Source organism: Indicator indicator, chromosome 24, assembly GCF_027791375.1.
Source record: "Indicator indicator isolate 239-I01 chromosome 24, UM_Iind_1.1, whole genome shotgun sequence".
Lineage (NCBI taxonomy): Eukaryota > Metazoa > Chordata > Aves > Piciformes > Indicatoridae > Indicator > Indicator indicator.
Window position 1 is genome coordinate 1,649,351 of NC_072033.1, and position 70,807 is coordinate 1,720,157.

General features: G+C 46.8%; 2 protein-coding genes across 3 annotated transcripts; both read right to left on the bottom strand.

Moving 5' to 3' along the window:
• Positions 1 to 1,019: 1,019 nt before the first annotated feature.
• DYNLRB1 (dynein light chain roadblock-type 1) lies at positions 1,020 to 8,647 on the bottom strand. The gene is made up of 4 exons (XM_054391939.1): positions 8,621 to 8,647; positions 5,037 to 5,112; positions 3,061 to 3,228; positions 1,020 to 1,546 (listed from the first exon to the last, which is right to left on the bottom strand). Exons 1-4 carry the CDS (start codon positions 8,621 to 8,623, stop codon positions 1,503 to 1,505), a joined length of 291 nt encoding a protein of 96 aa, XP_054247914.1. The 5' UTR covers positions 8,624 to 8,647; the 3' UTR covers positions 1,020 to 1,502.
• Positions 8,648 to 12,316: 3,669 nt separating this feature from the next.
• On the bottom strand, positions 12,317 to 60,383 carry ITCH (itchy E3 ubiquitin protein ligase). 2 transcript variants are annotated; one of them, XR_008489352.1, is made up of 24 exons: positions 60,314 to 60,383; positions 57,067 to 57,205; positions 54,882 to 55,006; positions 53,186 to 53,323; positions 49,238 to 49,280; positions 46,943 to 47,112; positions 44,292 to 44,541; positions 41,908 to 42,003; positions 40,492 to 40,666; positions 38,164 to 38,230; positions 36,603 to 36,687; positions 32,726 to 32,854; positions 31,240 to 31,312; positions 29,593 to 29,664; positions 27,840 to 27,928; positions 26,664 to 26,823; positions 25,310 to 25,443; positions 22,892 to 23,032; positions 20,172 to 20,292; positions 18,026 to 18,130; positions 17,712 to 17,808; positions 16,966 to 17,038; positions 14,418 to 15,525; positions 13,576 to 13,594 (listed from the first exon to the last, which is right to left on the bottom strand). XR_008489352.1 is itself a non-coding variant. In XM_054392061.1 (23 exons), exons 1-23 carry the CDS (start codon positions 60,381 to 60,383, stop codon positions 15,426 to 15,428), a joined length of 2,652 nt encoding a protein of 883 aa, XP_054248036.1. In that variant the 3' UTR covers positions 12,317 to 15,425. The 2 variants fall into 2 exon arrangements, 1 of the variants encoding a protein (XP_054248036.1); XM_054392061.1 differs by having other exon boundaries at positions 12,317 to 15,525.
• Between the last annotated feature and the right edge of the window lie 10,424 nt (positions 60,384 to 70,807).

Genomic DNA, 70,807 nt, shown 5'->3' on the forward strand with positions numbered 1-70,807 from the left:
CAGGGTGCCCAGGGAGGTGGTGGAGTCCCCATTCCTGGAGGTGTTCAAGGAAACCTGTGGCTAGACTCAGCTGCTCAAGGCCTCATCCAACCTGGCCCTGAACACTCCCAGGGAGGAGGCATCCACAGTCTCCCTGGGCAGCCTGTGCCAGAGTCTCACCACCCTCCTACTGAAGAACTTCTTCCTCAGCTCCAATGTAACCCTGCTCTGCCTCAGTTTCAAACCATTGCCCCTTGTCCTGTCTCTAGACACCCTCAAGTAAAGTCCCTCTGCAGCCTCCCTGCAGGATGCCTCGAGGTATTGGAAGGCAGCTCTGAGGTGTCCCTGGAGTCTTCCCCAGGCTGCACACCCCCAGCTCCCTCAGCCTGGCCTCACAGCAGAGCTGCTCCAGCCCTCGGATCATCTGTGGACTCCTCTGGACTCACTCCAGCAGCTCCAGAACTGAAGGCAATATTGGAGGTGAGGTCTCAGCAGAGCAGAATCAAGGGGCAGAATCCCCTCTCCTGCCCTGCTGCCCACACTCCACACAGCTAGGCCTTCTGGTCTGCATGAGGGCACTGTCAGCTCATGGGCAGCTTCTCAGCAACCCACATCCCCAAGTCATCTTCTTCAGGGCTACTCTCAACTCACTCTGCACCCAGCCTGGATTTGTGCCTGGGGCTGGCCTGACCCAGCTGCAGGACCTTGCACTTCGATTTGTGAACCTCCTGCAAGTTGGCACTGGCCTACTTCTCAAGCCTGTCCAAATCCTTCTGGATGGATCCCTTCCCTCCAGTGAGTCCCCGGCACCACACAGCTTGGAACTTGTATGAAACAAAATGGAAGTGGTAGAAAAACTCTCCAACACGTGAGGCAGTTAGAGTACCTTGCACAAGCACTCAGAGTAAATCCTTGTATAGAGAAACCATCAGATGAGTGAGAACAGGCCTAGAAAGTTTCTACCTTTTGAAGAAAACCTCAGTCAGTCATAATGAAAATCTTCAGAAGGAAAACACATCAGACAACAAGAGTCACTGCTGACACTTTTTAATTTACTATGGTCAGACTTCTCCAAAGGAACAGAGTGAGACAGAACTAGAGGATAGGCAAGTTTGATATTTACAGTCATTCAAAAGTACTAAAGTCTACCTCAAATAGTGGTGACAGAAGCATGGAAACATACCAAGGACATTTTTTTTTCCCAGAACATTGTTAAGAGCTTTGTTGTATTCTCAGCCATTAAAAGAATCTGCTGCATTTTTTCAGCTGCCCAATTCTAATTCACCAACTGCTCCTCCAAAGGATTTGTAATACACATACAAAAAAAAAAAAAAAGAGACACTTTTTCTGTTTGTAAACCACAAAACCACCTGCTTTTGTTTTTTTCCAGACATTACTGAAGTGGCCCCAGCAGAGTTAACACTAAATGCTCTATTCTCTACCATTAAATTAAATAAAACAGTTGGGCAAAGGGAAAAACAAACAAACAAACAGAAAAAAAAGAACAGACCAAGTCAGTGTAATCATTCAGTTGGATTCTGGATGACAATCAGGAAGTAGTCTTTATCTGGAAGGAGAAAAAGGGAAAAAAAAGGAAAATTATTATTTCCTTTCTGATACTTGTTCAGAACCACAGGAAATTTCAGAATTTTTCATCTCACTGGTACCCTGTGGGAACTACAGGGTCCTGAATCATAGAATGGTCCAGGCTGGAAGGAACCTCCAAAGGTCATCCAGTCTGACCTCCCCTGCACTCAGCAGAGACATCCCCAACTAGATCAGGTTGCCCAGAGCCCTGTTGAGCCTCACTTTAAATATCTCTAGGGATGGAGCCTCAACCACCTCCCTGGGCAACCGGTTGCAGTGTTCCACCACCCTCCTGGTGCAGAACTTGTTCCTCACATCCAATCTCAATCTGCTCTGCTCTAGTTTGAAGCCATTGCCCCTGCTCCTGTCCCTGCAGGCCTTTGGGAACAGTCCCTCTGCAGCCTTCTTGTAGCCCCTTCAGGTACTGGCAGGCTGCTTTCAGGACTCCTTGGAGCCTTCTCTTCTCCATGCTGAACACCCCCAGCTCCCTCAGCCTGTCCTCATAGCAGAGCTGCTCCGACCCCTTGATCATTTTTGTGGCTGTCCTCTGGACCTGCTCCATCAGGTCCATGTCCTTCCTATATTGAGACATTCCTCCTCCAAGAGCAAAAAGCTTCCCACATCACACTGAGCTTAACTCTGTGCCTAGGAAGTAACAGTAACTGGCACATGTGATGCTGGAGCCAAAACAGGAGGTGCAAGACAGTGATTTCCCTTAGCTCCCAGGCTGGGCTGTCAGACTTCTCTCATCTCACAGGCAGACTGCTAGGCTGCAGTGGCTGTAGCTCCATTTTTTCCTGGAGCAACACTCAGTCATCCTTCATGTGGAGATCAGAGGCTGTCTCAGCATAAATCCCAGAGCCATTGACCAGTACCCTGTGGAGCAGACTCTGCAGCTGCAACTCCTTCATTGCCTCTCCACCAGCACAATTCCACCTTGGAGCCAGTGCAGTGTGAAGGCACAAAGCTGAGCTCCTGCTACAGCAGTGCACTGTACTCATCTCACTGCTGCCTGTTTCACAACTGGGTGAAGTACTGAGGACAAAGAAACCACTGCTGCTGCTGTGTTCCACACCTCAGGATTTCAGCTACAATCTGCTCTATTATCACTTTGCTCTGAACTAGACAAATCTGTTAAACTGTTTCATCGCTTTGTGCCCAGCGCTGCACTGAAATAGCTCACAAAACTCCTTCCCAATATTCCCTCCCTGTAGCTTCACACTGAAACCCACAAAGCAGGACAGGCTGCAACATGCTCTCAAACCACTAACACCTTCTACTTTGATCAACATGAAATGAGGAAAGCGATTTCCCACTTTCAACCTTGAGAAAGCAAATTTAGGTCAACGATAAAAGCTCTCAACCCTGAAGCAAAAGAGCTTCTTGGAAGAGATGATAAGGATGTGAATAAAAGCAGCAGGCAAACTTTTTTCTCTCATGCCGACAGCATCAGGAAAGAGTTCTGCTGGACCTCCTGCTGCCCGCCAGGCTCACCTGGGGCCACCATGATTTCGTTCTTCTTGGAGCGGATGCGCAGGAAGGTGAGGTCGTTCTGGGGGTCGATGTCTCGCACGGTGCTCCTCGCCTTCATGATGAAGCTGTGCATGAGGCCTGCGTACTGAATGGTGGTGGAGTTGTCCATAGTGCTTTTGATGGGAATGCCTGCAAGGAAACGGCACAGCAAGGCTGAGTGACACAGCTCCTGAACCTCCTCTGTCTTGGCCAGCAGCAAGTCCAACTGGGGTGGCTGTTTGGGGTCATAGAATGGCTTGGGATGGAAGGGACCTTAAGGATCATCCAGCTCCAACCCCTTGCCATGGGCAGGGACACCTCCCACCAGCTTAGGTTGCTCAGGGCCTCAATCCAACCTGGCCTTGAACACCTCCAGGGAGGGGACATCCACAACCTCCCTGGGTAACCTGTGCCAGTGTCTCCCCACCCTCACTCTCAAGAGTTTCTTCCTCATCTCCAACCTCAAACTCCCCTTTTCCAGCTCAAAGCCACTGTCCCTCATCCTGCCGCTCCCAGCCCTTGTCCAAAGTTCTTCCCCAGGTCTCCTGGAGCCCCTTCAGATTCTGGAAGGCTGCTCTGAGGTCTCTCTTCTCCAGCCTGAACAGCCTCAACTCCCTGAGCCTGTTCCCACAGTGGAGGTGCTCCAGCTCTCTCATCATCTTCATGGCCTGTTTCCCCTCAGCAGATGTTGTTGCTACCCCAGGGTTTAGAAGCATCTTTTTGAAAGGCTTGAAAGAAGAACTTGAACAGAGATCAGATATGGAAAGGCTAAGACCTGGAACCACAGGCACAGGTGAGAAGAACTGCTTACCTCTTACAGCATCAGTGCCTTTTTGTTTATTTATGAGATTTATAAAGAGAAATAAGAAACAACAAATAAAAATCTGAGGGGGAGAGGGGAAATTCCAAGGTCTCAGTTTTGTTCTCCTGACTGGGGGCAGCTTTCCCTTTCAGAAAGGCTCCTGACCCTCACAGTTAAGTGGTATTTGAGCAAGCAAGGCTGGGATCAGTGCTGATGATGGAGGATATCAGCTGCTGTGTCACTGGGCTGCAAAGCTGAGGCTCCACTGCTTAACCACAAGAGCTGAGGCAGTCCTGTGAGGTCTCTGCTTCCATTTGTGTGCTCCAGCCCGGAGGGCAGACACAGTGACACTGTTTGGCCAGAACTTGTCCTCCCTTCAGACTTCTGCCACCTATCAGAGAGGTTTTCTCAGTCAACATTCAGCTCACGTCCCAGACCAGTGCAGCAGGCAACCACCCAAGACTGGCCTGGCAGAAAAACGCTTCAGGTGCATGTTCCAGGGAGTGTAGATTCAGCCTGGAGAGCACAAATCATTATTTGCTATCATGGAACAGCAGCAAGCAGGAACACAAGCTGCATAGCAGCAGGCAATGAGCTGATCTTCAGCACGCTCATGTAGGACTACTGTCTGTCATCTTTTCTAAGAATTACTTCTAGGAAACACTCAACTGAAATGGATAATCACACAGTTTTAGGAATCTTGGAGTGCTCTGAACAAGTTTGGTCTGTTAGACCCTTCACAAGTGACTCTTTCTGAGTCTCAGGAGGCCACAAGCACAAGGCAGCTGCTAAGCCACTCCAGACTGCCAAGACAGCAGCAGTCTGGACAGGCACAGCAGCAAGATTTCAGGTGTCACAGAAGCATATCTGGTTGGAAGAGACCTCAAGTCAGGAGAGCTTTCAGTGCCACTGGTAAGAAAGTCTCAAGCACTGACCTAACTCAAAATATTTCTAAGCTTCTGCAATTTCTGTTATTTACTTCCTAAAATAATGAAGTGAGCCAGGAGAAAAGCAGCCACGGGAACCCAGTTATCTTTTGTAGCCTGTTAGGTGTCTGCTTTGGCTACAGGAAAACCTCTGCAAGCAGCACAGGCAGTGGTGCTGGTGGTGAGTGCTTTGGCTGAGGTAGATCTCAGAAGTGGGGCTCACACAGTACCTTCAGAATTAACAACAATGATTCCTTGCACTCCTTTTTGGCTCTGGATCCGCTTCAGTGTTTCTTCCACCTCAGCCTGCAAACAAAGCACAAACCAGTAGAAGATTACAGCTGCTAGTTGCTTCCACCAAAGCTTTGCTATGAAAGCAAAGTAGCATGAAGATGATTCAAACAGCACCTATGATACCACAGAATCCTAGAATGGCTTGTGTTGGAAGGGACCCCAAAGATCATCCAGTTCCAACCCCCTACCGTGGGCAGGGACACCTCCCACCAGCACAGCTTGCTCAAGGCCTCATCCAGCCTGGCCTTGAACACCTCCAGGGAAGGGCTACTATGACCTCCCTGGGCAGCCTGTTCCAGTGTCTCCCTACCCTCACTCTCAAGAATTTCTTCTTCATCTCCAGTCTCAATCTCCCCTTTCACAGCTCAAAGCCACTGTCCCTCGTCCTGGCACTCCCAGCCCTTGTCCAAGTTCCTCTCCAGCTCTCCTGGAGCCCCTTCAGGTCCTGTACAGCAAAACGTCTGTACTTTGGCACTACCTTTTCTGTACCTTTTGTTTCCCATCTCTCTGCTCTTCACTCATTTTTTATTACAATCTTGTAGAAATTTGGAACTTCCCTCTAATCTTTCCCTCTGTCCTCCTCACTAACCCTCCTGCAACCAGTACTGCTGGATGCTGGCAACTGGGAGACTGCTTACAGACTGCTACAGCTGAGGTGTCAGGAAACATCATCAGGAAACATCATCTATGTGTGGAAACAGATGGAATTTATGAAGAAAAGGAGAAAAAGATGCCTTGTGGGGGTAAGGCTCCATCCTCCCTTTTATCAGATGAATGCTAGGACTATTACAAAGAAGAAAAGCAAAGGGAAAACCAAGATGAAATGCTATCTATTTATACCTGTGATCTGTGATGGGGTAGCTACAAGATTATCATCACCAACAATAACTTACAGCTCACAAAATCAACTCCAAAGAAATAACCGAACAGGAAAGACAAAACCTGAAAGCTAAGGCACAGATCCCTTTGCCTTCTCCATAAAGATATCCACTTCCAATCCTTCCACACAACTTCCACTGCTCAAGACATCCATCAAAATGTAATTACAGGTGCTCTAAGAGGGCCATAAAACCTCAGCACCTGAGCTGTTTCCCACAGCTGGTTGAAGGGTTGGCATTTTTGATTCCCATGAAAGGAAGCAGACCTGCAGCACCTTTCACATCCTGCTGGACAGTGCCACAGAATGGGTCTAAGAGTGAAGCAATCACCTGAGCTCAGGGCAGGTCAGACCTGCATGGGGTACTTGGCCAAGACAAATTGCTCTTAGGCTTTGTGACAAACCTCCCTCTCAGCTTCCACCCTGCAGCAAATGAGCTCAGTCATGTGTCAGCTGGGAAGAGGACTTGTCCTAGGAGAGCAGCACGGCCTGGACCTCCATACTGCTAGCAAGCCTTCTGCTGAGGGTTGTTTGTGCAAAAGCATCTTGGGGTCACACCAGCTGTGGCTGGTAAGCGTTGGCACCAGACTTGGTCTTTACGAAGCAGTTTTCCTGCCTTATTCAGCACGGAAAAATTGAGTCTTTCCAACAAAGCACTTCGTTATTCCTGAATGCTGGACTATTTTCAACTGGGAAACATGGGAAATGAGACAATAAACCACAGGGTGTACAAATGCAAAGGGAAATATGGTAGCAAACAAAATCTGAAACAATTCCTTCACTTCTTACTAGCAGTATTTAAGTCCTGATTAATTAATTATTATTCCTTCACTAGACCTTGACAAAGCTGTTTGGAAGCAAAGAAGCATCCATAGAAAACACAACCAGTTTTTAATTCGTTCTATTAAGCACCAGGTAATCTAACTCACAAGGAGGTGTGATCTGCTCTAACTGCTCACTGCTGTTGGGGTGGGAAGGTCTGGCTCCCTCTGTTCACTCCCTCACACACACACACACACACGTGTACCACTTCACACACACCAGCTCTGGTGCTTGTCCAGCAGCTCCACAAGCCAGTTCAACTCAGCACACCAGCAGAGATGTCCCTGAGAGAAAAATTATAAATCAAACTCACGAAACAAAAGCCCTCTCTCAAGAAAGAGCTCAATAACTACAAGAGAGAAAATCAGAGGAGAAAAATCATAGAAACACAGAATGGGTTGGGTTGGAAGGGACCTTGAAGATCATCCAGTTCCAACCTCCCTTCCATGGCCAAGGACACCTCCCACCAGCCCAGGGTGCTCAGGGCCTCATCCAACCTGGCGTTCAACAGGGAGGAGGCATCCACAACCTCCTTGGGTAACCTGTTCCAGTCTCTCCCCACCCTCACTCTTAACAATTTCTTCCTCATCTCCAGTCTCAATCTCCCCTCTCCCAGCTCAAAGCCATTGTCCCTCACCCTGTCACTCCCCACCCTTGTCCAAAGTCCCTCCTCAGCTTTCATGTAGCCCCCTTGAGGTACTGGAAGGCTGCTGTGAGGTCTCCCTGGAACCTTCTCTTCTCCAGGTTGAACAGCTCCAACTCTCTCAGTCTGTCCAAGATGCAGCCTGGAAAAGGAGAATGAATGCTGCCCCATCACCAGCTTGCTCTTAGAGAACCTTTACTGTGCATAGAACAGTAGCCATAATCTTCCTGTTCCCCTCTAGAAAGCCTTCATTCCCACCTTCACCTAACAGTTGTGTCTCACCAGACCATTTGAATTTTCTATCCTCAGCTTAGGTCACTCTTCTTTAGATTTCCCTCATATTTTGATTCCCCATTTCATGAGTATGCAACAGCCAATAAGACATTTGTACAGGTAACAACCTCCAAAGCAATCACAATAAAATGAACACATGCCAGATTCCACAGAACATTAAGCAGACAGTTGTCTTAAAACAAGTTTGGGGTTGATTTCCCCCCAGGTGCTTCCAGCTTTAGGAGCTGCACCCTAGAAGCCGTAAGAAGTGCCGAAGTTCTCCTCTGCAGGTATATTCAGCCTGCCAGCCCATGGCGTGTGTCCGTGCCCGGGAGGCTTAGGTAGCAAGCTTATGGGACCGACACCCGGTCCCGCCGCAACCATGCCGGGCCGGGCTCAAAGCCCCCGGAGAAGCCTCTCTGGCGAGCAGGGGCGTCCCGAGCCGCCCGCCTCAGCCGCTGCCCACTCAGACACCACCCGGGTCCAGGACAGCCGCAACCTCCCGGCCAAACACCTGCAGCAACAGAGCCACACCCAGGCGTCCCTAGCACCGAGACCAAACCGGGGAATTAAAGCAAACCGGGGAGACATCTAGCAACTGCCTGCAACCACCTCTCGCTTTTCTCGGCGCAGGACACCGGCCAGACCGCGGCTGCCACTCCGGCCCAAGAGATGGCAGGACCGGTCCGCTGCCCTCGCCCTGCGCCGGCTGCAGGAGGCAGAGCGGACACGGGCGTTTCCCGCACCGCAGACCCCGAGGCCGAGCGGCAGAGGCGGCGTCCCCCCGGTCGGCATAGAGCCGGGCCCCACCATTCCTCGCGGGGCAGCGACAGCCGGGCCGCGACCCTGCGGCAGAGACCAGACTGCGAGCCGGCCGGCCCGGGATCCCCCTCAGTCTCACCCACCATGGCGAGCCGCCGCCGCCGCCTCTCGCCCCGTCACGGTACCGCGCGCCTGCGCCCCGCTCCACCCAGGGAGGGGAGGAGCCTGCGCCGGAAGCGCTTCTCCCGCCCCGGAAGTGCTCGTTCCGCGGCAGCAGGGGGCGTGGGCCCTGCGCTGCGCGTTGAAGAAGCCCCGCACTGCTCGGGGGGCTGCGGAGCCGAGCCCGGGGATCCGTCACTTGAAGCTCGCCGGAGCGGTGCTCTCGCTAAACCCACACACAAAGTAAAGGCGGCGGGGAGAGCTGAGCCCCTGCGGTAGAGACGCCTCAGCTGCTGCTGAAGCTCCCAAGGAGAGGCGCTGGGCAGAGGGGAGAAGGGCAGCCAAGCCTTGGCAGCGTGCCCGCCAAAGCTGAGGGGCCGGTGAAAACCCAAAACACCTACCTGCTGCGAGGACTGGAAATAACGAGTCACAGGAGGAAGCAGGAAAAAGGCTCAGGTGGCTGGTGGAAGGGATGGGGGAGGCCCTGTACTGAAGGCAAAACACCGTGCTCAGGAACTGTATCTGGCAAGACCCTTGCTGATACTATACAGCCACAATAATAGCATTTGGTACTTTGCCCCTTCCATCTGGAATCCATTCCTTGGTTGAACAGAACGTTGCTTCTTCCAGCACTGCAACACTGCGAGCAGAAAACTGACATTCAGCTACTGCCCAGCTCCTCCCAACAGCTGGAAGGTATTGGTTGGATAAAACATGTAATGTAGAAACATTACCTCATTGGTTCTGTTGTTTTGGTACGGTAGGCTTTTTTTGTCCTTTTTTTTTTTTTTCCTGAGATACTCTGAAACCTAAGATTTGTCAGAGCAGATAAACTCCCTGGTCTTTCAAATGTGGCAGAGACTACTTTCTGCTCAAACACTCCTGCAATGAACCCTGTTGTTTATGCACTACTGTAGAGTTGATAGGTTGAGTGGACAAAGGATCATGCATCTTCAAAGATCAGGAACAAATCCTTAATGATCCAAGAGATAATGGCTTTTTCCCCCCCAGTGGATATTTACAGCTCTACAACCTAATTAAATTCCACTGTCTGTTATCACTTCAGCAATTAGCTTTAAAGCTGGCTCCAGAAAGTCATTTTACCATAGCCTGATTCAACTTCTAGTCCAATCAGTGATACAACTTGGTGAACACATCACAGCTGCCACCAGAGCCCTAAACCAAACAAGGTTTTGTTTAAGCAAGCACTTCCATGGTACCATGTCTGAAACCAGGCATGCTTTCTTGCTGCACCCCTACATACCTCCTATACTCCTACCAAGTGCTTGGTTCTATTTTCCACATTCTGTAAACTTCTTCCACTGGAGTTCTCCCAGAAGCTTCTTGCTCATCCATGCAGGTCTCCTGTCTCCTTTGCTCGATTTATTCCTAGGGATGCACCAATCTGGAGTGTGGGGGAAGCAGTGCTTGCAAGAAGGCAGCTGCTAATGCAGGACTGGATTGGCACAGAAAAGATTTGATGCTGCTAACAGAATTGTGCTAGCCCAGCCTGTGTGGATGTGGGGGAAAACAAGCAGAGGGAGAACCTAGTGGGAAGGTCTGCAGCAAGGAGAATCATCCTCAGTGGAAGGGAGTCAGTTTAGGGAAAAGTTAAACTGCACATAAACAAGTTCATGAGACCTGATGGGATGCACCCATGAGCACTGAGGGAGTTGGCCACTGTTACTGTAAAACCTATCTCACTTGTCTTCAAAAGGTCATGGTGGTTAGGAGAAGCTCCTCATGTCAGGAACCACTTCCCTTCAAGCAGGAAGATCAGAGAACTACAAGGCTGGTCAGTCTCATGTAAGCTTGCTTTCCTTCCTGCCACCCTCTTACCTCTCATTTCTGTTACCCCTGCAATAGCAGTACAAGAAAATGTTCAAGCTGTACCTCCTGCAGAACCTTTCTCCTGACCATTATCCTCAGACTACCACTGCTAACAGACCAGCAGCCTCACTTGGGCTCCTTGGGGCTGCATCCCCAGACCCATAAGCACTACAAGCACAGGAATTGTTTCAGCTGCAGGTTCTAACCAGCCACGAAGGCAGCTGTGTCTGAATCACAGAATATAGCAGGTTGGAAGAGACCTCCAAGCTCATCCAGTCCAGTCCTCAACCCAGCACTGAAAGGTCAGCACTAAACCATGTCCCAGAGTGCCAGGTCCACCTTAAACACCCCCAGGTGACTCCAGCACTGCCCTGGGCAGCCTGTTTGTCTTAAAGAACCCTTTCAAGTGAACAAACATTTCCTAGCATCCAGCCTGAACCTCCCCTGGGCAGCTTGGAACCATTTCCTCTGCTCCTGTCCCTTGCCACCAAGGAGCAGAGGCTGCCTGCTCCTCGCTCCAACCTCCTTTCAGAGTGCTGCAGAGAGCAATGAGGTCTCCCTCAGCCTCCTCTTCTCCAGCCTCAACACCCCTAGCTCCCTCACCCCCTCCTCTAGCCCAGGGGCTCCAGGCCCTCCTCCAGTCCCACTGCCCTTCTCTGGAAAGGCTCCAGCCCCTCAATGTCCTTCCTGCAGTGAGGACCCAGAGCCAAACACAGCACTCGAGGTGTGGCCTCCCCAGTGCAGAGCACAGCAGGATGGGCACCTCCTGGCCCTGCTGTTTCTGATCCAAGCCAGGATGCCATTGGCCTTCTTGGCCACTTGGGCACGCTGCTGACTGTCAACCAACACCCCCAGGTCCCTCTTCAAGTTGTAGCTTTCAACCACACATGCCCAAGTCTGTAGCTCACCATGGGATTGTGTGACCCCGCTGGAGGTCCTGGCACTTGGCCTTGAACTTCACAGCTTATCAATTTCCAATGCAATCAAAACTCATCGAATTGTTTTGGTTGGAAGAGCCCTCTAAGATCACCCAGTCCAAACATCAACCCAACACCACCATGGCCACTAAACCATGTCCCCAAGTGCCATGGTCACACGTTTCTTAAACACCTCCAGGACTGGTGACTCCACCACCTCCCTGGCCAGCCTGTTCCAATCCCTGACCACTCTCTCCATAAATGGCAGAAGTCATCTCTGGAAAGAAACGTTCCTGATGAGCTTTTCTAGAAGGACAACTTCAGAGAGGCTAACTCCTCCATTGTCCCCCACCCCCTGCCAAAAAAAAAAAAAAAAAAAAAAAAAAAAGCAGGCAATTCATTTGCAGGTAGAAGAACAACACAGAGATTACCAGCTCTTGAAGTAGTTTTATAAAAGTATTTGACTTACTGAGATACTGTTACAGTTACCTGAGTATTGGAAATTACAACGTAAGGAAATGTCAACAATGACTTTCAGTACAGTATTTTACAATCCAGTGCTGCTGATCCCAGTTGACACACACGACTGACTTCACTAGAGCACATAGACACACACACACACAGAGCCATCCTTGAAGGAAAAAAGACACCAGAGAAACAAAAGAAAAAAAAAAAAAAGGGGGCTGGAGATACCAATGGAACAGAGAGAGTTGAGACTACACAGCCAGTGCAGCATGGAATAAAAATACAAACTAAAAAGTAATTACACCTGGTTTTTTTTTTCATTCAGAATAATAAAAGCTTTTTCCCCCCCTCCTTTAATTTTCTCTTTTTTCCTTCAGAATACTAAAAGCTTTTTTTTTTTTTCCTCCTTTCATTTTCTTGTTTTTTCCACAAGCAACTGGATTAAAAAAAAAAAAAAAATCCCAACTTCCACAGCAGGTTGGATGAGGACATGCTGCATTCCCCGTGCATGTCATTAGGATATTCACATTTCCTGAGCTATCCAGAATAAGGCTTTGTTAATTCTTAGATCAGCAGCTCAGCATTTCATTTGCTCATCTCATAAGGCAAAAAGAAATCCTAAAGAAAAGTTGAGTAGTTGAAAATTAGGATGAGTTGAGAGCTGGACATCAAGAGACTTGTGACATGCTGTGGATTTGTGCAGCTCAGGCTGCTCTACACCAGTTGGAAGTTGTGGGGGGCAAATTCATTAACCTCTGCTGAAAATGTTACTCCTAAGGCCAATTGCTAAATCCTGATAGCTGGGATCCTTGATGCTTGGAGCTCATCTACATCTTCACCAGATCCCCATATAAAGAACAGCAAAGTGCACCAATGGCTTCTATTAATTCCTTTTATTTCTACACAACATGCTGTAAAAAAAATGAACAGATTTGCTAGCTGACAAAGGTCTAAGGAACCTTAACCTCTGCCTTCACAAACATTGCCAATTTAACCAAGTCATTTGTTAACAGTTTGGCCAAATCCAAGGTTTCACAGATTATTTCTCCTCCCTCCTTCCTCCCCCCAGTTCCAATGAATTCTTTCTTTGTAATATTTTCAAACCATGTCTGGTACTTTGGGATATCCAGCCCCCTTTTCTTCCTCCCACCCCCTCCATCCTAATACAGCAGGAGAGACATAGAAACATGCCATTTAAATTAAAAGAAAGAAAAATAAAAGGAAGAAGTGGAATCCTGGACTGCAAAAATATATACAAGCATTTGACTTTTTTTACCTTTTTTCGTTTGTTTTTCCTGAACTAAACATTTCAACCATAAAAATATTAAAGAGCCATACCCTATAGAACTAGGGCTAAGGCTATTTCAATTATAACTATTCTTTATCTTTAAAAATATAGGGCTGAAAGCCTTTTGGGTGGTATTTATACATGAACAATATTCCTAGGTTTTCCTACATGAATCATAAAGCATTATGCAGAACACACAGACTATGCTTGCTTTTTTTTTTTTTCAGAGCTTAACTCTTTGCATTATCTTGCTTAATTTAATCTCTCTTTGTAAATATGTTAGGTAACTACTCTTCATTGTAAGAATTAACATAAACAGAAAATATTTATAAGGCTTTTTCTTTGTTGTTTTGTTTTTCTCCTCATGAGCTGTAACATAGCCATCAAATGGTTTGAAGTTGGCAGATTTTCCTCTTAGTAAAGCCATGAAGTCAGGTTGGTTCTCACCACCAATGCAGCTGTAAGAGAGTGGTTTCTATACCATCAGAAACTCTTTTCCATGCCTGTCTTAAGAGTATGCACATGAAAAGAGCTGGCCACACTGAGGTCTAACCATGCTGCCTTCCAATCAGCTCATATCACTTGGTATGACCCGAAAAATTATTGAAATCAGTTTAAAAACCTCTGTTTTGGTGGTTCTCAGGCCTGAATCTGTTTTTCCCCCCATCTTACAGTCCAGACAGAAGGGACAGCAAGTAAGAAATATCCTTTTCAAGCCTGGAAGTTCAGTTGTACAGTTTCTCACTGTCCTTTTTCAGCTCCCTTAACTAGAAGCCTCTTACAAAGAGCTCCTATCCCAAAGCTCTGAGCTGCAGTTATGTTTTAGCTGTGTGCTACATGCTACTTCAAGTGTCACCTCTCTCACTATGGCTAACAGCTCATCTCATTGACGTTTGCTTTTCCTCCCTTCAGCCAAGGGGAAGAGCTGACCATACCCAGAAAGTGCATTCAGTCTAAAGGAGCAGTAAAATGCAAAAAATGTTACTGTAAACCAGAAGAGAATTGATTCTAAAATTAAGTAAAAATGTTCTTAATCCAATAGGAACTCACTACAAAAGTTACTTAGCTACAAGCAGCTTAGGATGAATTAGGTTAGAAACCTCCCCCCCAGAACTTTAGTTTCAGTCTTTACAGAACTCTTTACTGATGTTTCAGCTGTTAACAACAGCTGGAATCCATGTCTGAGTTTTCTAATCCTTAGAGCCTCAGCCAGTATCATCTCTCAGCAATGGAAGTGATAAAAGTCTTATCATTTTGTCTGAATCCAGTTGGGGTTTGTACCTCTTTCCTGAGAGCCCAAGAAAAGTCTTCAGAGCAAAGTGACTGCAACATGTAAGAATAGTAACACTGAGAAGAATGTCCACTGACACTGCTGACGAGGAACACCAGTCTGTAAACCAGGAACCAACTGGAGGCACTGCAATCCCAGCTGGCCTTGGCTTTTGCAGAACAAGTGAAGTACCACAGTGTTAGTACTGATGTAAAAGTTACATGAGTGACACAGGAAAAAAAGCTCAGAATTCTTCTGAGAGCATACAGCAATGTTCCAGTAACTTTGGATTGGGTCTTTGTTTTGCTGAAATTAGCAGGATTGGGGAAAAAAAACGAAACAAAACAAAACACACAAACCCAAAACCAACACAACCCCAAACCAAACAAAGCAAAGCTATGCCCTGGATTTGTGCCACAGTTTGACATCCCCTTAACAGCAGCTTGAGTCCAGCTGGCATGTGAGCAGACTCTGGGTGGGGGTACACAACAACAAAAAAACAGTCTGGCCACACTTGAGTAGGTAAAAAGAGCTTACAGAATGGATTTGCTCACAGTCCAGAGAGGATGGTGACAAGCTGGCTGTACTAACTGCTGCAAAGAGGCTGAGGATGCTGCTGCAGCATTGCAGCTACCAATGAACTTCCCAGTGCATCAGTAGCAAAAAATGCTACTAAAAAGGAAAGACAAAACTATTGTTAAAAACCTGTCAGTCATTAAAGGACACATTCTAATTAATGAATGGTACAACAAAGCAGAGCCCAAAGCTGTATTAAACCTCTACTTAGGTCGTAGTAAGTCATTTGTAGCCACATCTGATTGCTCATTTGATTTCTGAAAAGTGCTCAGTAGGAATCCAGAGTTAATTTGGAGAAAGCCTCAGGATTACATCCATTCACTTACACATTAGTACTGTTAAATAAATCCAAGTCAAGTCTACTTTACAATGAAGTGTGCAACAAGCAGGAGTGAAGAACGTGGGTCGTGTGGAGTTCACATTCTTCATGGTGCAAATTCCAGCTACTCTTGCCCAAATCCTTCTGTTTCCTCAATTGCAAACAGCAGCTTCTCCTTCAGCTGCTCATAATTCTTATAGGGTGGAAGGTCTAAGCGATTGAAACTGCAAAGAAAGGAAAAGACTGAGCAGTGAAAGATCATGAAACCATCACAGAAAAACCTGTGGGCAATTTAACTTTTTGCTGTGGTGCTGGATACCTGGATCCATGTCCTGGTGAAAAGCTGATTACTGACAGATTTATAGATATTTCTGAGAGCAGAATGGTGAAAAGCTGACTACTGACAGAGATGTATAGGTTTCTGAGAGCAGAGGTTAGAGTTCAAGAGCTTGAACAGTGCCAGCTTTCCAGAAATGCAGGGTGCTTGGTGAGCAATGTCACTTCCTTCTGCTCCTTGGTTACCTAGAGCCAGCATTCACATCTGAAATGTTAGGTGTGGCTGTTTTTACTACCCCCAGATAGACCTGAGTAGAAGCCACCTTTTCCCTAGGGAAGAAGTGTCCATCTGACCACTGCTATCAAGGTGGAGGGGAGTGTAGTCCTAACACAGATCAGCCCCAACCTCTGCATGCTGCTGTTGATAACTTCACATTTTCAGTGCTACACAAATCCATGGAATTCACAGATTCACAGACTGCATTATGTTGGAAGGGACCCTCAAAGGTTATCTTGTCCAAACCCCCTGAAGTCTGCAGGGACATTTCCACCTGGATCAGGCTGCCCAGGGCCACATCAAGTCTGATCTTGAATGTCTCCAGGGATGGGGCCTCAAACACCTCCCGGCACAGCCTGCTCCAGCGTCTCCCCACCCTCACTGTGCAGAACTTCCTCCTGATGTCCAACCTAAACCTGCCCTGCTCCAGCTTCAAACCATTGCCCCTTGTCCTATCACCAGAGGCTCTTCTGAACAGTCCCTCCCCAACTCCCCTGTAGTCTCCTTCAGGTATCAAAATGTAGCTCTAAGCTCCTCCTGGAGCCTTCTCTTCTGCAGGCTGAAAGGCCCAAGTTCTTTCAGCCTGTCTTCATAGGAGGGGTGCTCCAGCCCTCCAATCATCTTTGTGGCCCTCCTCTGAGCCTTCTCCAGCAGGTCCATCTCTCTCATGTTGGGGACCCCAACGGTGGACACAGCACTGCAGGTGAGGTCTCCCCAGAGCAGAGAGGCAGGATCCCCTCTCTCCATCCACTGGCCACCCTTCTTTGATGCAGCTCAGGCTGCCATGGGCCTTCTGGGTTGCAAGCACCCATTGCTGGCTCATGTCCAGCTTCTTGTCCCTCCTAGACCTTTCCAGCAGAGCTGCTCTCAATCTCATCATCCCCCAGCCTGGATTGATATCAAGGGTTGCCCCCTGAGGGACAGCACTTGTCACCCATCTCCACCTGGACATCAAATCAATGGAATCTACTCCATGCCACAAAGGTCTTTCAGAAGTTCAGCTACTTCTTGGCAGCAAAGTGTATTGGTGTAACTTGGTGTTTGCTTTCCCAGTCTCAGTTAGATTGCAGAAGCAGAACAGCAGCAATGCTCTGATTTGGTGCATACTCACCAGGTATGACTTCTAGGTAACCAGTTTTCCTTCCCAACTTTTTCAATACAGAATTTTTGGGGTCCATTGCTCCCTGTAACAAATTCAAATAAATGAGGCATAGGTCTAGCTACAAAAGGTGAAGCATTCCCCTCCAACTCTTTTTCCATCACAGCTCAAGTATACACAAGGCTTGCAGAACAGCATTCACTATAAAATTCATTTTCAGTGTCCATAAGCATGTCACAGAAACACAGAATGATAGGGGTTGGAAGGGGCCTCTGGAGATCCACTCCAAACCCCCTGCCAAAGCAGGCTCACCCAGGGCAGGTCACACAGGAACACAGCCAGAGAAGAAGATTCCATAACCTCTCTGGGCAGCCTGCTCCAGGGCTCCAGCACCCTCACACCAAAGAAGTTTCTCCTCATGTTCAGGTGGAACCTCCTGGGTTCCAGTTTGTGTGCATTGCCCCTTGTCCTGTCACAGGACACCACTGAACAGAGCCTGGCCCCTTCTTGCCACCACCCTTCAGATATTTATTTGTAGCCATTGGTCAGATCCCCCTTCTCAGCCTTCTTTTCTCCAGACCAAATAGCCCCAGAGCTCTCAGGCTTTCCCCATCACTCAGATGTTCCAGTCCCTTCATCACCCTCACAGCCTTCTTTGGACACTGTATCCCTCTTGAACTGGGGAGCCCAGCACTGGACACAGTACCCCAGATGTACATAACAGAACTTGGTGCATTAGTGGAGCTGTTAATGCATACCCATGAGGTCAGCAAATCCTCCCACTGGCAATCTGCATGTTCCAGTAACAAACTGCAAGAGTCTCATTCTCTTCTCATTGTCTATTTCTTTCACAAACTGAAAAACAGGAATTGAAATCAACATTTAGGTCTAGATTTGATGTTCAGACCTTATCAGTATTTACATCCACAGATGAAGGAACTGTCAGGAGCAGGTGGATTACAGTCACACTATCTACTTACACAGCTGTTCAGTGTTTCTGACTATTCTTTACCAAGCTGTAGCTGTGCCCTGTAACTTCTGTTGGTCTGAGAAGAAAACTAAGTCTACAAACCTGCCAGAACCACACAATCTGTCTGCTGGTCCTGGTGTAGTGCCTGTAGATGGTGTGCCTCTGCCAGTCATTCAAGTCAATTTCTTGCATTCCACACAGAAGCACCTTTAGGGGAGGAAAAAGGAAATAAAGGTGAGTACAAGCCATGACTTTCCTTCTATGACTTCCTGCAGAATCAACTGCAGCCACACTCAGAAGCACCTGCAATGACAGTTCATGGAATCATAGAAAGACTTAGACTGGAAGGCACCTAAGAGATATCATCTACTCCAACCTCCCTGCCATGGACAGGGACACCTCCCAACTAGACTCAGCTGCTCAAGGCCTCATCCAGCCTGGCATCTAGGGAGGAGGCATCCACAACTTCCCTGGGCAACCTGTTCCAGTGTCTCCCCACCCTTGTACTGAAGAACTTCCTCAGCTCCAGTCTAACCCTGCTCTACCTCAGCTTCAAACCATTCCCCCTTGTCTTGTCTCTAGACACCCTCAGGAAAAGTCCCTCTACAGCCTACCTGTAGGATCCCTTCAGGTACTGGAAGGCAGCTCTGAGTTCCCCCTGGAGCCTTCTCTTCTCCAGGCTGAACACCCCCAGCTCCCTCAGAGCCTGTCCTCCAGCCCTTTGATTATCCTGATTAGCTTGTCCCCTCAGCCTGTCCTCCAGCCCTTGGATTATCCTTGTGGCCTCCTCTGGACTCACCCCAACAGGAGTTCTTGGGTTTAATTTGAAACCTTACCCAAACCTTCTACAAGGAATGAGGAGAACTTATGTAGGCTATACAGAGAAGCCACAAAATAGAAAGCATTCCTGTCATGAAAAAAAATGAGCAATTGCTTGTGTTTAGACACTCAAGACAGGAACAATTTCTCATTGCCCAGCCATACAATTGTCTGGTAGGAAAATCATCTTTTGGGTTTATATTTTTCTCTTTTTAAATTGAATAGATGCCTCAGAAAGTGTAATTTTGAGAGATCAAAACCATCTAGAACCTGGTGCAGTCCACATGTGATCACCCATTGCCTGTCTGGTTTTATCTCTTTTCTGTCAAGTTAGCCATTCTTTGAACACAGGCAAATTGCTGAGGAATACAAAAGCAATCTTGTAATATTTCCTGGCAGAGCAGCAGCCTTCCAGTACCTGAAGAAAGCTGGGAAAGGACCTTTTACAGTGGCTTGTATTGATAGGATGAGGGGGAATGGATTGAAGCTTGAGGAGGGGAGATTCAGACTGGAAATTAGGAAGACATTCTTGACAGTGAGGGTGGTGAGACACTGGCACAGGTTGCCCAGGGAGATTGTAGATGTCCCCTCCCTGGGGGTGTTTGAGGCCAGGTTGGATGAAGTCTTGAGCAACCTGGGCTGCTGGGAGGTGTCCCTGCTCATGGCAGGAGGGTTGGAACTACAGAATCATAAAATGATCTGGGTTGGAAAGGACCTCCAAAGCTCATCCAGTCCAACCCCCCTGCACTCTCAGCAGGGACATCCTCCACTAGATCAGGCTGCTCAGAGCCCTGTCCAGCCTCTCCTTGAAGGTCTCAACCACCTCCCTGGGCAACCTGTTGCAGTGTTCCACCACCCTCCTGGTGCAGAACTTGTTCCTCACATCCAATCTCAATCTGCTCTGCTCTAGTTTGAAGCCATTGCCCCTGCTCCTGTCCCTGCAGGCCTTTGCAGTCTCTCTGCAGCCTTTCCTACAGGTGCTGGAAAGTTGTTAGTAGATCTCCTTGGAACCTTCTCTTCTTCATGCTGAACACCCCCAGCTCCCTCAGCCTGTCCTCATAGCAGAGCTGCTCCAACTCCCTGATAATTTTTGTGGCCCTCCTTTGGACCCTTTCCATCAGGTCTATGCCCTTTCTATATTGAGGGTTCCAGAGCTGGATGCAGTACTCCAGAACAGGTCTCACCAGAGCAGAGGTCCCTTCCAACCCAAACCATTCTGTGATTCTATGAATCTTGGCCTTTGCAGACATGTTAGTAGGCTGCAATGAGGAAAGGTGAACCAAATACCACTCCATGAAGTCTCCCTCACAAGCTCTATAAAACAGAGTTGTCAGCCTTGGTGAGTTCTGCTCTTCAGACAGAATGACTGCAGGTTAATTGTTTTCTGTGTATCCACCTGGGTCTAAGCAATAGCCAAACAATATTTTACCTCCAGTTCCTTAGCATCAAAATACTGCAAATACTGCTGTGGCAGAATTTCATTGAAGCCTTCAAAGAAAGCCTGTGTCTGCTCCTCAACACCTCGGGAAAGTCTCCATTCTGCTACCAGCCTGTAGAAGAAGATACAGGAAGACACAGAAAGGTAATTAAAATGACCTGTGCCAACCCAAGCCCACATCTTTGTTAGCCTGATTTTGGATGAACTGTAAACCAAGATACAAGATTAAAAAAAAGGAGAATCCAGAAAGTTCTGGGGACAGAGCACTGTATAATTTTACTGGGCTGTTTGGAAGGGCTTGTAGAGATAGGACGAGGGGCAATGGTTTGAAACTGGAGCAGGACAGATTTAGGTTGGACATCAAGAAGTTCTGCACAATAAGGGTGGTAAAATACCGGAGCAGGTTGCCCAGGGATGTGTTTGAGGCCCCATCCCTGCAGACATTCAAGATCAGACTTGGCAGTCTGATGTAGTTGGAGGTGTCCCTGCTAACTGCAGGGGGGTTGGACAAGATGCCCTTTAAGGGTCCCGTCCAAAACCAATGCAATCTGTGAAACCTTCACTCTGTGCAAGCAATTTTATTTTTCTTGAAGTTAAAGCCCTATGCTTCCAAGGGCAAGTATTGCAGACTCAGAGAAGGGGCAGCATCTATTCACTCATGGGGGAGAGGGAGGGGGAGAGGGAGGGGGAGAGGGAGGGGGAGAGGGAGGGGGAGAGGGAGGGGGAGAGGGAGGGGGAGGGGGAGAGGGAGGGGGAGGGGGAGAGGGAGGGGGAGAGGGAGGGGGAGAGGGAGGGGGAGAGGGAGGGGGAGAGGGAGGGGGAGAGGGAGGGGGAGAGGGAGGGGGAGAGGGAGGGGGAGAGGGAGGGGGAGAGGGAGGGGGAGAGGGAGGGGGAGAGGGAGGGGGAGAGGGAGGGGGAGAGGAGGGGGAGAGGGGGAGGGAGCAAAGCAAAAGCAGAGCTGTATTTGTCTTGTTTGCCATGAAAAGGTGGAAGATAGGTCAGGTTGTTCTGGTCAAAATAAAGAGGGCTGCTGGCTTACCAAGAAACAACTATGGCCTTTTGGAAAGTTCCATTTTTGTTCCTGTCAGCCATGAAATTCTGCTCTGTGGCATAAGGTCCACTCTCCATTACTGAAAAGGTGAAAAGCAGGCAGGAGGCACAAAGAACCTGAACCCAGGGAGAAGCAGGTATCATGCTGAATGCAAGCCTAAGCTGCCAGGAGACCTGCAGAATGATTTCTGTCCTAGAAACGTTGGGGACTTGAAGCAGGACTCAGAGTAAGACAAAAAAAACGAAGCTGGGAACAGCTCTCCCTGGGGTCTCAGAAATTAGAAGAGAATGGTTTGCTGCAGATCCTCCCAGTTTTCAACCCCACTATTAACACTTTGCAGAACTGTCAAATGTTGCTCCTGCAGATACACCTTTTCTGATGAAAATGTCCGCTCCCTTCTCCTGCACCCTTCCCATGAAAGAAGCCTCCACAGAACATGGTGTAAGAAAGAGGAAGATTCTACTGAGATCCAGGTCCTTTTAGAATCACAGAAGAGTTTCAGTTGGAGAAGCTCTCTGAGATCATCAGCTCCAGCTGTCAACCCAACACCACCATGGCCACACATTTCTTGAACACCTCCAGGGATGGGGACTCCACCACCTCCCTGGACAGCCTGTGCCAATCCCTGACCACTCTTGCAGCAAAGAAATTTTTCCTCATCTCCAACCTAAGCCTCCCTGGCACATTTTCAGGATACATCCACTTGTTCTATCACCTGATCCTAGGGAGAAGAGCCCAACCCCCACCTCACCCCAACCTCCTTTCAGGGAGCTGCAGAGAGCAATGAGGTCTCCCCTCAGCCTCCTCTTCTCCAGACTAAACAACCCCAGCCCCCTTAGCAGCTCCTCCTAAGGTCTGTTGTCCACACCCTTCCCCAGCTTTGTTGTGCCTGCAATGTGTGACTTTGTTTTGTTCTGTTGGCAGGCACGTGCTGCAAGCTTCTATGTTGAAGTTCTCACCTCACAGCAGAGCTTAGGTACTGCTGCACACTGAGGAAGAGGAGGATATTTCAAGATAAAGCAGCTCACTGTTCACATTTTCATTCTTCAATGGCTCTTTAGCTCCTTCCATCTTAACTTCTTGCCTTAAAGCATGCTGGTGCTGCAAACAACCCTTCACTTACAGTACAACTCCTAACACTGTTCCTGACATACTTCAGAACACACAGCAATGACCTTAAGCTTTAACAAAAGCCAAACCATAAATGGCTGGGTAGAAAAATCACAGACTGCATCAGCTTGGAAATGACCTTCAAAGGTCATCTTGTCCAATCCCCTGCAGTAAAAGCAGGGACACCTCCAGCAGAGATTCATAGATTGGAAGGGACTCTCAAAGGTCACTGCAATAACAAAGAGATGCAATGATTCCATGAGATACCTGACATTCACATTTGGTGTCCTGATCTTCTGCTAAACTTTCATCTCTAGGAAAAAAGGTGGACCTTCTACTATGACCTTTGGGAAAAGTGAATTTAAAGAACTCATTTCTACCAATATTCCTCTTTCAACTATGATATCAAAAGGATTGCTTCTTTTTGCCTACATCAGCAATTACTCAGAATTTCAGCACTGCTTCTGATTTCAGTTAATCTTTCCTTGCTAGAGCTAAAGAACGAAAAAGATGGAGATAAAGATATTGTCAAGTCCTCATTTATCCTCACCTGATGTATTCCTCTTTGTTTTCTTCTGTGACTAGTATGTTGCTACCATTTGGCTTCAAATCATGGCTTTTGATTTCACCCAGAATTTCTTTATCAACTGAGAAAAACATTTCCAAGCCACATTCTTCAATGTCATTCTCTCTGGAAGAAAAAAAAAAAATGTAATTGGGAGCGAGTGTGTTGAGACTTCCTGCTCCATAGAGGGGATGGACATGAAGAACCTCAACTAAGAAAGGTTTGGAGCTAAATAAACAAGGTAAGGAAATATTCCTTCACAGTGAGGGTGGTTTGCAATAATTACTGACTCATTACCAATGTGCAGACGAACTGCACTCCTCATCACACAGTTTTCATCAGCAGTATCCTTACATTTACCAGTCACAGTCTGGTATCACAGAATTGTCAGGAAAGGGACCTCAAGAATCATCCAATTCCAACCTCCCTGCCATGGGCAGGGACACCTCACACCACAGCAGGTTGCTCACAGCCACATCCAGCCTGGCTGCAAAAACCTCCAGGGATGAGGCTTCCACCACCTCCCTGGGCAACCTCTGCCAGTGTCTCACCACCCTCATGGGGAAGAACTTCTTCCTAATGTCTAATCTAAATCTCCCCTCCTCCAGTTTTGTTCTATTCTCCTCAGTCCTACCACTCCCTGACACCCTAAAAAGTCCCTCCCCAGCTTTCTTGGAGCCCCCTTCAGATACTAGAAGGTCACAAGAAGGTCTCCTTGGAGCCTTCTCTTCCTCAAACTAACAACCCCAACTCTCTCAGCAGAGGTTCCCCAGCCATCCAGAAGCCTCTGTGCTCTGCATGAATTACACATGCACCAGGAAAACCATACACAGAAAAAACAAACCCCCAAGAGCAGCACCTTGCCATTATTGGGTGTTAGAAAGAACCACCCATGGCTTTGAAACGTGGAAAAGGGTCAGCTTAGGGGCACTACACAAATGCAAAGGTGCAACTAAGTCTACAGACAATCACAGAACATTAGAGGTTGGAAGGGACCTACAAAGATTGGATCCAACCCCCCTGCCAAAGCAGCATCACCCAGGGCAGTCTCCACAGGAATGCATCCAGGTGGGTTTAGAAAGTCTCCAGAAGAGGAGACTCTACAACCTCCTGCTCCAGGGCTCCAGCACCCTCACTGTAAAGAAGTTTCTCCTCCTGTTGAGCTGAAACCTTCTCTGTTCCAGTTTGAACCCACTGCTCCTTGGCTTATCACTGTGCACCACCCAAAAGAGCCTGGCCCCCTCCCCTTGACACCCACCCCTCAGCTACTGAGAGACATTGATCAGATCCCTCTCAGCCTTCTCTTCTCCACACTAAACAGCCCCAGGGCTCTCAGGCTCTCTTCACAGGGGAGATGCTCAAGTCCCCAAATCATCCTCGTGGCTCTCCCTTGGACTCTCTCCAGCAGGTCTCTGTCTCTCTGGAACTGGGGAGCCCAGAACTGGACACAGGATTGCAGCTGTGGTCTCAGTAGGGCAGAGTAGAGAGGGAGAAGAACTTCCCCAGCCCTGCTGGACACCTTTCTTGCTGCCCCCCAGGATCCCATTGGCTCTCTTGGCCACCAGAGCACATTGGTGTTCCATGCAGAACTTGCTGCCCACCAGCACTCCAAGTTCTTTCTCCATGGAGCTGCTCTCCAGCAGGGCAGCCTCTAACCTGTCCTGGTGCCTGCTGTTGTTCCTCCCCAGATGCAGGACCCTGCACTTGTCCTTACTGAACTCCATGAGGTTTGCCTGCAGCCAGCTCTCAGCCTGTCCAGGTCACATTGGATGGCTGCACAGCCTGAGGGGTGTCAGCCACCCCCCAGTTTGGTATCATGAGTGAATTTGCTGAGGGTGCACTCAGTCCCCTTGGTCTTGATTCATTCAGCTTGGAACAAAAATCCCAAGGACAGCTAGAAAAATGCATGAGCATTAGAAGTATTAAATCTTTGGTATTAACCTTTAAGTCAAACATCAGGTCTGACTAACAGAACAATTTATTAAACTACATTTGTTACCTTCACACTAAACTTCTCCTTCTTAAGCATGTAGTAGAGAGAGAAACACTGAGTGGATTTTTGCTGATGTCTTTCAATCAATGATTTGAAGTTTCAGTGGAATTTACTCAAAGCTATTTTGATAATGGTGTTCAAGACTGCTGTATCTGTGTAATGTCTAGCTAAATTCACTAAAAACCAGCAAAAATGGAATGCAAGATGCTGTGCAGGATATTCAAGGAACCAGAACAGTTTTTGCATTGCAAATTTATTCTCTGTGTATCTACCATTCCAGTAGTGCTCTGCCATTGATGTATGAAACTTTCCAGTGGGGGTTTTAGCAATACATTTGCACCTGCCTGCTGGCACAAGTGAAAAATCAAACCCACTGTATTGCAATTTCAAGAACAAAAAATCAAACTCACTTTACCCAGATGAGAGAGTTGTAAAATTCTGGGTCAACAGATTCTAAATCCTTGAGTCCCACTGGCTTGTTCAGGATCCGTTTATAGAAGGGCAAAGAGAAACCAGTGTCAATGAATTTCCCATGGAACAATGCCTGGAGAGGATGAAAACAGACAAAATAATGCTAGGGACGATCGAGCACTTAATATGCCAACATTCTGTAGTCTGTACCAATCAACTTTGACAGCTGAAGAATGAAAACAATCCAGAATATCATGACTGCTAATATGCTGAATTAACTTACAGCAACTACAGTTATAGCCCAACACCACCTGATAACAGTTTCCAACTCAGAAATTAATTGTTTAATCCTCCATTTGATGGTACAATCATAGAACGGTCTGGGTTGGAAGGAACCTCCAAAGCTCATCCAGACCAACCCCCCTGCACTGAGCAGGGACATCCTCCACTAGATCAGGTTGCCCAGAGCCCTGTCCAGCCTCACCTTGAAGATCTCCAGGGATGGGACCTCAACCACCTCCCTGGGCAACCTGTTGCAGTGTTCCACCACCCTCATAGTGAAGAACTTGTTCCTCACATCCAATCTCAATCTGCTCTGCTCTAGTTTGAAGCCATTGCCCTTCGTCTTGTCCCTGCAGGCCTTTGCAAACAGTTTTTTTCCATCCTTCTTGTAGCCCCCTTCAGGTACTGGAAGGTCACTATTAGGTCTCCTTGGAGCCTTCTCCTCTCCAGGCTCAACACCCCCAGCTCCCTCAGCCTGTCGCCATCGCAGAGTTGCTCCAACTCCCTGATAATTTTCATGGCCTTCCTCTGGACCCTCTCTCCATGAGGTCCATGTCCTTCCTATATTGAGGGCTTCAGACCCTCCAGGGCACACAGTACTCCAGGGGAGGTCTCACCAGAGCAGAGGGGCAGGATCCCCTCTTCTCCATCTCTGGCCACACATCTTTTGATGCAGCCCAGGCTACCTTTGGCTTTCTGTGCTGCAAGCTCACACTGCCTGCTCCTGTCCAACTTCCCATCCAGCAGCACCCCCAAGTCCTTTTCCTCAGGGCTGCTTTCCATCACCTTCTCCCCCAGCCTGTATTGACAGTGAGGGTTGTTCTGGCCCAGGTGCAGAACCTTGCACTTCTCTTATTGAACCTCACGAGGTTCCCCTGTTCCCACCTCTCCAGCTTGTCCAGGACCCTCCGGATGCCATCCTAGCATCTAGCATACCAACAGCACCTCTCAGCTTGGTGTCACCTGCACACTTGCTGATGGTGCACTGGATCCTGCTGTCTAATAGCATTGATGATCTTTATTTCTAGCACAATTACCCAAGAGAAGGCCTTTCTGGTCTTGAAGACTTACCATGGCAATGAATCTCCCAATAAATCGGAAGTATTTCAAATGGTCTGGGTTAATGTAAGAGGCTGGGTTTATCTGTAAGCAGTAGTTATCTTTCCCTGCATATTCAAACAGGCAATACATTGGGTTCAAAACTTCATGTGATAATAGAAAGAACCATTCCCTGTAATCACACAAACAATAAAAACACGTTCAAAAATAAATTAAATTAGAAAGTAGTTTTCAGCTACCTCACGTTTGACTTAGGAACTTGGTGGCACCTGAGTGCCAACTGACTTCTTTACCAGAAAGTAGGCTAAGCCCAAACTGAAACCAAACTGAAGCTAACACAAATTAGGAATTATTTGGCAATGGTTTGGATGAAAAGCATGCAGAACTGAAGAAGCAGATTAAAAGTCTGCCACTGATTCAAACCTTGGGGTTTTAGGGAATGCTAATTAACACAGGTACTCCTGGTTCCATTCTAGTAAGGACTTGGGTCTTCAAAGTAGATTTTTATTCACTTCTCCAGTAAATCTCTACTTTGAGATTAAGAGTTCATAGGTTTGTAGAACGATTTAGATTGGAAGGGACCTTGAAGATCATCTCCTTCCAACCACCCTGCCATGGACAGGGGCACCTCCCACCAGCCCAGCTTGCTCAAGGCCTCATCTAGCCTGGCCTTGGACAACTCCACAGAGGGGGCATCCATGACCTCCCTGGGCAACCTGTTCCAGTGTCTTCCCATTCTCACTGCAAAGAATTTCTTCCTACTCTCGAGTCTAAATCTACCCTCCTTAAGCTTAAAGCCATTGCCCCCCTACAAGCCCTTGTAAAAAGTCCCTCCCCAGCTCTCCTGTAGCTCCTTCAGATACTGTAAAGGCTACTGTGAGGTCCCCCTGAAGTCTTTTCTTCTCCAGGCTAAACAGCCCCAACTCTCACAGTTCAGTAAACTGTGCATCTCTTTAATCACAGAGGCCATTAAAGTTAATTCCTAGTTCAAACTGAACATAACTTTATACAGTTTTAAGGCATGCATGCACCTCAAGGAACCGTCTTCTCAGATATTCCAAGGGATAAACTTGACTAATATTTTGAGAGCACTGCAGTTTAACTGTTTACTTTTGGGAAGTCTCCAACATCAACAGCTTGCAGGAAAAAAAAAAAAAAAGTATTATTTGGCATTTCAGTTTAGTTTACCTTGCAACACCTCCATAATCTAAGCCTTCTTCACCAGGGAAAATAACCCACAAACGTCTCCGTAGATCCTGGGGGCTGAAGCTCATTATCTTAGTAAAAGAAAAACAATCAATTCTTTTTATGAAAACAGCTCTGAGCACTGTCCAGACTTACTGCTATTTGCTGTCAAACAACATACATTGAATAATTCAGACCATAAAGTGAGTATGTGAAGTACCTGCTTAGGAATGTGAAGAGTTAATGCAAACCAATTTCCATAGATTAAAATGTAAGGAAATAATAATTCTGAACCTCTCCAAGATTTCTGCAGTGATCATCACCAGAGGTTTCTGCAAATGATAAATGACTAAAAACTATAAAAATTGTCTCATGCCTTAGTGATTATGTCATCTAAATTACTACTAAGGCACCTTGTTTCCCAAGGAAGCCTTGCTGATGTTTGTGTCACTGCATTGTCTATCTCTTGATTCTTTCCAGTACAATTTCTCTACCTTTCTGGCTACCTTTATGCAATTCTAGAAATAAGGCTGGAGCTATTTTTCAGTTACAGCACTTGTTTTCAGAGATTCATAGAATGGCTTGGGTTGGAAGAGATCTTAAAGCTCATCCAGTTCCAGCTCCTCCTGCCATGGGCAGGGACACCTCCTACCAGCCCAGGTTGCTCATCCACAATCACTCTGGACAATAAGAAAGGCAACCTGAAGACATAGAAGGAAGACTAAAAAAAAAAAAAATAAATAAAACAATCAGCTAAGGACAGAGGAAGCTAAAAGTTCCTATCTTCTTAGATAAGGTCTGCATATTCTGTAGTTACTTTGAAGTCAGAAAATATGGAAGTGGCCAAGAGAAGTACCTGCCAAGAAGAATTGTTCTGTGCACTTCCAAGCCTGTTCCTGTGTATCTTACTAGACTGACAAAGGGCTGTTTTTGGCCTCAATTTAACAAGCAATAGGAATGAAGTAAAATTCAAAAGCACTGGTACAGAGTGCGCAAAGGGAGAAGAGAGAGGGCAAAAAAAGAGAAGAGAGAGGGCAAAAAAAGAGAAGAGAGAGGGCAAAAAAAGAGAAGAGAGAGGGCAAAAAAAGAGAAGAGAGAGGGCAAAAAAAGAGAAGAGAGAGGGCAAAAAAAGAGAAGAGAGAGGGCAAAAAAAGAGAAGAGAGAGGGCAAAAAAAGAGAAGAGAGAGGGCAAAAAAAGAGAAGAGAGAGGGCAAAAAAAGAGAAGAGAGAGGGCAAAAAAAGAGAAGAGAGAGGGCAAAAAAAGAGAAGAGAGAGGGCAAAAAAAGAGAAGAGAGAGGGCAAAAAAAGAGAAGAGAGAGGGCAAAAAAAGAGAAGAGAGAGGGCAAAAAAAGAGAAGAGAGAGGGCAAAAAAAGAGAAGAGAGAGGGCAAAAAAAGAGAAGAGAGAGGGCAAAAAAAGAGAAGAGAGAGGGCAAAAAAAGAGAAGAGAGAGGGCAAAAAAAGAGAAGAGAGAGGGCAAAAAAAGAGAAGAGAGAGGGCAAAAAAAGAGAAGAGAGAGGGCAAAAAAAGAGAAGAGAGAGGGCAAAAAAAGAGAAGAGAGAGGGCAAAAAAAGAGAAGAGAGAGGGCAAAAAAAGAGAAGAGAGAGGGCAAAAAAAGAGAAGATAGCAAAGTGGCTGTATCCAAACACTAGTAGTTTCTGGTTAGTATCACTTAAAATGCCATTAGGAAGATGCCAAAGGCTCAACAAATTTAATCAGCTCATTATGGCCACTACTGAAGATGTTTTAGTACAATACCTGTTGGAAGGAGTCCTCAAATAATGTTTTTCTGCTCACTGTGATCTTTATGTGTTGTGGCATTGCCAGTTGCTGCAATGAAATGGGTAGAGGTGAAGTGTGCAGCCAGTTCCCAACACACAGCTTTGGACTGGAATTTGTTGTATGGATTGCTGAATTTCACTAATCCACATAAAAGCAGTAATGAAGATATTTGAATTGTAATTTACTCCAAGACCAAATTGCTTCCAACAAGGGTATCTACAGTGAGGTAATCATGCCTCCAGATCCTGCTTTGAATAGGTTCAAATATTAGAATCAGATTTTTTGGGGCAGGAAAAGCCCTCTAAGAACATCAAGTCTGACCATCAACGCAACACCACCAAGGCCATTAAATCATGTCCCAAAGTGCCAAGTCCACACATTTCTTGACGCCTGTGAGAAACCTATTCCAGTGTCTGCCCACTTTCAAGAATTTCTTTCTCATCTCCAATCTCAACCTCCCCTCTTCCAGTTCAAAGCCATTGTCCCTCGTCCTGCCATTCCCAGCCCTTGTCAAAAGTCCCTTCCCAAGCTCTCCTGCATTCCCTTCAGTTACTGGAAGGCTGCTCTAAGGTCTCCCTGGAACATTCTTTTCTCCATACTGAACAGACCCAACTCTCCCAGCCTGCCCCAACAGGGGAGGTTCTCCAGCCCTCTGATCATCCTCTGGACCCTTTCCTTGTGGGTCCAGTTCCTTGTCCTCCTTGTGTTGAGGGCACCAGAACTGGATGCAGCGCTCTAGGTGGGGTCTTACTAGGGCAGAGAGGCAGAATCCTCTCCCTTGTCCTGCTGGTCACACTTCAGTTGACGCAGCTCAGCACATGGCTGCCTTCTGGGCTGCCAGCTCACATATTCCCTGACTCTGACAAGGGTTAAAGCCACAGCTCACCTAGCTCTAAAGCTTACACAAGTTTGTACAAGCCTTGTATGTACTCCCTCCTAAGTGAGCTTGCCTTTACCCCTCTGTGGCAGTTCAGGCTGGGTACCTCCTTTTACTGCCACATAAGCCACACCTCCGGTGTGTGAGTGTCCAACGCAGTAAGGTGGGCACAGGAAGCAGCCTGTTTCTACCCAGCAATCCTGCACCCTATAAATCCACCTGCAACGTCATTCTCTTTCTTCCCTCTCTGCTCCCATGGGAGATGCTCTCTATCAGGTAACAGTGGGGGAGTATCTCAAGGCTTCTTAGGCCTGACTAGGCCTAATGCCAGGGGGAGAAGCAGGGGGGCAGCCTCAGACCTGGCCAGCCTGAGACCAGCCTAGCAGTGGGGGTGGGGAAGAAAGAGCCCTGGGGGTTTTGGGTATACCCCCAGGTGGGGAGAAGGGAAGAGGTAGGAGGCCTTTGGGTGTTGTGTAAGGGACTCCATATGCTTTGGGATATCTTTGCCACTATGCTTGCAGTATTTGTAGTTTCACCAATTGCTTTTCCATTTAAACTTTCCATCACTCTTCAATCTGTTTGTGTGACTGTCATTCTTTTGTCCCTCTTGGGGCAAGAGAGGATCTGTCTGGCTCCAAAGCAGGACACCCTTGTTGGGATTACTTTTACTTGCAAGAGTTCATTTAAAAGCATGTAAACAAACCCCTCCAAATGCAAACAGATGTTGCCAAGAAATGAATCCATACCTGACACCAGAATCTGAAATAATGGACCTTGGCCTTGAAGTCACGCACGTAAGCTATCTGGGGCCCATTGTCTCTGCAGCCAAGGGGAGAAAAAAGAGTCAATTCTGAAAGTGGTTTTGTCATTCAAGTAAAAGCCTGCAAATGTATCAGGTACAGAGCTGCATGGTGTAGTTGGCTGTCTAGTTAGAAGATTCTTATTAATTTTTTTTTTAATTTATTTTGTGGTATTTTTTTTTCTCATTTTTAAACTGAAAACCAAAGAAGAAAAATCTTTTTTAACTTGCGGAGTGCATAGAGAGAACTTTGGAAACAGTATCTGATTATTAACTATATAAAAGGTTCTAACAGAAAGGATGGAATGAGATTCAGTTAATTTCAGATGGGAATTAAATTCTGGGTTTAGCTGCATTCTGGTTTCTAAAAGTCAAATAAAGATAGGTTGGAGTATACTTGAAACAGGAAGTTCCCTCTAAACATGAGGAGGAACTTCCTTATGTTGAGGGTTGTACTGGAGCAGACTACCCAGAGAGGTGGTGGAGTCTCTATCTCTGGAGTCATTCAAAACCCACTGAAAGACAGTCCTGGGCAACCTGCTTGGGGTGAATCTGCTATAAAAGAGGGGGTTGGAGTAGATGACTTCCAGAGGTCCCTTCCAACCCCTGTCATTCTGTGATTCTAACTAAAAGGATTGCATCTGGTAACCAACAGTAATGATGCAGTTCCTGCATTAGCCTCAGATCTTACAGATGTTACTTGGGGAAAGGATTCTCAAGTGTTCAAAACACCACCTTCTTCAGGGACAATGATCAGTAGATAAAAAAACCCAACCCAAACCAAAGCCAACCAATAAACAAAAACAAGCAAACAGAAAACACAAGCCAACCCACAAAGCAAGCAAAATCAAACAGAAAAAAACTCCAACAACAACAACAAAAACCTATCACAAAACCCCCAGAAAATTAAGAAACATTTTACATGGAAAATTTTCTGCATAAAATCACAGAATCATAGAACTGTCAAGGTTAGAAGGGACCTCAAGGCTCATCCAGTTCCAACTCCCCTGCCATGGGCAGGGACACCTCACACTACAGCAGGTTGCTCACAGCCACATCCAGCCTGGCTGCAAAACCCTCCAGGGATGAGGCTTCCACCACCTCCCTGGGCAACCTCTGCCAGGCTCTCACCACCCTCATGGGGAAGAACTTCTTCCTGACATCCGATCTGAATCTCCCCACTTCTAGTTTTGCTCCATTTCCCCCAGACCTATCACTACCCAACATCCTCAAAAGTCCCTCCCCAGCTTTTTTGTAGCCTCCCCTTCAGACACTGGAAGGCCACAAGAAGGTCTCCTTGGAGCCTTCTCCTCTCCAGACTGAATAGCCCTAACTCTCTCAGGCTGAACATACAAAAAGGGAAAAACCCCTTTCCAAAACGATTCCTGCTCAACTTCCTTCTGAAAACGTAGCCTAATGGCGACAGGACTTACAGAGCAGACTTGCCCGTGCGGGGATCGATGTAGGTAGTGGTTCTTCTGTTGTGATCCACAAAATAAGGAATGCCATCCACAGTAAATCTCATTTCCCAGCCCTCTGGCAAGGGTTTCTCATTTAATTGGCTGTGGATACAAGAAAACACATGGGCACTGATCAACTTAATGCATGAAAGTCAGTTCAACAACAGCCCAGTCAGCAAAAAATTTGGCAGATCTAGAAAAACTACAGATTGAGAAAGTTTCCATTCTGCATTTCTCCTGTTGTCTTCTTTTTTCCTTTTAAATTTTCCTGGCAGCTCTCAATTAGGCCACAATGATTATGTGAACAAACATTAGCTCATTTAGTTGCAGCACCTGGAGTAACAACAAAGAGAAACCTAGGGGGAAGGTGTAAGCAAGGTTTATTGATGTTTTCTCCACTTCAATATGAAGAATTTGATCTTCTAACTATTCAGATTTTAATCCAAAACTGACAGCATTTTAATAAGCAGCTTTTGGTACCTCCTGTGTAATCACACCAGCCAAAACAGCTTCAGAATGACAAAACCAGAAGAAAATGTAATTACTGACCTTGGATAATTTTTTGACAACTTCCAGTTCAATGCTGGTGTAAACACAACTACATCTCAAGAGACCCAAGCAGTGTCACTCCAAGTGCTCTCATAGTGACCTCTCTCCACACAACTACAGCAGCTACCTGTGTGGAGGAGGCTGCTGCTCTTACACAACCCAACAAGAATATGTGCTGCCTTGTTGGTTGCAAACATGGTCCTACAGTGTAGTTAGAATCATAGATTCATAGAGTCTATGAACCATAGATTCACAGATAGATTCTCTGAATCATGGATTCATAGGCAGAATTATAGATAGAAAAAGATTCTACAAATCAGATGCACAGAGATAGGAGCAGAGAGAAGCACAGAGATAGGAGCAGAGAGAAGCACAGAGATAGGAGCAGAGAGAAGCACAGAGATAGGAGCAGAGAGAAGCACAGAGATAGGAGCAGAGAGAAGCACAGAGATAGGAGCAGAGAGAAGCACAGAGATAGGAGCAGAGAGAAGCACAGAGATAGGAGCAGAGAGAAGCACAGAGATAGGAGCAGAGAGAAGCAGATACAATCACAGAATCACAGACAGAAGCACAGATAGAATCATAGATTCATGGAGCACAGATACAATCATAGATTCATAGATTGAAGCAGAGATAGAATCACAGATTCATAGATAGACCACAGATAAGAATCACAGAGACACAGATAGAGCACAGATCACAGTCTCACAGTATATCAGAGGGTGGAAGGGACCTCCAGAGATCATCAGGTCCAACCTTCCTGGCAGGAGCAGCGTCACTTTGGGTAGTCTGCACAGGAATGCATCCAGATGGGTTTGCAAAGTCTCCAGAGAAGGAGACTCCACAACCTCTCTGGGCAGCCTGTTCCAGGGCTCTGTCACCCTCACACCAAAGAAGTTTCTCCTCATGTTGAGCTGAAATCTTCTCTGTTCCAGTTTGAACCCATTGCTCCTTGGCTTATCACTGTGCACCACCCAAAAGAGCCTGGCCCCCTCCCCTTGACACCCACCCCTCAGCTATTGAGAGACATTGATCAGATCCCTCTCAGCCTTCTCTTCTCCAGACTAAACAGCCCCAGGGTTCTCAGTCTCGCTTCACAGGGGAGATGCTCAAGTCCCCAAATCATCCTCATGCCTCTCCCTTGGACTCTCTCCAGCAGGTCTCTGTCTCTCTGGAACTGGGGAGCCCAGAACTGGACACAGGATTGCAGCTGTGGTCTCAGCAGGGCAGAGTAGAGAGGAAGAAGAACTTCCCCAGCCCTGCTGGACACTTTTCTTGCTGCACCCCAGGATCCCATTGGCTCGCTTGGCCACAAGAGCACATTGGTGTTCCATGCAGAACTTGCTGTTCACCAGCACTTTCTCTGTGGAGCTGCTCTCCAGCAGGGCAGCCTCTAACCTGTCCTGGTGCTGTTGTTATTCCTCCCCAGATGCAGGACCCTGCACCTGTCCTTACTGAACTCCATGAGGTTTGCCTGCAGCCAGCTCTCAGCCTGTCCAGGTGATGTTGGATGGCAGCACAGCCTGAGGGGTGTCAGCCAACCCCCCCAGTTTGGTATCATCAGGAACTTGCTGAGGGGACTCTCAATGCCCTCAGCCAGGTCATTGATAAAGATATTGAACACAACTGGAGCCAGCACTGATCCCTGGGGGACACCACTGGCCACAAGCCTCCAAATTGACTCTGTGTCACTGATAACAACCCTCTGAACTTTGTTGTGGAGCCAGTCTGCAATCCACCTCCCTGACAGCCATCTGTGCCACATCTCCTGAGCTTAGAAGTACAGAGAGAATCAGATTCATAGATAGAGCTGAGATACAATCGCAGATTGAGCAGAGATTCATTGATTCAGAGCACGGAGAGCATCACAGGGAGAGCACGGAGAGCATCACAGGGAGAGCACGGAGAGCATCACAGGGAGAGCACGGAGAGCATCACAGGGAGAGCACGGAGAGCATCACAGGGAGAGCACGGAGAGCATCACAGGGAGAGCACGGAGAGCATCACAGGGAGAGCACGGAGAGCATCACAGGGAGAGCACGGAGAGCATCACAGGGAGAGCACGGAGAGCATCACAGGGAGAGCACGGAGAGCATCACAGGGAGAGCACGGAGAGCATCACAGGGAGAGCACGGAGAGCATCACAGGGAGAGCACGGAGAGCATCACAGGGAGAGCACGGAGAGCATCACAGGGAGAGCACGGAGAGCATCACAGGGAGAGCACGGAGAGCATCACAGGGAGAGCACGGAGAGCATCACAGGGAGAGCACGGAGAGCATCACAGGGAGAGCACGGAGAGCATCACAGGGAGAGCACGGAGAGCATCACAGGGAGAGCACGGAGAGCATCACAGGGAGAGCACGGAGAGCATCACAGGGAGAGCACGGAGAGCATCACAGGGAGAGCACGGAGAGCATCACAGGGAGAGCACGGAGAGCATCACAGGGAGAGCACGGAGAGCATCACAGGGAGAGCACGGAGAGCATCACAGGGAGAGCACGGAGAGCATCACAGATTCATAGATGAAGCACAAAGACAATCACAGATTCTGTGATTCCTACTACACTGCAGGACCATGTTTGCAACCAAGAAGGCAGCACATTTGCTTGTTGGGTTATTTAAGAGTAACAGCATCCTCCACACAGGTAGCTGCCACTGATGTGTCAGGAGTGGAAAATTTCTCATCTCTTCCTACAACTGTTACTCCTCCACACACCCTAGGCTACTCCCCTCCCTCCTCTTTTCACTCATCTGTGGAGAACAGGTGATGCTGCTTCAACCAAATGGAAATTTTCAGCTCAAACAGGAGGAGTTGGGATTGAACACCCTTCACTCTCCAAGAAATTACTCCACTACATTTAGTGTTTTTTTCCTCTAGTTCTCTTTCTAGGTTTTTTTTTTTTCCTCAAAGGTATGAGGAGGGGTGCAGCAGCTGATTTCAGGTCAGTCTCTGTTCTGTCTTCTGGCTATTGACTATCTATGAAATACTCAAATTCTTCCTCAGGATCCTGTGCACTATAGCAATGATACACCCATTGAGACAGTCATGTCTTGTTTACAAAGAGAGCAGGAGCTGCTCTGGGAAATGAATTTACTGCTGTTGCCCAAGGCTCCCCTGGTAATTGGACTAGATTTTGACAGCTTCCATTTTGGCTGGCACCTTTGAATACTACTGTTAACAGGCTGGCTGCAGTTTGTGTAGGACACTCCAAGTTTCAGCTGTGGGCAGTATTTCATAGCTCTCAGTCTCCCTGCTTTGCTAGATTTTCACTCCAGGTTTACCTGAAACTGGTTTCTTACCCCTGACTCCTGGGATCTTCCCACTGAGTGATTCGTGTGTTGTGATTGACAAAATACACTCTGCCATTGCTGTCAGTTCTCTTTTCTGAAAAGATCCAAAAGGAAAACACAAACATGAATATCTGCTTAACGTATTGCTTGAGATTGCATCAAACAAAATAAATAAAAATCAATCAACAAACCCAGCCACAGCCTCTACTGTCTTCAAGTTTCTCTGTGCCTCCTTAGACTCAGCATCTTTTCACCTTACTCATGGATTCACAGAATCGGTTGGGTTGGAAGGGACCTTGAAGATCAGCCAGTTCCAATCCCCTGCCATGGGCAGGGACACCTCCCACCAGCCCAGCTTGCTCAAGGCTTCATCCAACCTGGTCTTGAACACCTCCAGAGAGGGGGCATACATGACCTCCCTAGGCATCTTGTTCCAGTGTCTCTCCACCCTCACTCTGAAGAATTTCTTCCTCATCTCCAGCCTCAATTTCCCCTTTTCCAGTGCAAAGCCATTGTCCCTCATCCTGTCACTACAAGACCTTGTTCAAAAGTCCCTTCCCAGCTCTCCTGTAGCCCCATTCAGGTACTGGAAGGCTGCTCCCAGGTCTCCCTGGAGCCTTCTCTTCTCCAGGCTAAACAGCCCCAAGTCCCTCAGCCTCTTCCCAGAAGGGAGGCTCTTCAGCCATCTGATAATCTCTGGGGCTCCCCTCTGTCCTCACTCCAGCAGCTCTGTGTCCTCCTTCTACTGGGGACACCAGAACTGGAGGCAGGATTGGAGGTGGAGTCTCAGAAGAGCAGAGCCCAGGGGCAGAATCCCCTCTCCTGCCCTGCTGCCCACACTCCTCTGGCTGCAGCCCAGCACACAGCTGCCTGCTGGGCTGCAGGAGGGCACTGCTGGCTCCTGGGGAGCTTCTCAGCAACCAACACCCCCAAATCTTTTTCTTTAGGGCTGCTCTCAACCCACTCTGCACCCAGTTTGGATTTGTGCCTGGGGTTGGCCCAGAACTTTGCCTATGTATCATGAAACTTAATTTTTTTAATCTGCTTGATAGTTACAGCAGTTTTACATTTACATTTTTGAGCACCTCTTCACAATTACATTAATTGTAAATTGTACCCCTGTAAAGCACAAATTAATTTATTCCAAGGTGAGGTGCAAGTCAAGAAATGATTATTTGTCATCATAAGAAAGGCTTTCACACTAACAAGAATTGGCTTGGAGAGGGAACATGGCTGACTTAGAAGGGATTTGTAGTTTGATTTAGCAGGAATGGGACGGGGCAGGGCAGGGGAATCCTCCATGAGGAAAGTGATAAAAAAAGATGCCAGTGTGAAAGAGACTATTATGACAACTACTAGGAGTAAATCAGAACACTTTATACTTTCCAATCTACTTCGAAACTGTACATCCTTGTCAGGACTCTGTTTTTAACAGCATGTTTGATTAGAATTTTAAATTATTTTAAACCCAGATTTTCATGTTGGAAACTAGCTGACAAAATCATTTGGCAGAAGCATGCTCAGATGTTTAATTACACTGCATTATAAAACACTTGCAAGTCAGTCTTACCCCATCCATGTGGCAGAGGGCCAAGAGGATCAAACTCTTTGTTCTGTGCAGATGAGAAGTCCTGGTTCTGCAAGTCACACAAACAAATGGGTGCGTTAATGACCACTCATTTGCTTTCCAGATGTTCCACCACAGCCAGCAGGGATTACTGCAGTAAATGCATTTTTATTCACGTTCCATGGAAGCAAAGATGCCAGCCAGTTCTTTTTCTCCACTGAGAAGGCCTGCTTCACAGACCTGGGCATGCTTAACTAACTACAGTGCTAAGAAAATCGTTTTTCTTTCAGTGCTCCTGCCTACACAGAAGGGAAATTTGTACAGTAGCACCCAAAACAATCAGAACGCAAACCATTTCATTCCTGTATTCAGTACAGTCCTCTCCACCATCAGCTTTGAGGTCCATTTTTGTGTCTCTACACATACAGCAAATATAGAACCTACATCATTCCTGTCAAGATTCATAGAATTGTCAGGAAGGACCTTAAGGATCATCCAGTTCCAACCCCCCTGCCATGGGCAGGGACACCTCACACCACAGCAGGTTGCTCACAGCCACATCCAGCCTGGCTGCAAAAACCTCTGCCAGTGTCTCATCATCCTCATAGTGAAGAACTTTTTTCTAACATCCACTCTGAATCTAACCATTTCTAGTTTTGCTCCATGAGCCATTACTAATAGCATGAGTTGGAGTTATCTGGTTTAGTGTTGACCCTTCAGTGCTGGTCAAGGTCTGGACTGGATGATCTTTAAGGCCTTTTCCAACCAGATATATTCTGTGATTCTGTGAACTCTGCTACTCAGAGATAAACAATGGATTTAAAATTCTGGAAGGATTCCTTTCAATTTCCCTGCTTTCCTAACATTCAATGTGCATTACAAAATCACAGAATGTTAGGGGCTAGAAGGGACCTCCAAAGCTCATCCAAGTCCAACCCCCTTGCCAGAGCTGGATCACACAGGAACACATCCAGGCAGATCTTTAATATCTCCAGAGAAGGAGACTCCACAACCTGCCTGGGCAGCCTGTTCCAGTGTTCTCTCACCCTCACAGGGAAAATTTTTTTCCTCCTGTTTCCATGGAACTTCCTATGCCTCAACTTCCACCACTGCTCCTTGTGCTGTCATTGGGCATCACTAAAAAGAACATTATTTTGTTTTACCTAAAGAAGGAATATGTCCTGTGTGCTTGCTCACCTTCCACATCTCTGACCAAGCAAATAGAAGACAGCTTAATAAACCAGCTCCATACTGAGCTGTGGTTTCTTTTGAATCAATGCCTTTTATCAATATGATACAAGAATTTTATCAAAGTTCACTACCTATGCTCAGCTGATAAGTAAAAAACCATTACACTGCATGTGCTGCCTGCAGTCATGGCAAGGACATGAACTAAGCTTATCAGTTATCACTTCCTGCCATGCTATGCACACAGACATATTATCAGAAAGAATAAATCATAACAAATCCTGCCATCTTTATGGGCAAAATCACAGACTCACAGATTGCTTCGGGTTGGAAGGGACCCTCAAAGGTCATCTTGTCCAACCCCCTGGAGGCAGCAGGGACACCTCCAACTAGAGCAGGGTGCCCAGGGCCACATCAAGTATGATCTTCAGTGGCTCCAGGGATGGGGCCTCAACCATATCCCTGGGAAGCCTGTCCCAGGATATCACCACCTTCATTGGGAAGACCTTCCTCCTCATGTCCAACCTAACTATACCCTGCTCCAGTTTCAAACTGCTGCTATTCATCCTGTCTCTACAAGCCCTTGTCAAACGTCCTTCCCCAGCTCTCCTGTATCCCCTTCAGGTACTGGAAGGCTGCTCCAAGGTCTCCCTTCTCCAGGCTGAACAGCCCCAACTCTCCCAGTCTGTCCTCGTAGGAGAGCTGCTCCAGCCCTCTGATCATCTTTGTGGCCCTCCTCTGGACCCACTTCAGCAGGTCCACATCCTTCTTGTGTTGGTGGCCCCAGAGCTGGACACAGTGCTCCAGGTGAGGTCTCACCAGAGCAGAGGGGCAGAATCCCCTTTCTTCATCTGCTGGCCCCACTTCTTTTGATGCAGCCCAGGATGCCATCGACCTTCTGGGCTGCAAGTGCACACTGTTGGCTCATGTCCAGCTTCTTGTCCATCAGCACCCCAAGTCCTTTTCTGCAGGGCTGCTCTTAATCTCATTATCCCCCACCCTGGACTGATACTGAGGGCTGAATCAACCTAGTACCTCATCACCCACAAGGATGCCCCAAACCCAAATGCAGAAGAGAGAGGGCTAGCTATTTGAAAAACAAAACAAAACACCTTTTACAGGCGTAGCACAGAAATTCCTTACCCCATAGATAAATCTCTGATTGAACTGCTGCATAGCTCCTTGCAGCTGGCTGCGCTGAAGCTGCCACTGCTCATAATTCCGGACAGACTCCAGGGTTGGTCTCTGCCACGTCGTTGTTCTAGTGAAGTGGTCAACATAATAAATCCTCCCCATGTTGTCCACTCGTCGCTCCCAGCTTGGAAAACAAAGTGGGAAGGAGCAGTTCTCAACAGCAGACAATGTGAAGGGCTCGAGAAGCACTTTCAGGCAAAGCAGCAGTATGTTGAAGTGGTTGTAAAGCGTGGGCTACGCTGGCAGATTTGTTTTTTCTCCACTACAATTATGTCACAACTGAAATTCTTCAAAGTCTTCCAAGTCAGAGTCTTCCAGGTCAATACTCCTTGCATTTACCATGCTCTCAGGATTTTTGGAAGTGGTTTAAGAGCTACAAAGAGCACTGTCAGTACTCCACTGTCATTCCTGCTTTTATCTTGTCCCACAATAATCTGCAAAACCCCTGACAGTTTGGGTTGTACAATGCAAGATTTCCTCCCACTCCAATTGGGCAAAAAAGGGAAGTGTGGCCTTTGGGATTTGGTTTGTGTTTTGGTTTGGGTTGGTTAATAAATGATTATGGTCAGTTCATATGACATGAGTACTATTTATAACACTTGAACAAAAGGTAAGTTTAAGACACTAGTCAGTCCTCTCAGAGCTCAAAATAAATTGACTAGGACAGGTGAGGTCCCTCTAGGAGACCACCTGCCAGTTTTTGTTCTTCAATATCAAGTTCTCTTGACTATCCCACAGGTTTCACTTTCTAATGTTGTACAGCATGTGAAACACTTGAGTATGAGTGGAAGGCAGCAGAACAGTTCTGATGTCTTCCATACATTTAAAAAAAGCAGCAACAGAATCAACTTGAACAACCTTTCCATGCTGAGCTAACAAGCATTGGCTGTTCTGACCCTACCAGCTGGAAAAGCCTGATGACCCAAGCTGATTTCAAGAGTACAGTAGATCAGCACCTGGGAAGGCTGAGACAAGAGCAGAGACTGCAAACAGTAACCTGAGCATAAAGAGGCAACCAAGAGCATTCTTGCCTCAGCTGAGAGTTACCTCAAGTCCAAAATACTTTTCTGTGGTTTAGGTTTCCTTTTACAGCTGGGGTGTCAACTGCATTGAACTGACATCTGTTTCTCAGTAAAGCTGCACTTGCTTCCTATCTTTGCCAGGAAATTCAGATTCTGTTATCTTTGCCTCACCGTGCACCATGCATTTTTGCAGAACACCTTGGACACAGTCCAGAGCAGCTGCTTGCACTGGATTCACATATCTCTTCACAACTCTGCTTTCTAGCTCTAGAAACTGATAGTCAATCAATATCTGAAAAATCCAGACAGATCCTAGACAACCACATGGCTTCTCCTGGCTCACCTTGGAGGAAGAGGTTCTGGCCGATCCCACGTTGTCCTTTTTTCCACGTGATCCACATAGTAGACTCGTCCATGTTGGTCTACTCTTTGCTCCCAACTGGAAAAGGAAAAGTGCTTTTAGCTGTCTCCAGATCAAGCTACTTCAACCATTCATCACAGTATTAAGACAAAACAAAAAAGTTTGTTTTTATAACATGCTTATTCCTAAATAAAATACTTGAAAATAAGACGCGTTTCATAGCTTCCTAGAATCGTTTGGGTTGGAAGGGACCCTGAGGATCATCCAGTTCCAAACCTCCTGCCATGGGCAGGGACACTTTCCACTGGACCAGGTTGCTCAAGATCTGATCCAACCTCCAGGGAGTGGGCATCCACAATTTGGCCCAGATCATGTTTATGCAGAGTTCATACAGGCACTGGTTGCATTTTCTGCACCTGCAGAATTTGGGATCCTGACTGACTCCTGTACGTGCACAAAGCTGGGGAAGGGTCTGGAGAACAGGGCTGGGAAGGAACAGCTGAGGGACCTGGGGGTGTTCAGGCTGCAGAAGAGGAGGCTGAGGGGAGATCTCATTGCCCTCTACAACTCCCTTAAAAGAGGTTGCAGTGAGGTGAGGGTTGGTCTCTTCTCCCTAGTCTCAAGTGATAGGAGGAAAGGAAATGTGCCAGGGGAGGTTTAGGTTAGAGATTAGTGCCATGGTTTAGTTGATTAGATGGTGTTGGGTGATAGGTTGGACTGGATGATCTTGAAGGTCTTTTCCAATCTGGTTAATTCTGTGATTTTGCTGCAAGAGTGGTCATGCATTGGAACAGGCTGCCCAGGGAGGTGGTGGAGTCCCCATCCCTGGAGGTGTTCAAGAAAAGCTGAGGCCATGGCACTTGGGGACATGGTTTAATGACCATGGTGGTGTTGGATTGATGGAGTGCAGGATCTCAGAGGGCTTTGCCAACCAAACCAATTCTGTGACTCTACACATCAAAAGCAACATCACAGGGAAAACCCTATCCTAATCTACCATTTTTGTGGCAACCTACATGGTAAAGCAACAACAGATGTTTTCAAGACTGGTTTTGTATCTTACAGGTATCTGGTGAGTAAGCAAAGTAATTCAGAGCTCTCCTACCTTTTGTTTCAACTGCCTGCAATTTAAGGCAGAAATTTCTTGAATTACACAATTCACATTGGGATGCTTTTGCTTTTCCTCAGTTTAAGAGGCAAAAAATCTTTGGGTTTTTTTTTTTTTTTTTTGTTTGGTTGGGGTTTTTTGTTTTGGTGGGTTTGTTTGTTTGCTTGTGTTTTTTTCAAGTTTAGAATCTAAATGAGAGCTCTGAGACAATGCATCTCGCTACCTGAAGCAGGCCTACAAAAAAGCTGGGGAGGGACTTTTGACAAGGGCTTGCAGTGACAGGACAAGCAGCAATGGCTTTGAGCTGGGAGGGGGAGACAGACTGGAGATGAAGAAATTCTTTAGAGGAGGGTGGGGAGACACTGGAACAGGTTGCCCAAGGAGGCTGTGGATGCCCCCTGCCTGGAGGTGTTCAAGGCCAGGCTGGATGAGGCCTTGAGCAAGCTGGGATGGTGGGAGTGTCCCTGCCTGTGGCAGGGGGTTGGAACTGGATGATCTTTAAGATCCCTTCCAACCCAAACCATTCTATGATATGGTATCTAGCAAATACAGGTTGCCCAGGGAGGTGGTGGAAGCCTCATCCCTGGAGGTTTTTAAGGCCAGGCTGGATGTGGCTCTGAGTAACCTGATCTAGTGTGAGGTGTCCCTGCCCATGGCAGGGGGGTTGGAACTGGATGAGCCTTGAGGTCCCTTCCAACCCTAAAAATTCTATGATTCTAAATCCCACATGTGACTGAAACACAGCACTTTGCCCACATTACTCCCAGAAGCTGCAATATGAAGTCCTAAACTTCAGGAAATACCATAGATTATGTCCTGCAGTAGCAACTTCTCTTCAATTTACCTGTACCAATATTTTACTACCTTGATTCCACCTGGAAGGCTGCAGGCTATGCATCAAACTGTGAAACATAAAACTTCTATCTTTTGCTGACATGGTAACATATGACAAGTATCAAAGACACCTGAAAGGTTCTTCTCTTGAATAAACCATGCTTGGAGGCCTGGAAGAGTTATGAGTATGTCTATGCTAATAATGGGGGAGGAAGAGAGGAAGATTTCTGCTATGCAGCAAAAAGCAGATGTCACAAATATTTTGTTACACCCACTCCAAGTACAATAAACCCAGAAATCACAGAATTCCTAGATTGGAAAAGACCATTATGTCAAATCATTAACCTAACATTTGACAAGTCAGCATGAAACAAAAAGAAAAACCCAAACCAAACCACCAAACAATAAATCACTGCACTCATACCCAGGTGGAAGAGGACCTTGACTGACTGTAGTAAGTGCCTGAGGTGGAGGATTTACTGGTTGGACTTGTCTTGATACTGGAGGTGTGGTGAGTGCAGGAGTTGCAGGAGCTGTTGTTGCAGCTGCTGTTGTTGCAGCTGCTGCCCCCTCAGGGCTCTGTTCTGAAGATGTATTTGCAGCTGTCCCTGCCAGTGAGCCTGCACTGGCCCCTTCATTCTCCGTGGATGTGGATGAAGGACCATTGACACTTGCTGTGAAGTCAGAGATATCAAAGAGAGAAGGAAAAAAAGCCTTTAACTGACATTTACCACCAATCTATTTTAGAAACAGTAAATTACAGAAGCAAATATGCAAGAACTGGCACTTCCAAGCACACACACTGGACAGCTCATACAAAACCTAAAAAGCACTTGGTACAAATGCTTTAAATCCCAGAACTGCATCAATGGCTCAATGTTGATACTTCTCATGGAAGAAATCATCTTTACCAAAGCAGGAAGTCTGCATCCCAGAAACACTAAACAGCTGTAAACACAAACCCCACTTCCTTGCATTGATGAGTGAGTTATTTTATTATTTGGTATAAGAATTTAAGGGATAATCAGCATAACATGTTCATAGCTTCACAGATCACATTGGATTGAAGGGACCCTCAAAGGTCATCTTGCCCAAGCCCCTGCAGGTAGCAGGGACACCTCCAACTAGTGCAGGCTGCACAGAGCCACATCAAATCTGATCTTGAACGCCTCCAGGAACAGGGCCTCCACATCCCTGGGCAATCTGTTCCAGTATTTCACCACTCTTTGTGCAGAACTTCCTCCTAATGTCCAGCCTAAACATACCTTGCTCCAGTGTCAGATCATTGCCCCTTGTTCTATCACTACAAGCCCTTCTGAACAGTCCCCTGTTTTCAACAGCTCCATGTCCTTCTTGTGTTGGGGAACCACAGGTGGACACAGCACTGCAGGTGAGGCCTCCCCAGAGCAGAGGGGCAGGATCCCCTCTCACCATCCCTGGCCACGCTGCTTTGGATGCAGCCCAGGCTGCCCTTGGCCTTCTGTGCTGCCAGTGCCCATTGCTGGCTCCTGTCCAGCTTCTCCTCCACCAGCACCCCCAGGTCCTTCTCTGCAGGGCTGCTCTCAATCTCATCACCCCCAGCCTGGATTGCTACGGAGGGTTACCTAGACCCAGCTGCAGGACCTTCCACTTTTCCTTATTGAACCTCATGAGATTCTCCTCAGCTCACCTCTCCAGCCTGCCCAGGTCCTAGGCCATTGCACAGGGAGTTCTTGGAAAGGGAGGGGAATGCACACAGCCTTGAAACCTTCTCAGCTTTTTCCTGAATGCCATTTTGTGACTGGGAGTAAAAGTCAGGCCTCATTACTGAACTACACTGAAATAATCTTTTAAAGTAATTGCTGTATCACAGCTTCCCACGCAGACTCAGCAATTATCACTGGTAATAATGAAACTACTGAAGTAGATGGCAGTGTACGGGGGAAAGGAGTTTCCCTAAAAGCATGAACTAACTTTTCAGGACTACTTAAAGGTCTGTAGTGTTACAATAATTGGATTAAGAAAAAAAAAAACAAAAAACAACCAACAAGCAACCAACAAACCAACAGCCTACCCATTTCAGTGCAGGAAAGTAATGAATGAGTAACAAAAGTACTGCTATGAAGTGTGAGCAGCAGGACAGGGAGGGGACTCTGTCCCTCTGCTCTGCTGAGACCCCACCTGCAGCACTGCCTCCAGTTCTGGTGTCTCTAGCACAAGGAGGACACAGAACTGTTGGAGAGGGTCCAGAGGAGGTCATGATCAGAGGGCTGGAGAACCTCCCCTACGGGGACAGGCTGAGAGAGTTGGGGCTCTTCTGCATGCAGAAAAGGAGGCCTTAAAAAAGGAGACCTTAGAGCAGCCTTCCAGCACCTGAAGGGGACTACAGGAGAGCTGGGAAGGGACTTTTGCCAAGGGCTGGGAGTGCCACGACAAGGGACAATGGATTGGAGCTGGGAGAGGGGAGACTGAGACTGGAGAGGAGGAAGAAATTGTTGAGAGTGAGGGTGGGGAGAGGCTGGAACAGGTTGCCAAGGAGGTTATGGATGCCCCCTCCCTGGAGGTGTTCAAGGCCAGGTTGGATGAGGCCTTGAGCAACCTGGGCTGGTGGAAGGTGTCCTTGGCCATGGCAGGGGGGTTGAAACAAGATGATCTTTAAGGCTCCTTCCAACCCAAACCATTATATGAATGTATGAATCTGTTTCAGAGTTAAAACTATACGTGTAGAAGCAAATACCCCATGTTCCAAACCCCAATGTTATAAACTGGAGGCAGTTCTGAGAGTCCTTCAGCAGATTTCATCTCAAGGCTCAAACTCAGTGGATGTCTTAGTGCAGTACCATTCACTTGTGTTCTTTTGGTCCCAGCTGCACTATGCACAGCAGTATCACCACAATCATTATTTAGCAGACATGGAAATAAGATATTTCTAATCAACAGGAGCAGTGATGAAACAACAGGTACTGACTGCAAGCTACAAACCAGTCCTTCAGAAGATACCTCCCCAAGTGTTCACCATGAAAAACCCTCAGTACAAATCAGCACCAGAAGTGGCTCTTCACCCCCAGGATGTGCAGCTGGCCCTAGGGTACATACCTGCTACTGAAGGGGGTCTGCGGGGAGTGGGTGGAGGTGGTCTAGAAGGCCTGGGAGGTCTAGCAGGCTTGCAGTTCCCATTTGTGAGCAATGGAGAATCACTGCCATTAACAGTCTTGTTTTCATTGGCAATAGCATCTTCAGAGCTTTCGAGGCTGTTGGAGTTAGTCCTTTGGCAGGAAAAGACAAAGGAGAACTGTTCTAGCAGGGTAGGGATGACATTAAACTTTATGGAAGGCACTAGAAGGTAAGAGTTGTGATGGAGTGAGATTCCTGCACTCATAACAATGATAAATGTCTACACATCTCTATAAACCTACTCAGGGTTTACCTCCAAGGTACAAGATACCTCCACCAATGAAGAGATTGTGAACTAGATGTCTGTCTGGGACATGTCACTGAAATCTTCTGTTTCATTTCCCAGCTCTATACACCTGCCTTCAGGCTCTGGATTTCACTGCTCAGCTATTTCTGCCCATGAATTCCACTTGTCTCTAATGAGATGGGAAGCTGTCAAAGACCCAACAACAGCCTGTGTGGATGTGTTCCACAGCCTCACAAAATGGTAGGGATTGGAAGGAACCTCTGGAGAGAAGACCAACTTCCCCTGCCAAGGCAGAGTCAGTTAGAGAAGGTCACACAGGAACATGTCCAGGTGGGTTTTGAATGTCTCCAGTGATGGAGACTCCACTACTGCTCTTAGCCTGCTCCAGAGCTCTGTCACCCTTTAAGATTTTGCTCCTCCTCATGTTCAAGTATGTGTCCACCACCCCTTTTCCTGTCACTCTCATGTTCAAGTATGTGTCCACCACCCCTTTTCCTGTCACTGGGCACCACTGACAAAAGCCTGGTCCCATCCTCCTGACACCCATCCTTTAAATATTGATCAGCACTGATGAGATCCCCCCTCAGTCTTCTCTTCTCCAGACTAAAAAGCCCCAATTCTCTCAGTCTTTCCTCATCAGGGACATGTTCCAGTCCCCTCAGCATTTTCGTAGCCCTTTTCTGTATCCTCGCCAGCAAGTCCCTGTCCTCGAACCAGGGAGCTCAGCACTGCACACAGCACTCCAGATGTGGCCTCACCAGGGCAGAGGAGAGTGGGAGGATAAAATATTTGTAGTACTGCCAAGTAATGAAAGTGGCCTGGTGCTCCTTGCAGGTTAATCCATCATCAAGTATGGCCACGCTTTATCCTAGCAAATAGCACGGTGCATGATCTGACATTGACTTTAAAACACTGGAACTGCTAGATAGCTTCTGGTGTCTTCTTGGTATCTTTGGTATCTTCTCAACAAAGCTAAATAGAGTCTGATACCTCCATGCAAAACAGTGTAAAAGTGTCCAGAGAAGGGCAATGAAGCTGGTGAAGGGTCTGGAGGAACAGGGCTGCTGAGGGGAAGCTGAGGGAGCTGGGGTTGTTTAGTGTGGAGAAGGTTGAAGGAAGACCTCATTGCCCTCTACAACTCGCTGAAAGGAGGTTGGAGTGAGGTGGGGGTTGGTGTCCTCTACCTGGTATCAGGTGATAGGATTAGAGCAAATGGCCCAAAACTGTGCCAGGGGAGGTTTAGGTTGGAGATTAGGAAAAATGTCTTTCGTGAAAGAGTGGTCAGGAATCGGAGCAGGCTGCCCAGGGGTGTGGTGGGGTCACCATCCCTGGAGCTGTTTGGAGGCATGCGGACATGGCACTTCAGGCCATGGTTTGGTGGCCATGGTGATGCTGACAGTTGGACTCTGATCTCAGAAATCTTTTCCAACCAAAACAATTCTATGATTCTATTGTTTCTTACCAGTGCCACTGACTCACTAATCACAGAAATCACAGGAATATTCAGGTTGGAAAAGACCCTCAGGATCACCAAGTCCAACCCATAACCCTCCTCTACAAAGTTCACCCCCTAAACCATATCCCCAAGCACCACATGGTCTCCATGGGGACTCCATTTTTTTTTAATATATTTTACTTTGGTTAATCATTGGGAAAAGGATGATGGATACAAAATGGGGAAAAACAAGCAAACAAAAAAAGCAACCTCCACCAAACCAAAAGGGGAGTTTTGTTTTGGAATTGCATGGAAGCAAACTGAAGCTAAAAGAAGAGGCTCAGAAGGAAAACAATCTAAGATGTGAATGGATAAAAGTAAAGTATTTGTGTTTAGGACATGCTCAGATCTCAAGATGCTGTTACAGGGAATATTCAGGAACTCTGCAGTTGTCTTCTTTACAAAGCTTACCATTCCTTTTTCCAAACTGCAAATCCTAAAAGGCAGTATAAAGAGAAAGGGAAAAAAGTCTTACCGTGTATCATTCCGTACTTTGGAGCTATCATTCTGTGTGGGACCTTAAAAACCAGAAAGAAAAAGACAACAGAAGTATAAGCAACATTCTGAATCACTTCCAAGACATGAGGCAGTCTTAACTGATCACCTTTTTTTTCACATGTTCCACTGTGTTGTTCACCTCCTGTCTTTGTCTTGCCTGTCTCTGTGTGTATTCATTTCTTTTAAACCAAGACCACAGTGAATGGTATTTTCACCCTCTGGGGGATGTGGGAGGACATCATTTGACTGCATGAATATTGCCCAACACAGCTCAGTAACAGTCTTCGAATCATAGAATCATTAATGGTTGGGAAAGACCTTTAAGATCATTGAGTCCAACCATAACCAACTACCATGACCACTAAACTGGATCCTAAAGCACCACATCTACAGCTTCTTGAACACCTCCAGGGGTGGGAACTCCACCACCTCCCTCGGCAGCCTGTTCCAATCCATGACCACTCTTGCACCAAAAAAAATTTTCCTAATCTCTAACCTAAACCTCCCCTGGCACAATTTCAGGTCATTTCCTCTCATCCTATCACCTGATACTAGGGAGAAGAGACCAACTCCAGATTCACTCCAGCCTGCTTTCAGGGAGTTGTAGAGAGCAATGTGGTGTCCCTTCAGCCTTCTCTGCCTTTCAGCAGTATCAAGCAGTGTTTTCATTCTTGAGGAGGAGCTGGCTTTTCATACTCTCTCCCTTTCCAATCATAGAATCAGTCAGGGTTGGAAGGGACCACAAGGCTCAGCCAGTTCCAACCCCCCTGCCATGGGCAGGGACACCTCACACTAGATCAGGCTGGCCAGAGCCTCATCCAGCCTGGCCTTAAACACCTCCAGGGATGGAGCCCCAACCACCCCCCTGGACAACCCATTCCAGGCTCTCACCACTCTCATGGGGAAGAACTTCTTCCTCACATCCAGCCTGAATCTCCCCACTTCCAGCTTTATTCCATTCCCCCCAGTCCTATTACTACCTGAGAGCCTAAAAAGTCCCTCCCCAGCTTTCTTATAGGCCCCCTTCAGATGCTGGAAGGCCACAAGAAGGTCTCCTCAGAGCCCTCTCTTCTCCAGACTGAACAGCCCCAACTCTTTCAGTCTCTCCTCATTAGAAGAGGTGCTCCAGCCCTCTGATCATGACAGGCAGAACAGGAAAGACAACAACTTCTCCAAAACCACCTCTGTGGTTGGCTAGCAAGCAACCATGAGAGGTTTGTTTTCTGGGGCTAGAGGAAACAGATACAAGGTGTACCAAGGGAGGTTCAGGCTGGACATTACGAAATATTTCTTCACTTCTTCAAACATTGGAATGGTCTGCCCAGGGCAGTGCTGGAGTCACCATCCCTGGAGATGTTGAAGCATTGTGTGGACCTGGTGCTTAGGGACATGGTTTAGTACTGACCCTTCAGTGCTGGGTCATAGGTTGGCTTGGATGATCTTGAAGGTCTCTTCCAATCAAATATATTCTGTGACTCTCCAGCCTGGACCCTCCCCTTTCTCTGTAAATTATTTAACATAAAGGCATTCAAGCAGGTACAAAGTAGGGCTGCACTCCAAGCAGAATTACAGCAGCTTAACCTAGATCTGCAAATATTTTACAACTGCTTCATTCAGCCACCTTGGAAAATATTTGCCAGCATTTGCAGTACTTGAGTATGAGCTTCTCAGTCATGGAGACAGCACAAATACTGCATTTCCACACAATTAAACAAATGCCATTAACAAAAAGTTACTTATCACCTCTGGTGGGAGGTAAAGACAAGGAAGTAGTCATGTAAAGGCCTGTGATAATGTACTGCTGGTGGGCTGTGTACCAAGAGGGATTTTAATCCCAGAAACTGAGGTCTTAACTTCAAAAGCTACTCAATAAAACAATGTGGTTGCCTGGAAATACCTTTAGCCTTTACAATAAGAATGTGTCAGACTGCTTAAAGATTTAAACCTTTCCTCCTGTGCTCCACTCCCCTCATTATCTAGAACCCTCTGCTGATCCCCTGGCTTGGGATATCAATGTCTGTCTTTACTGTTGAGCCCTGAAGTGTAAGTAGTACTCAATTCCACCACCTCCATGCCACCTACTCACTAGCACCTTTTTCTCAATAGGTGGATTTCAAGATGATTTCAGCACAGATGAAACCCAAGAACTGCATAAAAGGGAAATCACAGAATCACAGAATGTTGGAGGTTGGAAGGGACCTCTAGAGATGGAGTCCAACCCCCCTGCCAAAAGCAGGATGTGTTCCTTTGATTAGGTATCTCTAATCAAGACATCTCAGCCCTGCTCTACAAGCCCCACAGAATCTCAGCATTTACCTTTTATTCACAAAAATATTTCCACCCAATCAGATCATGTGGCTGATTATTTTAACAAGATGCAAGGAAAGGTGGACTGAAAGCTCTAAGAGAGAATGGTTACAGAGCTGTGTTAATTCAGTTTTCTTGTGATACTCAGATGGAATCTCAAAGCAACTTCCCCACATCCTTTAAAAAAAAAAAGCAAAAAAACCCCAAATTAAACAAAACAAAAAACAACAAACCACACCAAACCCAAACAACAGAAGCCTAAAAATTGCCAATGAAGTGCCTAGGCAGTTGTGGCAGCAGAGAGCCTCTCCAGTGCAGCCTTCTGGAGAAAGAACCTCTTACCTATTTCTGTTTTGCAATGTACAATACCCTCAAAAATGTTCTGCCACTTGTCCTGCACCAATGGAATTAAAACTAAAGGCTTTCATTACAGTTTGGATTGCTAGACAGAAGTTAGCAAAGTCCAGAAAATAAAGATGCTGATCTTATTTTCCTTATAGCAAGGCTGAAAAATCTTCACTGTGGACTAGGATTCCAGCTCAAATAAAAATACAGAAGAGTTCTGGTCTCTACAAATAGGAAGCTACAGAAGCTGCTGTTGTTATGATTAAAACACTGTGTTAAAGCTTCCAGGAAAAAAGGCTTTGCATACAGAATCACAGAACGTTGGTGGGGGAGGAAGGGTTGAAAGTGGCCTCTGGAAATCACTGAGTTCAACCACCCCAACTAAAGTACGTTTGCCTAGATCAGGTTGTACAGGAAGGTGTCTTAAAAGTCTCCAGAGAAGGAGACTCCATGGCCTCTGAGCAGCCTGCTGCAGTGCTCTGGCACCCTCAAAGTAAAGAAGCCTTTCCTTCAGCTCAAGTGAAACCTTGTGTGTTTAGGTTGGATCCATTGCCTCTTCTCCTGTCACTGGGCACCACTGAAAAGAGCCCAGTCCCATCCTCTTGACCTCTACCCTTCAGGTATTGATGTGCATTGAGAAGATCCTCTGTCTTCTGTTGTCCAGGCTAAAGAGTCCCAGGTCTCTCATCCCGTCCTCCTCAGAGAGTCCAGTCCCTGATCATCTTTGTGGCCCCTCTGTTGGACTCTGCCCAACATTCCCTGTCTCTCTTCAACTGTGAAGCCCAGAAGTGAACAGAGTATAGAATCACAGAATCAGCCAGGTTGGAAGAGACCTCCAAGATCATCCAGTCCAACCGATCACCCAACCCTAAGCAATCACCCAGACCATGGCACCAAGTGCCTCATCCAGGCTTCTCTTGAACGTCTCCAGTGACGGCGACTCCACCACCTCCCTGGGCAGCACATTCCAATGGGCAATCTCCCTCTCTGTGAAGAACTTCCTCCTAACCCCCAGCCTATACCTCCCCTGGCACAACTTGAGACTGTGTCCCCTCCTTCTGCTGCTGGTTGCCTGGGAGAAGAGCCCAACCCCCACCTGGCTACAACCTCCCTTCAGGTAGTTGTAGACAGCAACGAGGTCTCCCCTGAGCCTCCTCTTCTCCAGGCTAAACACCGCCAGCTCCCTCAGCCTCAAGTACTTCAGTACTTGAGTGCTTCAGCTGCAGCCCCCCAGGTGTATGTTGAGGGCACAACTGAATTGAAAGTTACTTACTTCTTGTAGTTGAGGCATCGCCGTTGGTTAGGAGCTCAGGATCCACCTGCATCCCGTCTAGACAGACAGATAAATCTCCTACCACTTCTGCTGGTTCTCTGTCACCAACAAGATGCAACGTCACTACTACCTGCTCAACTGAAGAAACACAGAAAGGAGTGGGAGCTTATCTTAGCACATGACAAATAAGTGCATTTTATTCAAGCAGCAAATCATAGAGCTCATTTCTAAAGCAATTCACCCACCTCTCCTCGAAACCCTACAGTTCTTCATGTCTCCCCTGATATCATGAGCAGGTATCAATTCTATCTCCTGAGGAAAACCTTTCACAGTTTTCTAATGACATTAAGATTCACATTTACAGTGGGGAAGATCTTGCACCACATTCCCAAGACCAAAGGTATTTTCAGGGTAAATAGCTGGTCTTCAGTGAAACAGAACTCTAAATAAATGTTCTTGATGAACTGATTTGAAACAAAGAGCAGTGGATGACAGCAGGGTATCTGGTGTCTTACAGCACAATTCAGCTACCCAAAGTAATTTGCATTCAGATCCAGCAGGACAGGCACACTGGCAGGAGAGGAGCTCCTTACACTGCTATCAACATGCTGCACTTAAAATGCCCCACCTGAAATTGGGAACAAACACTTAAATAGTATCATAGAACGGTAGGGGGCCAGAAGGGACCTCTAGAGATTGAGTCCAACTCCTCCCCTGCCAAAGCAAGATCACTTAGGGCAGGTCACACAGGAACACATCCAGACTGGTCTTGAACATCTCCAGAGAAGGAGACTCCACAACCTCTCTGGGCAGCCTGCTTCAGGACTCCAGCACCCTCACACCAAAGACATTTTTCCTCATGTTGAGGTGGAACCTCCTGGGTTTCAGTTTGTGCCCGTTGCCCTCTGTCCTATCACAGGACACCATGAAAAAGAGCCTGGCCCCTTCACGACATCCACCCTTCAGGTATTTGTAACCATTGATCAGATCCCCTCTCAAGCTACTCTTCTCCAGACTGAACTGCCCCAGGTCTCTCAGCCTTTCCTCACAGGAGAGATGTTCAAGTCCCTTAATAATCCTCTTAGCTCCCTGTTAGACTCTCTGCAGTAAGTCCCTGTCTCTCTTGGAGAGCCCAACACTGGGTACAGCATTCCAGGTGTGGAATACTGACTTCTTCAAGGACAGAAGGTGTGACATCAGCAGGCTGCATGCTCTTAACAGCATACCCTCTGAAATGGGGGTGCAGATCCCTGCACTTCTGTGCAGCCTCAGAGGATGCACTCAAGGCTAAGTAGTGCTAAGGGACACAAAATAATGTGACATGTCCCTAGAACATGATTTAGTACAAAACCATATTTACACATTTCCTGGTCTAGAGCCAGGAATGTATCAGAGTTCCTGTTGTTAAGCTGTATAGATGGAAACACACTTCTTTAATTAGGCTTTTACTCCTGCACATAGGAGCAAAGTGAAAACCACCATGTTTGCAATGACACCAGAGCAGAGTGTGTATAATGCACAAAGATGAAGCTCTTCTCATACCCTGAAAAAAAAAAAGGAGGGAGCTCATAAATGCAATTTGTAGCGACAAAAGGAATTCCTAAGGGTCATCTCCAGGGCTGCACACAGCACTCATTAGCAGACAGCTCCTGTCAAACTCTGCAGCATTCCATGGCAGTGCTGATCTTCCACTTACGTTTCATGCTGTTTGATTTCAAAGTCTCATGAATATCCAGAGCAGCACTTCCCAGAAGGACATCAGATTTTAATGTTTGATGGCTCCAGACTCTGAAGTTTAATTTACTTACAGGAGTGACAATTCTGAAAAGAAAAAACATTGAGCACTGTGTGAGGACCTTTGCTGGCAGGGGGAAGTGAGCGAAGGCAGTAATGTACTTTGAGCTGTCACTTCAAATTACTAAAAAACAAAGAAATAATGGTGGTAGCATCAAACCTTTTCTAATTATCACATTCTTGTATGCAGTCATGTTCAGATGTTATGTAAACTAAGACTGCTGCAAGACTGTTCACAGACTGAGGATATTTATCATTATTAGTTGAAGGGAAATAGCTACAGAAGCACTCCCAGCTCACAATTAACATCTCAGTGCAACCAGGATTGATTCTTGCAGGTTCCCATTCCATGAGCACTCAGCATTTGTGTACCTTGATGTGAGAATTTTTCCACACAGAGGGAAGACAGCAAATTTGCTTTCTCAATAGTCTGTCAGAAAATGTTAGGACATTCTACAAAAAGATTAAATACTCTGAAATACTAAAAATTATTTCAAGTCTTTTAGCAGCTGCCTGTTCCCCTAATAAGCTGGCACATACTTACAGCAGGGATGACAAAGCAGCAGGAGTATTTAACATCTTGCTAGCATACTTCTGGCTTCACAATGCATTTACTGTCAACAGAAGAACACACTACAACTTCCACAGCTTAACAAATCCAAAGCTTCCCTCACCACCTCCAGGAGCAGGATTGTGTTACTAATTTGTCTAATTTGATTATTTCCTAGAGGAATTGGTTCCAGGTTTATTACCAGAGAAGTCTCTTACGGGCCCATCTACCTCAACAGTTTCTCTTCACTCCAAATTAAGTCAAAGAATCACAGAATCACAGTTTGATTTCTTACTGTCTTCACAGAACTACTCAACCATTTATTTCTACTCTCACTACACTCTCCAGAGGTTTTTCTGAAATTATTTTTGAATGACAGACAAATCTGAACTTCAGAGGTCCCTTCCAACCTCTACCATTCTGTGATTCATTCAAAGCATGGTGCTGTAACTGGAAAGAAGCCTTGCAGAGACCAGATACAGTACAAACAGAGGCACTGTAAACCTCTACATAGCCCAAATGAGTCCAGGTTCTCTCTGAAAGCTGTTGTGGGGTAAGGTCATCAATCCACACTATTGTTGCCTCTGCTCAACCTGTGGCATAGATGTTGCACCTCTGCTCCTAGAATAGCCATCAGCAGTCACTCCCTAAACCTGAAAGCTGTTGATCAAGGCTTCCCCCTGCAGTAAGACTCCCACATCTATGCCTGGGACAGTCCCTTAGTGGGGAAGAAACAGGCAAGCAGCAATAGTTCCTGCCACAGCAGTCCTGCAGTTGTCCTCCCTCTAACTCCAAACCAAGTAATGCTCATTTCACAACTGCTAAATCTCAGCAAACATTTTGCAGCAAGATGAGGACAGCTCACACAGTCTGTGTGACCAGGCAAATCCTGGAGAATAAAGGAACTCCAGCAATACTCGGAAAATCCTTAAAAACAAGAGTAGAAAGCTAAGCATCACAAACTAGCTGATGTTACAATTCAGAAGGGACTCAGACAACTTTTTTTATACTAGAAAGTTCTCTTAGTAGATAAAAATCATAGAACTATAGAATTGTTTGGGTTGGAAAAGCCCTCTAAGATCATCCAGTCCAACCACCAACCCAACACCACCATGGCCCTAGGTGCAATGGCCACAGGTTTCTTGAACACCTCCAGGGATGGGGACTCCACCACCTCCCTGGGCAATCTGCTCCCAATCCTTGACAACTCTTGCAACAAAGAAATTTTTCCTCATCTCCAACCTAACCCTCCCCTGGCACAAATTCAGGCCATTTCCTCTCCTTCTAGCACCTGATCCTAGGGAGAAGAGCCCAACCTCCTGCAACCTCCTTTCAAGGAGCTGTAGAGAACAATGAGGTCTCCCCTCAGCCTCCTCCTCTCCAGGCTGTAGATTTGCTCCAAAAAATTACCCAAATACCTTCCTCTCATGTGACACTGAATTCCTTGTTAAAATAAAGATGCAACCCTTCAGTCCACCATCAATTGTATTAATTTATCTCAGATACATTGGGAAAACAAAAACCCCATCAAACCTACACTGTGAGATGCTGTTTCCACTTTGGACTATTTGTATTGTTGCATTTTTCTGTCTTCTTTGATTGCCCATCCACTGAGACCTCCACGTAAGGGCTAGGTCCAAACCATTTATTTTTTTCTTTTAGTTTTGCTGAAATAACTGTTAAGAAAGAAAAAGAAGTTGTTACTCCATAGGATTTCAATTTGCAAACAGTATTTTTTCCAGTTGTGGGCTTCAGTATTCAAGTATCAGGCTATTGATAAAGAAAATACCAAACAGATCAGATGGACAAAAAAAAGCTCTTGCATTCCAGATTGTTCCATACAATGCTACAGCTCTCACAGACGCCTAAATCATGCAACAGTTCTTCTGGAACCCACTATAAGCACCTAGGTGTGGAAAGCAGAAAACACCCTCCACAACGTTCTCCTGACTGTCAGCAGCCAAGAGAAGTCCTGGAGATTATTCCACTTGCTGGTTAAAGAGCTGAACAGATGATCTGGAGCTGTCATTAAGGAATCGTGGAAAGCTGCCACTACATCTGGTGAAAGGATCATGAAGAAAAAGCAGCCCCAGTCTACTCTATACTCACAAACCAGGCCTTAAGCCAAAGCTAATTTCCAGCTGGCCAGTGAACTCCCCTCTGGTCTAACAAATATCAACCTGCTCTACTGTGTTTTTATCACCCACCTCAGCTCCACTGCACCCTTATAAAAAGCTGTCTAATTTGAGCCCATATGGCTAATCTACCTAGAGGCTCTTTATAGTGCATGCTCCTTTAGAGATTTACAGAAGGAGCTTAGTGTAAACTGCTCTGAACTGCTCCTGGGGGAAGCTCTTGCTCTCTACATGACAGACACCTTGCAGAAATGAACTGTAAAAACCCAGAATGGTTTGGGTTGGGACCCCTCCCACCAGCCCAGCTTGCTCAAGGCCTCATCCCCTCCCTGGCCTCCAGGGAGAGGGCATCCCTGACCCCCTGGGCAACTTGTTCCAGTGTCTCACCACCCTGTCAAGAATTTCTTCCTCATCTCCAGTCTCAATCTCCCCTCGTCCAGCTCAAAGCCATTTGCACTTGTCCTGGCATTCCCAGCCCTTCTCAAAAGTCCCTCTCCAGCTCTCTTGTAGCCCCTTCAGGTACTGAAAGGCTGCTCTAAGGTCTCCCTCAAGCCTTCTCTTCTCCAGCCTGAGCAGCCCCAGTGCCCTCAGCCTGTTCCTATAGGGGAGGTGCTTCAGCCCTCTGATCATCTTTGTGGTCTCCTCTGGGTCCATTCCAGCAGATTTGCCCTTCCTGTGTTGGGAGCCCCAGAACTGGATGCAGTACTCCTGGTGGGGTCTCACCAGAGCAGAGGGAGAATCATCTCACTCATACTGCTGGTCACACTTCTGTTGCTCATAGAATCACAGAATCATTCAGGTTGGAAAGGACCCTTGGGATCACCAAGTCCAACCACTGACCCTTCTCTACAAGGTTCACCCTGTATCTCCAAGCACCACATTCAAACAATCTTTAAACACATCCAGGGTTGGTGACTCCACCACCTCCTTGGGCAGCACATTCCAATGCCTGACCACTCCTTCTGTGAAATAACTTTTCCTAATGTCCAGTCTAAACTTCCCCAGTTGAGGCTTGAGGCCACTCCCTCTGCCTCTTCACACTAACCATCCCCAGCTCCTTCAGTCACTCTTCATCACATTTCTTCTCCAGGCCCTTCACAGCTTCCTTGCCCTCCTCTGCCCTGGCTCCAGCACCTCCACATCTCTCTTGAACTGAGGTGCCCAAAACTGGACACAACACTCAAGGTGTGGCCTGCCCAGAGCTGAGTCCCAGGGGACAATCCCCTCCCTGCTCCTGCTGGACACAGCATTGCTGATCCCAGCCAGGATGCCTTTGGCTTTCTTGGCCACCTGGGCACTGCTGACTCCTCTTCAGCTGCTTGTCCATCAGCACCCCCAGGTCCCTTCCTGCCAGGCAGTTTCCAGCCACACTGACCCAAGCCTGGAACATTGCTGGAACAAGTGCAGGACCTGGCACTTGGCCTTGTTGAAGCTCATCCTGTTAACACTGGCCATGGATCCAACCTATCCAATCTCTCTGTAGAGCCTCCCTACCCTGGTCCAGATCAGCACTCCTACCTAACTTGGTGTCATCTGCAACCTCACTGCTGATTCACTTTATGTCCTAATCACAACCATCAATAAAGATGTTAAACAGAAGTGGTCCCAACACTGAGCCCTGAGGAACACCACTCCTGTCCTGAGTGTTGAAAGGCTGCAATAAGGTCTCCCCAGTGCCTTCTCTTCTGTCTCCAGTTGCCTCAGCCTGTCCTCGTAGCAGAGGTGTTCCAGCCCTATGATCACTTTTGTGGTCCTCCTCTGGACCTGCTCCATTAAGTTCACATCTTTCCTGTGCTGACTTCAGAGCTGGATGCAGTACACCAGAGTGGCAGAATGACTCCCCTTGACCTACTGGCCACACTTTTGATGCAGCCCAGGGTACAAGTTGGCTTTCTGGGTTGCAAATGCACATTGCCAGCTCACGTCCGGCTTTTCATCCACCAGTACCCCTAAATCTTTTTCTGTGGGGCTGCTCTTAATCCCTTCATACCCTGGCCTATATTCATACCAAGGATTGCCTCAAACCATGTGCAGGGCCTTGCATTTGGTCTTGTTGAACCTCATAAGGTTCACATGGGGCCACTACTCAAGCTTGGTCAGGTCCTTCTGGCTGGCATCCCTTCTCTCAGGTGTGCTGACTGCATTGCTCACTTTTACTAAAGTCCCTTCACAATGGTGGTCATAAGAATATGTAACAAGGGAGAAGCAATAAGTGACATCTAATGCAGAGCAGGTGCGATTCACTCAGCTTGAGATGTAAAAAGATTGTTAGGAGAAAGTGTTAGACTTGGTATTGTGTCAGGTGTTTGGAACTGGAAGCAGTGTCACAATCATTATCACATTTCAAAAAGGACTGTTCTGTACAATTCACTTAACAGCATTCCAAAAGAAAAATAATTCAAGTTATTCCTTCCTTCATTCTTGGTTTTACCCCCAAATGAATCATTCCAAAATACAATTCAGCTAAATCCCTGAATTGCTGTATTTCTGCCAAGCAATGATGACATAACACCACCAACTTTATTGTCCCATTTCTCTTAGGTTTTGTACAGCTCAGAACTTCTTGGAATGCAGCACACTAGTAACTTGAGTTTAAAAAACACTTCCACATTGCTAACCAGAAAAGATCGATCCTTTCAAAAGGCTTACCAGTAATCTGAAGCTGTGATTTCATGGACAACCCACTGGATGGTCCTGATCTGGACCCACTGCCAGCCATAATAGGGGCTGGATCTTGAATCTGGATGAAGAGACAATGTAGACATTTGAATCCTCAAGAACTCAACAGTTAAATCATCTGCTTTTTGCCATTACACTGCAACCAAACCCACCACAGTGCTTTTCTCTCTTCTTCCTTTCCATTTTCCCAAAGCACAGAAGATGGTTTACAAAGGGCTTGGTGTCTACTGTAAGATGATCTGTAAATATTCATGTCCTGGGCAGAAGAGGTCTTTTGATTCTGCCCCTTCAATTTGTCAATGAACTGAGAGTGAGCAATGTTGTAATCTCACAGTTTGCTCTACCTTTTATGTCTGGAAACAGCTGCCTGTTTTCACAGAATCACAGCATGGCTCAGGTTGGAAGGGATCTCAGAGATCATCTGCTCCAACCCCCTCGCCATGGGCAGGGACACCTCTCAACTAAACTTGGCTGCTTAAGGCCTCATCCAACCTGGTCTTGAACACCTCCAGAGTGTTCCAAGTCTTGCATAAGAAGTTTATCTTCCCCTGTCAAATGTCACTTGTTTATTTTTTTTAAAAACAAAAAGAGAAACCCACAACACACAAGCACAGAAAGAAGGCTGTAAAATTAATTAAAAAAGTGAATTTCAAATGTAGAGAAACCTGCTTCTGTATGCCTTTTGTTTTCACTTGGTCAGATTCAAAGAACAGTCTGGGTTGGAAGGGAACCCAAACACCTTCCAGCTCCAACTCCCCCACCATGGCCAGGGACACCTTCCACCAGCCCAGGTTGCTCAAGGCCTCATCCAGCCTGGCCCTGAACACCTCCAGGGAGAGGGCATCCCTGACCTCCTTGGGCAACCTGTTCCAGTGTCTCCCCCCTCTCACTCTGAAGAATTTCTTCCTCATCTCCAGTCTCAATCTTCCCTTTTACAGCTTGAAACCATTGCCCCTTGTCCTGTCACTCCCAATCCTTGTCAGAAGTCCCATCCTCAGCCCCTTCAGGTACTGGAATGCTGCTCTAAGGTCTCCCTGGAGCCTTCTTTTCAAACCTACAGACAGGAGCTTCTGCAAAGCACTTCACCACAAAAGGAAATGCATCATTTCTGAAAGACAGTAAGACAACCACCTACACAGGGCCCAACCTAACACACTCCAGCCCTCATCCCTGTGCTAGCCTGATCCTCCCAGCACCACAGCAAGTAGGTATGCCTACTGGTTTTGAACTTAATTCAATTCAGTGTTGGGTTTTGGGGGGCAGGAGGAAGAAAGTAAATAATATGCATCACATAGCTTCAATTTTAACAGAGAGAAATGCAGCAGGGTGCTACTGTATTCAAAAGAGACAGCCCTTTGGAAGCAGCCAGATAGCCTTGCCATCCATTAACTGGTAAAACTCATTTTCAGCTCAACATCCCTTACCAACTAACCTAGATAGGCATCAGCAATTCCTCTACAGCGTTACCAGAGCAGGTTACCCACTTGCTCTGCTGTCAGCTGATAGAGTTATTCTCTTTCCAGTAGCTGGCACAGTGCTGTGGTTTGGATTTAATGTGTTGTAACATGCTGATGTTTAGTCATCACTAAGTAATGCTTAGCTTAGGTCAAGGACTTCACTTTCCCATGCTCTGCAAGTGGGCAGGTGCACAAGATGCTGGGAGGGAGTGTGGCCAGGACAGATGACCCAAACTGGCCAAAGGGATGTTCCCTACCACAGGACATCATGACCAGTATGCAAACTGGGGGAGCTGGCCAGGAGGGGCTGATTGCTGCTCAGGCATTGGGCAGCAGGAGATGAGCAACTGCAGTGAGCATCACTTCTCTTTCCTTGGGCTTCATTTCTTTGTTATCCTCTTTTTCAGTACTATTATCATTACTACCATATTTTATTTAAATTATTAAACTATTCTTATTTAAACCCACAAGTTTTACAACACCCCTGCCCCCACAACTCTCCTCTCCATCTGACCAGGGGTGAAGAAGTGAGAAGCAGCTGTGTGGTGCTTAGCTGCAGGCAGGGGTTAAACAACAGCACCACTAGAAAATGAAGAGATTACTGAGGACTCCAAATCATCTGCTTGCTACAGCTTCAGGGCTGCTTGCTGCAGCTTCTTGGTTACTTACTGCATCCCTCTCACACCATGTTCCCTCCTTTGTGCCATTTCCTTACTGTCTTCTGTGGTCATAACCTGCTGCAAAGGCATTGATCCACCTCTGTCTGACCTCTCTCTTTGGGCTCCCATGTGTTGTGAGGCTCTGCTGCTCTGGCCCAGGAGTTGGGTAATCAGCACAGGCAAATCTCCCAGCCCACAGCTGCACAGCTTTGGTCAGCCACAAATCTGAATCCCAAAGTAGATCAAATACCAGAGGCCAGCCCCTGGGTCATTGTCTGCACACAACATTATTTCCAACAAGGAAAGGTACTTGTTAGCTCAAGCTCCTGATTATCTGTATCTGGAGCACAAGCCTACATGTGAACTCACCAGCTGATAACACCACAGCCTGAACGAGTGCAGGGCCATTCTCTGTGTGCCATGCAAAACAGAATTTGTAATGGGAGAGGGCAGGGGTAACAGGCACAGACTTGAACACCAGAAGTTCCATCTAGACATGAGGAAGAACTTCTTGAATTTAAGGGTCATGGAGCACAGGCTGCCCAGAGAGGAGGGGGAGTCTCCTTCTCTGAAGACATTCAAAACCTGCCTGGATGTCTTCCTGTGAGACCTTTTCTAGGTGACCCTGACTTGGCAGGGAGGTTGGACTCGATCTCCAGAAGTCTCTTCCAACCCTTACAATTCTGTGATTCTGTGAAATCACATTTCAGTGATTTTCTTTTTAGAGGCTGCACTCTGAACTTGTATAAATCCACAGTAATAAGATCACAGAATGGTAGGGGTTGGAAGGGACCTCCAGAGATCACCAGTCCAACACCCCTGCCAAAGCAGGGTCACCCAGGGCAAGTCACACAGGAACACATCCAGATGGGACTTGAATGTCTCCACAGAAGACGACTCCACAGCCTCTCTGGGCAGCCTGCTCCAGTACCCTCACAGTAAAGAAGTTTCTCCTCACGTTGAGGTGGAACCTCCTGGGTTCCAGCTTGTACCCACTGTTTCTTGTCCTATTACTGGGCACCACAAAAAAAGTCTGGCACCTTCATGTTGACACCCACCCCTCAGATATTTACAGACATTAATGAGATCCCTTCTCAGTCTTCTCTTCTCCACTAAACAGCCCCAGACCTCTCAGCCTTTTGCTTCCTACAGTTTGCTGATGCTAGTGTTAAGTATGAAGAGAGAGTATGAAACCACTTGCTTCTCTAGAGTGGCATTCAGCACTGTCAATCACTAAGTTCCAGATGTGAATCATGCAAATCTAAATTCAGCTAGAGTGAAAAAAAAGCTTTTATTAAAAGTATTTCAAAAGTAGTTGGGACAGGGATATACTGGAGAGAGTCCAACGGAGGCTATGAGGGTGAAGAAGGGACTGGAACACCTGTCTGAGGAGGAAAGACAAAGACCTGAGGCTGTTTAGTCTGGAGAGGAGAAGGCGGAGAGGAAATCAGGTATTTGTATATCATTGATCCAAAGGGTGGGTGTCAAAATGAAGGGCCAAGCTCTTTTCAGTGGTGTCCTGGGATAGGACAAGGGGCAATGGACACGAACTCAGGAAGTTCCATGTCAACATGAAGAGAAACTTCTTTGGTGTGAGGGTGCTGCTCAGAAGTTGTGGAGTTTCCTTCTCTGGAGACTTTCAAGACTCGTGTGGATGTGTTCCTGTGTGACCTGCCCAAGGTGACCCTGCTCTGCAAGGGGGAGTTGGACTCGATGGGGACTCAGTGGACTAGAGGTCCCTTCCAATCCCTCCATTCTGTGATTCCACGACATTTAAAAGATTTAGAGAGTAATTCTCATCCTGTGGTTAGTTCTACCAAACCCACTAGGTACTCTTCATGCTTTAAGAAAGCAGTTCCATAGTGCCCAGAGGAACACAGGCCTCCTGGAGAGCCTAAAGGAGTTTGCATTTCCAAGAAGAGCTGCTATTTTCCACCTGGAGGAATACTGCTGCACACAATCCAAATGCAACTACTCAAAGTGCTAATTTTCAGTTGAAGTCACACAGTGAGCACGTATGGCATACAAAGAAGCTTCTAATGAAGTTAAATACACTCATTAAATTATTTTTATTAATACTTGATTGCTGAACTCACACTGCAGCTTTTCTCTCAGCTGGACACTAATTCAAGTCTCTCCCCTACCCTTCATGTATGTACCCAAGATTCTTCATGGCACAGAGAAATTTAATCAACTTTACCACCTCCACCTATTTTTACCTGGAACAGATCAGCAATTAGGGAAGTTTCTAGAGCAGCAGACAGGTAAAGGGGAAGAAGAGAGCAGAAGAGGACTGGCTGTTGGAATTACATGTATACAGAGACATAAATTTCTTAGGAAACAAGGCTAAAATACATGAATTAAGCAAGAATCCATGATTATTGAACTACACTGGGAAGAAGCACAAAGAGATTGCAAAGGACAAGTCACACACATCAACTGATTTCATAGAATCATAGAATGGCTTAGATTGGAAGGGACCTCAGAGATCTACTCCAACCTTCCTGCCACAGGCAGGGACACCCCTCAACCAGTCTTGGTTGCCCAAGGCTTCATCCAACCTGCCCTTCAGTACCCCCAGGGACAAGGCATCCACAATCTCTCTGGGCACCCTATTCTAGTCTCACTGCCCTCAAGAAGAGCTTCTTCCTAAGAAGCCTGAAGAACTTCTTCCTAAGATCCAGTCTAAGCCTACTCTCCCTCAGCTTCAAACCATTCCCCCTTGTCCTGTCTCTAGATATCCTTATGAAAAATCCCACTGCAGCCTTCCTGTAGGATCCCTTCAGGTATTGGAAGACAGTCCCCCCAGAGCCTTCTGCAGGCTGAACAACCCCAACATCAATTGAAAGGATTGAAAGCTGTGACAGAGAAGGGTGGGGCAGTACAGCAGAGCATGCAATGAACCATTCTAAAGCTTGCCTGACCTTCTTGAGTGGCTGCAGACCCACTCCCAGGTAGCTTTGCCTGTTTTAAGAACATGCCAGCATAATGTGTAGATTGTTAGATAAACTGTGCCCAGTTTCATAACTGCATGTGCCATTGTTCACAAACATTGCTCACAGCAGGAAACTCTGTCCCTGCATCCTTTGGGATTCAGGTCTTTGAACTCCACTTTTCATGACATTTGCCTTCTTGGAAGCCTCCCCTTTGCCATGACCTGATGCTGTCAGACCAAGCTTGCATATTCAGGGGCATTTTGATCCAAATCAGCAAATGTCATCAACAGATTTTTTTGTGAGTAGTGTGGAAGAATGGAGAAATTCTAGCAGAGTACAGCCCAGGTGCTATAAACATTTTCAGAAGAAGAAAAGCATATATGGGGGATCCTCATTTGCTTTTCTTTTAACAAATCATGAGAAACTGTGAAGAAAAGCACCTTCGAGTGCTTCTTAGTTACAGCAAAGACAGGAAGAGGTGAGAAGGATTTCTAACCCCATAACATCAGGGAGAATAAATAAAAGAAAAATGCTATCAAAGGCTGAAGAGCCCTTCAGAGAGTTACACCAAGCTAACTTCTGGGGACTTTATTCAGCTACAGGATTTATCTGTTAAAGAGATGGTTTATTGAAGAAGGCAATTTTGTTTCATGTGTACTTGAAAGATGAATAGGTCAGAATGAATCAGAGTGGTTTGGGTTGGAAGTGACCTCTAGAGATAGAGATCAGAGTCCACCCCCCCTGCCATGGGCAGGGACACCTTCCCCTAGACCAGGCTGCTCAAGGCCTTGAATACTTCCAGGGAAGGGGCATCCACAAGCTCTCTGGGCAACCTGATCTGACCACCCTTGTGCAGAAGAACTTCTTCCTAATATCTAGTCTAAACCTATACTCTCCCTCAGCTTAAAACCATTCTCCCTTGTCCTGTTGCTAGACACCCTCAAAGATCTGCAGCTTCCCTGTAGGATCCCTTCAGCTAATGGAAGGCAGCCACAAGGTCAAGCTTCATCTTGAAAGCAAAGAGTGGTTGGAGAAATCTGTTTTTCTTGGTTTACATTCTTACCAGTTTTGACTCTAAAATAAGGTTTAACAACATGGTCAGTTTTGCCCAACCAAGAAAGAAAACATACAGAAGGAAACTGCTGAGTAATTGACCAGAAAGAAAAGAACAGACACAAATTATAAGTGTTGAGTACAGATTAGAAAGGAAAGCAGTGCTGAGGTTTACATCAAGGGATATTTATGTAAGGAACAGGAACAAAGAGGGCTGCAGCAGCAGAAGGCAGTTTAGCTCCCTTGCCATTACTGCCTGTCAGCAGCACCACACCTTCACTCAAAATGCAGTAAAACCCAAGTAGTCTCTGCCATAAAACATCTGCTGAAATGCAAAATCCAGATGTCTGAACTGTTTTGTGAGCAAATGTGAAATACAGCACATGCTCGGTCCACAACCAGCCTCTGGGGCAGATTCCTGAGCTGTTGGTGTGGTATCTCCACTGCTATCAACAATTTTACTCCCCAGATTAGAGGCAGCACTGATATGGCAGCTGGCACCATGGGCACACCTCCCTTTTGCTGTGTACACACAGTTCAACTATTGACAGAGCTAACAGGCAAGCAGCTGTTCTGATAAGAACAAGTGAGATGCAGACCCAAAGATAACACTTGAGTCAATTCAATACACTAGCTACAAATCTGTTTGTGGGAAACAACTTCATCAGTTTGGGATAACCCAATAAGATGACCTTCAGAGGCTGCAATGAAGGAACACCAAGATGCATAAACCACACCACAAAAGATGGGAGAAGAGGTGTCCAGCTTCAGTCCTTTCCCTAAATATGGACTTCTCCACAGATTCACAGAAGAGTTTGGGTTGGAAGGGAGCTTAAAAATCATCTTGGTCCAAACCCCCTACCATGGGCAGGGACACCTCCCACTAGACCAGGTTGCTCAAGGCCTCACCCAGCCTGGCCTTGCACAGCTTGAGGGAAGGGGTTGCTTATTAGAAATCCTTGACATTGAAGTAGAAACTTCATTCGTTATGTCCATTAATGCACATTCATTAATGCACTTAAAAAGGTGCATTATAGGTTTTTCCCTAATGAATATATACAACACATACGATCCATTGTACTTCTGGCTGCACACAGGAACCACTTCCTTGCTCTGTTCTGCTCACAAACTACCCTTTCTACACCTTTTCAAAGTACACTGGTAGATCAGAGCTGGAAGTCACATAATCTTTAAATCACAGATTGCACCAGGTTGGAAGAGACCCTCCAAGGTCATCTTGTCCAACCCTCCTGCAGTCAGCAGGGACACCTCCAGCTAGATGAGGCTGCCCAGGGCCACATCAAGTCTGACCTTGAAGGTCTCCAGGGATGGGGCCTCAACCACATCCCTGGGCAGCCTGTTCCAGTATTTCACCACCTTCACGATGCAAGAGCTTCCTCCTGATGTCTAACCTAAACCTGCCCTGCTCCAGTTTCAAACCATTGCCCTTCATCCTATCACTCCCCAACCTTCCTGTAGGTCACTTCATGCACTGGAAAGCTGCTTTAAGGTCTCCCTGGAGCCTTCTCTTCTCCAGGCTGAACAGCCCCAACTCCTCCAAATCTGTGCTTGTAGGAGAGCCACTTCAGGCCTCTGATTATCTTTGTGGCCCTCCTCTGGAGCCACTCCAGCAGGTCCACATCCCTCTTGTGTTGGGGGCTCCAGAGCTGGACACAGTACTCCAGGTGAGGTCTAATGCAACAGATCTGTTTCATATTATTTGACTCTATTATAACTAAATACCATCCTCCTGAATCTTTCTATTTGATGTTTCACCTTGTAGTGAATTATAACAGAAATGTAAGGAACAGAGAAGGAATGGAAATGTGTGTGTATAAACCCAGCAAAACAAAGGTTACAAGACTGGCTTTTACTGACAACAAAGGCCACTTATTGCAGCAACAAAACTGAGCAGTATTTGTGTCAAGATCAGGATGCTTCCACTCTGATAGTACTACAGCACAGTTGATTGGCCAGCAGAAGTGTTTGTGCTTTTTAAAGAGAAGGCTGTCAGCAGTGTTACGTCACCTCATGTGTCATTCCTTTTCCTGTCAGCCCAACAGGAAAACATAGTGCAGCTGTAAAGATAGATACTCCAAGATAAGGCCAGAACAACCAGCATCAGCCTTCACTCCAGATTCATGGAGGCTGAAGTAAGGCAGAATGTAAAGCAAAGGACTAGCATGAAACAACTCATCTCCAAAAGAGGCCCCATTTGGAGTACTGTGTCCAGTTCTGGTGCCCCCAACACATGAAGGACATGGACCTGTTGAAGAGGGTCCAGAAGAGGCCACAAACATGATGAGAGGGATGGAGAACCTTCCCTGTGGGGACAGGATGAGAGAGTTAGGGCTGTTCAGCCTGGAGAAGAGAAGGCTCCAGGGAAACCATATAGCAGCCTACAGAGGGCTACAGGAGAGCTGGGGAGGGACTTTCAACAAGGGCTGGGAGTGACAGGACAAGGGACAATGGCTTTGAGCTGGAAGAGGGGAGATTGAGACTGGAGATGAGGAAGAAATCGTTAGAGTGAGGGTGGGGAGACACCGTCTCCCACAGCACCCCCTGGAGAAGCTGGCTGCTCATGGCTTGGATGGGTGGATGCTTCACTGGGTTAAGAGCTGGCTGGATGGCTAGGCCCAAGTTGGTGGCTGGTCACAAGTGGTGATCCCAGAACTCAGTACTGAGGCCAGCTCTTTATCAAAGATCTGGACAAGGAGATTGAGGCACCCTCAGTAGGTTTGCAGATGACACTAAACTGGGTGGGAGTCTTCATCTGCTGGAGGGTAGAAACGATCTTCAGAGAGACCTGAGCAGGCTGGATTGATGGGCTGAGGCCAGTGGGATGAGGTTTAACAAGGCCAAGTGCTAGGTCCTGCACTTTGGTCACAACAACCCCACAACAATGGTTTCTCCAGGCTTGTGGCTGGAAACTGCCCAGCAGAAAAGAACCTGGGGGGGGAGTTGGTTGACAGCACCTGAACAGGAGCCAGAGTGTGCCCAGGTGGCCAAAAAAGCCACCAGCATCCTGGCCAGGATCTACAATAGTGTGGCCAGCAGGAGTAGGGCAGTGATTGTCCCCCTGTACTGGACACTGGTGAGGCCACACCTCAAATCCTGGGTTCAGTCTTGGGCTTCTCACTCCAAGAAGGACATTGAGGGGCTGGAGTGTCTCCAGAGAAGGACAACAAAGTCTGAAGAATAGGGCTGGGGAGAAGCTGCTGAGGGACCTGAGGCTGGAGAAGAAGAGGCTGAACGGAGACCTCATTGCTCTCTACAACTCCCTGAAAGGAGGTTGGAGGGAGGTGGGGGTTGGTCTCTTCTCCTTATTATCAGGTGAGAGGAGCAGAGGAAATGGCCTGAAATTGTGCCAGGGGAGGGTTAGGTTGGCCATGAGGAAAAATTTCTTTATGGAGAGAGTGATGAGGGACTGGAATAGGCTGCTCAGGGAGGTGGTGGAGTCCCCATCCCTGGAGGTGTTCAAGAAACCTGTGGCCACGGCAGCTGGGGACATGGCTTAACAGCCACAGTGGGATTGGGTCAATGACTGGATTCACTGATCTTAGAGGGCTTTTCCAACCCAAATAGTTCCATGATTCTATGATAACACCAGTGACCACCAGCATTCCTTAGGCAAACTGTACTGATGAGAAAAACAGGTCTATCAACTTCAACCTGCAGAGAAAAATGCTTCCAACACTGCTTGCAATCCAAATGAAACAGTCTTCAGGCCTCCCAAACCAAAGACTCACACCAAAATTATAACTAATTCATTCATTAGCATTTTTATGCAGCAGGAAGCCTGCTTGCACAGCCTGCACCCCTAGCAGAAACATTGCATATGAGATTTTTTCTCCCTAATTTAGTACTGAAAAACAACAAAAAAAAAAGAACTGGGGGGGAAAAAAAAGACCTGTCAAGAAACAGCACTGCAATAGAGGAAATTCAAAGAAAGAAACTCATGTAATTTGACAGTTTCTTCCCCTTTCTGTAGTGCATTCAGTAATTCCCCTACCCCAAGCTACAGCAGGCAGGACAAAATGGACAAAGCAGGCTTTGCCACCAACTCAGATAACTTGCCAATGAATTTCTTTTGGAACTGAAAGGATGTTAGCTTCTGCTAACTTTCAAGAAATGCTCAAAGAGGCGGGGGGGGGGAAAGAAAAGAGAGACAAAAGTCTTCATGAACATGGTATGTTGATTCCAAAAAGCCTGGCAAGAAAAGCCACTGCAGAGAGCTGCACAGGGTAATTAAAACCATTTGTGAAAACAAAGAGCCTATTTTTATTTCAGCCGTTTCCTTCTCATGGTACAATCCATTTCAAAGAAGACAACACTTCATATATGCAAACCACCACCAAG

Coding starts and splice junctions, on each gene's coding strand:
- DYNLRB1 (XM_054391939.1), bottom strand. Junction 3,229..5,036: donor CATTGTTGTTAATTCTGAAG/GTACTGTGTGAG, acceptor GTTTCCTTGCAG/GCATTCCCATCAAAAGCACT. Junction 1,547..3,060: donor CGAAATCATGGTGGCCCCAG/GTGAGCCTGGCG, acceptor TTCTCCTTCCAG/ATAAAGACTACTTCCTGATT.
- ITCH (XM_054392061.1), bottom strand. CDS start 60,383: ATGGCTGGCAGTGGGTCCAGATCAGGACCATCCAGTGGGTTGTCCATG. Junction 36,688..38,163: donor CCCTCTGCCACATGGATGGG/GTAAGACTGACT, acceptor GGATCTTTTCAG/AAAAGAGAACTGACAGCAAT. Junction 25,444..26,663: donor TTGGGAGATTCATTGCCATG/GTAAGTCTTCAA, acceptor CATCCTCTCCAG/GCATTGTTCCATGGGAAATT.